The sequence below is a fragment of the Poecilia latipinna genome, unplaced genomic scaffold, assembly GCF_001443285.1.
Source record: "Poecilia latipinna isolate Pla-1442-1.1 unplaced genomic scaffold, P_latipinna-1.0 Scaffold682, whole genome shotgun sequence".
Lineage (NCBI taxonomy): Eukaryota > Metazoa > Chordata > Actinopteri > Cyprinodontiformes > Poeciliidae > Poecilia > Poecilia latipinna.
The window spans coordinates 231678-288562 of record NW_015113298.1 but is presented as its reverse complement, the minus strand read 5'-3'; the positions used below and the strand labels follow the sequence as shown (position 1 = coordinate 288562).

The 56885-nt window shown below is 38.2% G+C and overlaps 3 protein-coding genes across 4 annotated transcripts in view; 2 read left to right on the top strand and 1 right to left on the bottom strand.

The window, feature by feature from the left end:
• Window positions 1-373: 373 nt before the first annotated feature.
• LOC106954809 (synaptojanin-1-like) lies at window positions 374-4315 on the bottom strand. Its single transcript, XM_015044591.1, has 6 exons — window positions 4198-4315; window positions 2089-2250; window positions 1816-1902; window positions 1267-1534; window positions 903-1128; window positions 374-508 (listed from the first exon to the last, which is right to left on the bottom strand). The coding sequence occupies exons 2-6, from the start codon at window positions 2210-2212 to the stop codon at window positions 389-391; spliced, it is 825 nt and encodes a 274-aa protein (XP_014900077.1). The 5' UTR covers window positions 2213-2250; window positions 4198-4315; the 3' UTR covers window positions 374-388.
• A 241-nt stretch (window positions 4316-4556) lies between these two features.
• Window positions 4557-12896, top strand: LOC106954808 (solute carrier family 46 member 3-like). Of its 2 annotated transcripts, XM_015044590.1 has the most exons (7): window positions 4557-4677; window positions 5992-6211; window positions 7789-8671; window positions 9823-9906; window positions 10137-10293; window positions 12474-12655; window positions 12701-12896. In XM_015044590.1, exons 2-6 carry the CDS (start codon window positions 6017-6019, stop codon window positions 12607-12609), a joined length of 1455 nt encoding a protein of 484 aa, XP_014900076.1. In that variant the 5' UTR covers window positions 4557-4677; window positions 5992-6016; the 3' UTR covers window positions 12610-12655; window positions 12701-12896. The 2 variants fall into 2 exon arrangements, with proteins under 2 accessions (XP_014900076.1, XP_014900074.1); XM_015044588.1 differs by having other exon boundaries at window positions 12474-12896.
• A 31066-nt stretch (window positions 12897-43962) lies between these two features.
• dchs1b (dachsous cadherin-related 1b) overlaps window positions 43963-56885 on the top strand; it is a 98486-nt gene continuing 85563 nt past the window's right edge. The window contains exon 1 of the mRNA XM_015044587.1: window positions 43963-44545. The gene's annotated coding sequence lies outside the window, so the exon portion shown is untranslated. The remainder of the gene's footprint in view (window positions 44546-56885) is intronic.

Here is a 56885-nt window from a genome sequence, read left to right as displayed (position 1 = left end):
TGTCAAACATCATAAGAGTGAAGAGGCCCAAACTGGGGTCACAAGAAATTAGATGCAACAGAAAAGCTTTTTTTAAAATAAATGAACAAAATTAAATTACACGTTTTCTCTTCAAAATTCATTAAAAATATTTGACGACAAAGGACAATAAACTTTATGAAATTATTTAAGTTAATGGCTATGAAAAGGTTAAATAACATATGAAGTGGAAGAAGAAAGGCATGAAGTTGCAAAGAGGAGGTACGAAGAGGCCAACTAATCAAAAAACACAGCAAACATACACTGCCACAGTAAACAATCCTGAGTCCTACCTATGACTTAAGCATCCAGAAAATCGAGAAAACTTCAACCATCAAAAATGTTTTATAATTTGAATAAATGCCTTACATTACATTAATACTTCAGCATTTGATACCATCTGTACCTGGATTCCTGGCTGTTCCCAGAAAAGAGGAATGGATCCTCGGATCTGGATGAACGATGAGATTTTATCATCTAGGAAGACAACCTTTGAAGGAAAGAACAAGAGAAATCCTTAGTGTTTTTCTTTATGAATGAATGTAATTACACAACTAAAATCACTTACACAACGATTAAATATACATTTATAAAAATATTCTGAAACTGGAATGAATAGCAACATAACTTGGAAGACAATCGATAAGCTGAGTTATTTATTTATTTGCAAAATAAAATACCTAAATTTAATGTTATCAATAATATTTAATGACTGACTCAGTAAGAGCTGTGGGCAGACTGAATTACTAGGGGTTTCATTCAGACAAAGTAAAACTGCTGACAAAAATAGATTTAAATCATACTGAAATTGTTAAACGTTTTGCCTTCCATCTGTGTGATAACTTAAGAAAAGAAGGAACTTGTCGACTGAAGCCGTGACTAACCTGTTCAGTCTCCACAAAGTTGGCCACCTGTCCGTCATCGTTGGTTCCTCGCACATTAAATCTCGTGCCGGCTCGCTCCGAGCTGAGGCGAGAGAAGATGCAAGCCTTGGCCTGTTTGTGGCCGGCATAGATGGTCCTGATCTCTACGCCGCCACACATCAGCCTCAGCAGCCAGTCATCACAGTTTACTCCATAGTGTTTGAGGTGCAAGTGCAGAGACTGGTTCCTGTTTGGTTGCAAAGAGGGAAAGATGACTAAATAAAAAGTAGCAAAAACAGATCACAATCTTTGAAAAAAAACAAAACAAATGCACGCCTAAAGGCTATTCTGTAAACTTTAAACAGAGAAATGTTGACATCTCTACCAAAAGAAGCGGTTGTCTGTAGTGTCTTCTAGGATCCTGCGATGCGCATTGAGACTTAGATCCATGCTGATTCCAGTAGCAGACCAGGCAAAGTAGAAGTGTCCTGAGTTTAGGACCTTGCGCACCTCGGAAATCCGGTCCTCATCACCTGGATCGTTCTTCAGAGATATAAAGTCTGTCTGCGTGACCCTGAAGACCTCTGAATCCTGCACCTTCCCCACAGAGCTGCATCCTGTCACAACCACGAGACTGTGCAGCATGGAGTCCCCTGCAAAATTGAGGGATCAAAAGTACAAGAAATGGTTAACTGAACTTTGATGCCATTACTGCATAACAGGAATTCAGCAGCCAGCCTAATCTCAGCCATCAAGAAGACTGAGCTTTAATCTTTCACGCTGGTTCCTTGTTGTGATAACAACACCCTTCAAGGTCACATGAAGGACGGAAGAAAGCAGCTTATGACTAAGGAGCAACAGTGCCACAAACCAGAGGAGAAGCATCATGGTTGCCTGGAACCATTTAGGGAACAATCATTTTCTGTTTTCCTACCCAGGTTTAGCCGGAGAACACCAAGGATTCCATACGCATCAAAGATCCTGGTATAAGTACTTTTAATGGCATCCTTTTCCGCCGCCGCTAAAAGAGACAAAACGGGTAAGAAGAAAACATTATTAGAGCCTGTTCAAATATATCATTTGTAAGTAGTTGACAGATGTTCTAGGATGAATCGCTTGTGTCATACTTCCATTGAAATGCCACTGCTTGAAGGTGCAGTCTAAAGATAGTGTCAATCATATCTCAATTAAAAAACAGATGGCTTACACAAAACGGCAACAGCTCCTGATTCAAACATGAGGCATTCTTCCCTCGCCCTCGTTTCCACTATGACACTGTAAGGTGGTGGATCCAGCTTGTGGTAAATACGGTATCCTTTGCTGAAAGCCATAGCTGATCCAAGATGAAAAAAAAATCCTATGTTATTACCTGGAAACAAAGGAAAGAAATAAGAATCAGTGATCACGAGACATAAAAATACATTTATTTTAAGATTTTTGTTGAATAACTTTAACAGTAGGATCTTTATTTAAGGTAAAACAGAAAATACTTATTTTTTTAAATCCTTATTTATACATCTAAGCATATGTACCTAACCTTTCTTAAATTTCTCACTAATTTAGAAAAGGTTAATCGTTAATTAATTTACTTACAAACTGAAGAGGATGGGAAGCACTTACTTTTGATGCATTTAATCAAAAGAAAAAAAAATGTTCTGTCTTTTAGTGGTTGATTTTGATGTCAATTCAGTTGAACGGTGCATCTCTAAACACATAAATATACCCACTGCCATACCTATCTAGTAGCAAGCTGGACACACTTTGAGGTTCAAAACTGCCTTAATTCAGCAAGGTGTCAGAGACAAGTGGAGATTTTGGGTCATTTTGGCATGATAGCACCGCAGAATGCAGCAGATGTTTCAGCTGCACATCTGTGATGCAATTCCTCCATTACAAATGTTTCCTAAAGTTGGTCCACTGGATTGAGATCAAGCATATGTGAAGGATTGTCATGTTCAGAGAACCAGCTGATTTGAGCTATTTGATTGAAGCTGTGTGACAGGGTGTGTTATTCTGCAGGAAGCAGCCATCAGAACGTAGCTAGACTACTGTCATAAAGGAACAGACAAGGTCAGGAACAACACTGAGAAAGTCTGTGTGTATGATCAATTGTTTGATACAGTTTAAGGTTTACATTTAAGAAAATTGGTGGATTTGTTCCAGGTTGTGCCAATCGCTGCTCAGCTGAACCATGGCACTGTGATCCAAGGCTAAAGGACATCAGATAGCCAAACTCATTTGAAACAGATAAGACCATAATGCCGCCTGCACAACATAAAGTCGGAGATTTGAATAATATCTTAGCAAATGGACCTCTGATCTTATCAGTTTTTTTACTCTGATTCTGAATAGGACAATACATCTTTTAAAGATTGAGACAATGAAGGCCACTGCACATGGGTGAGCAGAGCAGCAGTCTTCCATCTCAAGAGTATGGCAAGCCTGAACAGAAGAAAACCAAAGCACAACACGGCATGCTTTGCATAATACCATTATCTTGCTTATCCATTGTACCAAAGACAGCAGAAAGTTTGGGGTAAACCTACATTTTAATACCAACTTCTAGTTGTTTGCAGCTTGCTACAGAAAGGATCGATAAGTCCACTATTTGTGTCTCAAAATCTAAGACGACTGTATAAACAATAAAACAGTGACAGTTTATTGTATTTCGAAACGTTTCCCTTAAACTGCAAATAAGGGAAACTTGCCAAACAATTACAGGAACAAGAAGGAAAGTTAGGCTGCAAAGTCATCCGTATAAGGGGGGATCAGTGAGGACACTGCCCGACAGAGATGACAAACTAATATTTATTTTAACAGACTCGCTGCAGGGTAGCAGTGATAGAGGGAGATGGTGAAAGTTAAAGGCCGGGGAAGTGGCAGATCATCTTCCCTGACTGATAGTCACGACTTCAAAACGCAGCAGCAGCATACGAAGCAACCGCTAACCTACCAGCTAGCACACAATGCTACATTTTTATGCAACGCAAAGCCATCAAACGAAGCAGGTGAATTACTCGTATGTGAAGAAAGTATTTGCTGTCCTTCGCACGCCTAACGCTAGCTGGCAACGTTAGCCAACTTAGCCAGATTAAATCACAGAGACGGCTATGATTCGCTAGGTTTCATTATTTTGATGGTGGCACTACCTGCGCGTCCTGGGATGATTAACTACCAGCTACTATCGCATTTCTTATCTAGTCCCGCTCATGTAAAACACACACGCTTGCATGTATTTCTAAATGTTGGTTTTATGTAGCAACTATCTGGCTTAATTAAAATATACAGAATAAATGTACTATAAACCCCGTCTTACCGTCTCCCCACCGGGTCGCTGTACCGCTGTCACAACAAAATCCTTCCCGGTGTGTTGGCGGAGTGGTACATTCGGACGTAAAGTAAAGCACGCCCTGCCTCACGTTACCGTAATACTTCTAAAACCATATATGACGGAAGTGCCTTAATTGCAACAAAACTTGAAGTACTTGCCTTTAAAAGCTAGTAAACGTTACTGATAACAACTGTACAGGCACACATGTAAACTACAATTAATACGCAGAAAGAAACTAGAAATATGAACTCGTCCGCCTTTAAACATAATAGACAGTTACTCACATCCAATTAGAGAAGGTTTGCAGTTTTTTCTACCAATCAGATTAGACCAGAGGCGGGACAGCCGGCTTTCATAACCCTGCGCGCTGGCATATATAACAAGACCTCCAGCCTATTCGTAAACACAACAGTGTTTGGAAGTGAATATCGAGCAATAACATGACTGAATTGGCTATTTAATAAGGTAGGTATTGATACTGCACTGTCTCTGCAAAATATTATGATTAATATGAATACTATACAATAAGGCTTTGCCATGTCGTCTAAACGTGTGTTATCGAACTAACCCCGTTCACCCCACAGCATCTGCTAATGTTTCCCATTAAATAAACTCTCTTATGGTTATTAAATTATGTGTTATCTTCCTAATTGGCGGACAAGGTTTGATCATAACATTTCTCTTAGCATAACGATAGTAATACGAGCAGACAAATGTAAATATTATGCTATCTTGTTTAAGCTGTGTGAATGTGTTTTGTTGATTTGCAGTTTTAAAGCAACAAATTGCGGTTTTTCTATCACCCAATGCATCAGTGAGAAAATTAGTTTGCTATTTGATGACTAGCTATGGATCAGTTTTATGTTTTAAAGCTATCGCCAGACTTTTATGTAGAATCAATCAAGCTCTCTGCAGTTTTTCACCTACAGAAGATATGAGGGTAATTTTTTAGATGTGTTTTGCATTTTAGTTGTTATGTAATTGAGAGAAAATCTACAAAAACAAGTCTTCCATGTTTTTGGTGAAATCACAAAGGGCATAAAGCATTAGCGTTATTTTGACGTTGTTAAATTTTGTAAATTAATTGTTTTTTTTATCAAATTATGGAACCCATAGAATTTAGGGAAATTTGGAAGCATTCGAAGAAAGTAAAGAAAAAAGACCCACAGTCACAATTTATCCTTTCAAGTTCTAATCAAAACCTGAAAGCAGTAAGAAAAAAAAAAAATCTCCCACCTGTAGCCAGAAAAACAAGAGCTGTTCAAGAATTATACGTTTCCTTTGCTTTGGTTAATGTTTTTTTTTTTTTTTTTTTTTTTTTTCCCCAAAAAAAAACTACATATTTATAGCAAAAGAAAGGAAAAAAAAACATCTATTTTCTTGAAAAGATGTGTTCTTGAACATCTGTTCAAGACAACATAGATTTATGGAAAATTAAGGACATGTGACTTAAGAATTAAAAAAGAATTGAAAAGAAACCCTAAACATATTTGAAAACGCATATAAAATGAAGAAATTCAGATTTTTCTGTTACCTCCCCATATAAAAAGAAATTCAGTTCTAAATCATGTAATTTCAATTTCATATGCCTCTTGTGATGTCCTTGACACAAATACACTTGAAGATTAAATTATGCTGGTTAATTTGCATGCTGTCTTTTTATTGTGAGTGAATATGCTCGTGAAAACAAATGATTAGTACTTTTAAAGACCAGTCTCGGCTCCCGGTTTATGTGTATGCATCTCTAAATATCTCATGTTCTTATCCTGCTTTTTTCAGAAACTTTAATTTATACCTCCTCAACATGAAGCGCCTTTACCTGGTGGAGCCGGTGGTGGCTCTGTATGCTTTTAGCAGTTTTCTCATCTACCCGCTGGTCCAGCAGTATGTGTACAGGAGGCTCTGGCAGCAGCTGACCAACACTCCCTATCCCGTCTCAGACAACACCTCCAGATGTGCTCCAAGTAACAGCAGCAGCAACCAGACTGACTTCCATAAGGTTCGTTCATAATGAAAGGATGCAAGGAAGGAGAGGATATGTTTATTGGTTATCTAATTTAAATTTTGATAATGTTCTGTTGTTTTATGTAAATAAATATCAGTCCCAAATGTGATTCCCTCTAGCTCTCTGTACTGATGTCTTTTAACATTTTCATGAAAAAAAAACTATCCATCATGAAAAATCAATATTATTCTGTAATTCTAGCTGGATGTTATGCTGTTTATTAATCCGTAAAAACTGGTCAACTCCTAATGACCAATGCATATGAGCTTTGCTGAAATATTTTCATCCCTGGAAAATTTTCACATTTCACACAAAGTTTTGGCCAGGTTTTCTTTTTTTGTTCGTTTTTGTTTTTTAAATTTTTCCCACAGATGAAAATCTGATAATGTGGTGAGCATTTGTATACCCCTTTTAATTTCATACCCCGCAATTAATTGGTTTGAGAAGTTGCATAATTTATAATTATGCAGCTTTAATATTTCAAAGTTAAAGGGTATATTGTTGTTGCACCTGAGCAACATTGTTTATTCATTACAATAGCATTTTTGTTGCAAAATACTTTAGAATGCTAATTTGGTGGATACATTTAATTGATATTCAAAGCAGACATGTGACTCAAGCTTAGCCTTCTGAACTTGACTTCAACACCCTGAACTAACAACATAATCTCAAATCATTTCCGATCCAATAGCAGCTTGCAGTGTTCAACGCACCAACATAATTTGATTTTAAGCAGATTAAAAGGAACATGCATTCATGGACTAGTAATGTCATGCCATCAACAAATGTGAAAATAAAAGTAGGAAGTGAAACGCACTCACACAAGAATAATCTGTTTTTATCTGAAGACACAGCTGCCACAATGGCACCTGCGTAGCAGTAGAGCTTTGTTCCTCTTGCTTTTTCTCGAGAAAAACCTCACTTGTTCTCACAATCTCTGCCATCTGAATAACAGGTTTTACAGGTATTAGACAAAGATTTCAGACTCTCTAACATTTTTGTGTTATACTGGTTTAAAACTCAAATTAAAGTGTCAGTCAGCAGAGTTTTTTTTTTTTTTCCAAGATCTTTGGAGCATAGATTAAAGATCATTGATCCACCTGTTTCTGTAAACTGCCAGATATCTGGCTGAAAGAAGACCCTCGTGTACAAGAAAGCCAAATCGATCTGTTTAGAAACATCTCCCTGTCAAAAACATTGACTGTAGTGGTTTAAAACTAAAGGGACCCCTCTCGTTGCTCTTTTTAGGTGTTAAAACTACAGTTTTAAAAAGCAGTATGCAGCATGTCTACTATGAAGGTGACTGTAGACTCTCTACAAGAGCAGATAGACCCACTAATTCTTTGTAAATATTGCTGTAAACCTGTGTCAATCAATCAATCAATTTCTGGAGTACTTTTCAGTTAGGGTAAAGGAAACAAGTTCTTTACTTAAAATAAAACAATAACAAGCAACAGCGAAAGTCTGCTGGGATAATTGGGGTGATGACGCGACACTAGAACATTCAGTGTATGCATCTAAGCAGTAATTGATTTTATTCTAACCTAAATTCCCTGTGTCTGCTTTTCCAGGAGGTGCAGAAGCAGGCGTCTCTTTTCTCCCTTTACTCGGAGCTCCTCTCCACAATCCCATCTTTGATCGTTACTCTTGTGCTGGTGGCCTACAGCGACCGGGGCGGACGCAAGATCACCATCGTTATGCCTCTGATCGGCACGCTGATTTATACCAGCACCTTCCTGACTGTGTCCTTCTTTGAGCTCAACATCTACCTTCTCATCGGCTCTTCCTTCCTTAGCTCTCTGTTTGGGGGTATCAGCACTTTCCTGGGAGGCTGCTTTGCCTACATAGCAGACTTGTGCCAAGATGACCGGCAGAAGACGCTGCGAATGGCTGGAGTGGATATGATGATTGGACTGTTGTCTGGAGTGGCCGCAATATCTACAGGTTACTTCCTGAGAGCTGCAGGCTTTAACTGGCCTTTCTTAACTTCGGCCCTGTGCCAGTGTTTGATCCTAGTCTATGCAGTTTTTATCCTGGAGGAGACGGTAAGAAACACTCCCGCTGATGGCAGTGATATAGACGGGTCTCCCCAGCGCCCTGGGTTGAGACAGTTGATTTTTGGGCTCTGCCAGATCTTTGCAAGAGCAAGCTACAAGTGTAAAATAGTTTTAGCCCTCCTGATAATCATCTTCAGCAGCTTCACCTTCACCTACATTGGAGGCATCTCCTTGGTGACGCTATACGAGCTAAACGAGCCACTGTGCTGGACTGAGATTCTGATTGGCTATGGCTCAGCACTGTCCACCACGGTGTTCCTGACCAGTTTCCTGGGAGTGTCGGCGTTCACATACTGTGGAGTCCCGCAGCTGCTGATCGTTGCGTTGGGGATCCTGTCTGTGCTGTCAGGACTGATCATGGTGGCGTTTGCAAAGACCACAGTTCTGATGTTTTTAGGTGAGTTTAAGCTGCCGAGTCGTAATTAAAGTTATTAAACTTTGCACAGTCGTTACTTGAACTAGACAAAAATGCAACCCCAAGAATTTGAAAAGTAATAAAAAAAAATGTAATTTATTTCAATAAGTGGAACATTTATATTACATAGACTCATTACACACATAATGATATGTTGATGTTGTTTTTCTGATACAAACATTTTACAGTATAGATGACACTATTGTGAAGAAGACGACTGAGTTGACATTTGTCCACCAGAAAGTCAGACACTTAACAGAATCAGACAGTAAACAACAAAAAGATAATTGGTAAAGAAGCTGACAGGTCAGAAGGGTTTATCCAAGCATGTGGAAGTGTGGAAGAAAATGATTCACAAGTAAATGATGATTCACTATATACCCCAGTGACCTTACAAGGATAAATGGGTAAAGATGGATGGATATATTTATTTACGTGGATACAAGTAAATATCCCTTGCCCTATAAATTATTTCCATTATAGATTTGAATTATTATAATCTAATATTCTAAGAAACTGAATTCATTATCTGAAAGCCTTAATTCTTGAAATTGACAGATATAAACACTTGAAATATGAGTCTCTGTCTGAGGAATGTAGATATTAAATGAATTAAACTTTTTTTTTTAATTAAGCTGCATAAATCCAGCAACCATACTTGTCACATTTCAGGCCTTGTAATTTATGTTTTCTGTTTCATTTTATGACCAATTTATCTAAAATAGCTTTTAAATACTGAACAAGATAAAAACAGCACTTAAAAAATAAAAATTCTTACCAAAAACACTACAGACTATTCTCTCTGGTTACAGATTGACAGCTAAGTTTATTGGCCTGTAAGGTGTTCAGAAGCTACTGAGTTTGCAGGGTCTTTTATTAGATGACTGAATTGTAAGCTTTACTATGTTTGTAATCATGACATCTTATCTCTGCTTTGCTTATTTTCTTATCTCTGCTTTGTTTGGTTTAGATATAGTACTGCCAGGGGGGTTATTATGAAAGACATGAACGCTGAAACTCGTTATAGCTCTGAAACATTAATTTCCGTCAGTGATTGTGTGTGTTTGCAGTTGCACAAAAGCTTTCATAAAATTTCTTATTTAATTTTCTTGTTTGTTTTCTTTTTATTGCAGTACGGATCCCCATGCTGCTGTCCATAATGCCTTTCCCTGTTCTCCGCTCGGTAATGTCAAAGATCGTCTCCAAGTCTGAGCAAGGCAAGTGCGCTTTTGGACACACACCATGGATGCATGTCTGTGTTTAAAGAGTCATAGTCCACTGGTGTGTGTCCTGTCCTTAACGTTTCAGCGTACACTTGGAAAACAAAGCACTTAAAGTTTCTGTTCATCCTAGAAGTGAAAGGACTTGAAGGATCATAACATTGACTTTAGTTGTCACTGTTATGCTTAACTGATTTCCTCTTTTTTTTTTTCTTTTTTTTTTCCAGGAGCCCTTTTTGCTTATCTTTCCTTTCTGGAGAGTTTATTTAACAACGTTGGATCTGCGGTCTTCAACAGTATCTATGCTGCCACGGTGGGGTGGTACCCTGGTTTTGCCTTCCTCTTAGCTGCAGGACTCTGTGTCATTCCTTTATCTGCGATTGCGTAAGTTGATTTTCCTAGTGTTCACACCACAAGACTAAACTGTCATATCAGGCTTTCGTTTGACTCTTGCATGTAGCAACTATTTGTTTCCTAAATGAAAAGAAATTCATAAAATAGACACAAATAAAATCAAACTCCCAGTGAAATAAATCTAAAAAGAAGAGCAAAAATTGTTAGTTGACAAGTTTATACAAACACAATCCTATGCAAAATTGTTCCTAACTCTTTGAGGACATGATTTAAAGTATTAAGTTGCTGATGAAAAGGCATCACCACATTATGAAGTCGCCATCCCCTAGTTTCACCACAGGGATGGTATGAGCTTGGTGATGAGGAGTATTAGTTTTTGTTCACAAATACAGATTTTCATGCAGGCCAAAATGTTACTTTTTGTAATGTGTCCCACATATATTTTGTCCCCATCACACAGGGCTCCTTGTGGCTCTTTTCTTGCAATGGCTCACTTCATACCACCTTCCTATACAATGTTTTCATCCTGGTGAAAGAAGTTGTCTCTTCGCTGGCTGATTTGTTCAAACACGGATTGGTATTTGAAAGGAATAAAGCTACACTCAAAGATGCATGATCTCAGCAATGTTGTGTAAGCGTTTTAGCTCCAACTTGTTATTGGCTGCTGGAGTTTGAGGAAGGATTTGGATTACAAAAACACTTTTCTGCTGGGTCATAATTGCCAAATACACGTCATTTCTGTAGAAAACAGAAATGTTCAAAATTAAGAAGTAGGAAGGCACAGTTCCTTATTTAAAGTATAACTTTAACCATTGTCCTAAAAATTATTAACCATATCTGACAACTTGCGTAGCTTTCTAAGATGTGAAATCATACTACTGCTCAGGTGTGAGAAGTATTACTAAGGCATTTAACAAATCTTTCAATTCAAAGTGGGGAAAAAGAAAGTAATTCTTCAAAGAAACCCATAAAATGTTCCTTTTAACCTGTCATTCACAAGTTGTCATTCACAATGACAGGTTAACCGTTAACCTGTCACGAGAGGACCCAAATTTGGGTCCTCTCGTGAATGACAGGTTAAGGTTTACTACAAGTCATGTGGGGAAGCACCAGAAATGTGGAAAAAGGAGGAAATGAGACCAACATTAAGCCTTTATACAGAACTCTATGGTGGAGAATTAACATTGCACATTACCTTGATCCTTCCATCCCATGTGAAAAATGTTGCTGCCAGCATCATGCTGTGGGGATCCTGTTCTTCAGCAGATCCAGGGAAGCTGGTCAGAGTTGATGGGAAGATGGATAGAGATAAATATTGGACAGTCACAGAAAAATCCAGTCACAGATTACATGAGACTGGCTGAAACCTCTCCTTCCAGCACCATGCTTTGATCAAAGCATAGTCATGTGTTAAAATAGCCCAGTTAAAAGTCCAGGCCAAAATCCAATTGAAAATCTTTAGTAATACTTGAAAATATGTTTGCAGGTTCTCTACATCCAGTCAGATAGATCTTCAGGTATTTTTATTTTTTTTTATTGAGGGATAGGTAAAAATGTTTTTTCTCTGGGTGTAAGAAAGGTTGCAGTTTGAATCGCTGTCAATTATTCTTCCGACTCAGGGACCCTGAATGTATACCACAGTGTTCAGATTTTTATTAGTAAAAAGAATTGGGAAAAGCTGTATCATCTTCACAACCACCCACTTTTTTGTGTATGTCTTTCAGACAGAATCAAAGGGGTATAAAATACTTTTCAAAGTGTCGTAGGCTGTGCCATGGACACTGAAGCTCTCTGTCCTGTTGAACTAAAGGATATTTTGCTGACGGTTGTTAAACTGAGAAGACAAAGTGATACTGCTTAGTCAATGTGGGAGCTGTAGCGTGAAACATAACCCCCCTTACTGCCTACATGTCTATCACATGCTGTGCTTCTTTCTTTGCACAGTGATCTGTTTAAAAAAACAAAACAAAGCCCTACCCAGATATTTTGTTGTTGCTCGCTAACTACAAGTGCACACAGGTTGTGAACTCTTTAATGAAATTGAAAATCATTTTAGCTTAAAAATTAACTTATTGACAATGTGTCTGTAAACTCCCAAAACACGATTAATGGAAATCCATGACACAACAGATAAGCTTGTCTCCTGTTTTAGCTGGAATTGGTAATGTCTATTTCCTGTCCACATGTGTTCCTGTTTCTGAACATTTTAGTGCAGTGGCTTTCATCGGAGTGGATGTTTCCACTGAACCCATAAAGTCAGAAGATGGAACCTCTGAGGAGGACGGCCAGCCTGAGAAGGACGACGACACCAGTCCTCTTCTAAGCTCTTCTTCTGTTAACACCTGAGCTGTACATTGTTAACGTATTTATCTTTTAAGTATGTCAGTCACTTCAGTTTTCTGGGTTGATACCACTGGAAAGTTTCATTTTCCAGTGTTTTGAAGCAGTGCTTCTTCTTTTTGCAGCAACTTTGTTACTCAGTATCAGTTTTACTTTTCATGGTAAATCCCATTGAATTAGAAATGTCATTTAATGACAAAAATATGCTTAAGAAGGAGAAAGTGAGCTTTTTCAGGGGAATGTATGTGCACATTTGGGATGTATGAATGATTTTAAAACTTTTGATTAATTCATATACAGTGTAATTAATTGTCTAATAATTCCACCTTTTAACTGTTAACTATTTTTTGGACAATTTTCACCAAAGTTCTAAAGCTGCCTAATTTTCATGCAGTTTGAAGTAACTGATTTGATTACATTCGTTGACTTTTTACAAATACCGTATTTTTCCCACGCTTTGAACCATGCGGCTTATAGCCCGGTGCGGCTTATACAAGTATGTTTCCAGTTTGTTTTTTTGTTTTTTTTTTTTGTTTTTTTTTAAACAAACTTTGTGGGTACGGCTTATAGTGAGGTGCTCTCTACAGTCCGGAAAATACGGTACTCAGGACACAAAAAAACAATCTTGCCAAAAATCTTTCCTGTTAACTAATGTAAAAATGCTTTGCTTCAGAATGTATTCATCTGACAGTCTTGGGTTAAAATTGTGTGACTCATTGTTTTATTTAAACCAGAAAAGGGCCAGACGGTGTAGTTCAACTGATTTTTGCTGTTTTTTTATTTAATATTGTGTAAATGGACTGTACTTGTGTAGCACTTTATGTAGTCCAGTCCAGTGGACTCCAAAGCGCTTTTTTATTACAAGCTACAATCCGACTGATGAATCTGCACCACCATCTCTGACTACCACAAATAGGCAAGGCAGGAGAAGTGTCTTGCCCCAGGACAAAGTGAGTAATAGTGAGGTTCGAATCGATACCCTTGAGCCTCTATCGCCCTTTCTGAAACATGTGGAAGTAGGTTTCTTTTCAAAAGTATTTGCACAATTTGTTACTTTATGTTACTTTATCTTTTTGTTGTTTTGCTATGTGTAAAATTATGAAAAATATAAAAGTAAGTAATATTTAAAAAGTGACGCTAGGGAAGAGGAATGAAAAGGGAAACAAACCCTCAAATTTTAACATGTATTTGTGTTGATAGACTAGTATGTATTGGGAAGTGAAAATTTAATGAGGCTTTTTATATTTTTCTAAAGACAACTTGCTCATTAGCTGAGCATTTTATATCTTAATTAGCAGTGACAAAGAACACCATTAATTAAGATCAACTGATTGACAATGGGAACTAGCAAAATGTGTTTTTTTGTTTTTTTTTCCCCCCCTGGGAGACAGTGACTTGAAATGGAAAACTGTTACTAGGGAGCTAAAATGTAGGTCAGTTCAGGTATGAGAGAGATTAGTATTGTGTGCTTTGTAATCTTTTCAATATGGAATAAAATCTGTAGAAATAAGGTTAAGCTTGCAGAGACAAATCCAGGTTCACGAGAAGAAGAGAATCAATGCCACAGGACTGAACCTTTGATTTTAAATATTACAAAAAGGTAGACATTCTAATGCAGCTTTTTGTGGATCAAAGTTTCATTGATAAAATTGATTTTCTTTTTGTATCAAAATGCACTTTAAATTAGTTAAGGTGTCTTAATAAAATGAGCATACAAAAAAAGTTGTTTGTCTCTTTCAAAATGTCCAGAAGAACCAATCAGAGCTAAACTGTTTTTTTCAATGTTGTGTTTGTCCGTTTTTCTCTTTTTGGTAGGATCTCAGCTGTTGCCAGACACATTTTGAGGTTGAGTCTATTCAACAACAGAGTGCTGTTTAAAAGAGCTTTAAAGAAGGTTTTCTTACAAGCTTTCTTGAACGCTTACAAGATACTGGCAATGGGCAACTTTCTTGAAAGTTTACAAAAAAGTTGCTTGAAGGAAAAACTTATAAAATATGCTATACCCAACACTGTGCACATGAGATTATAAAGCCAGTTAGGCTACTGTTTAGGTCTTGTGCCCTGCTACGCAACTTTGCATTTTAACCCTTTAATTAAACTTTTTTACATAGACCTTTGCTCACCTTGTTTGTTCTTTTCATTCTCAGTTCACGTTTTCTGGGTGAGTTTTTATATGAGCCACTAGGTGTCAGTCTTTGTCCACCCATATAGCAATACTAGCTTGGTTGGTGAAAGTGCTTCTCATTTGAAAAATCTCTTTGTCACATGTTATCATGGCCTTCAACGCTTGTGAGGCTTTTCTTCCATGACACAATGTAAGTATTAAAGTATGTGTGTTGTATGGATGATAAATGAGCAAAAGAAATGTATTCAAGCCATAAGGCTGTATACCTACTTGTTTTCTGCTTGAGTTGGTTATTGTGGAAACCAATGGTGTGTAACCACAAAAGATGAATGATGTGGCCTGAATGCAATACAGCTCCTTCACATTAGTCAGCACTGGAGATGCCACATAAAATCAGGTTTTAGCCACACATGATGCATCACAGGAATAATACTTAGCTTGGCTTTAAACTGGACCTGTTAACAGTTTTTAATACAGTTGTACGTATGAATAGCAAACCACATCTAACTCTACTTATATTTGTTAAAAGGTGGGACAGCCAGATCAGTCTGAAAACATGTGCCACAAAGGGGGGGAAAAAAAATCTGCCAGTCCTGTGAATACTGTAAAAGTGAAACATCCCCCTGAAATTGAATGCAATTTCCTGTTGGATATCTTGGCTCTAGCTCCAGTCATGGAAAGCTTAATGATGTCTGATTGTAATGTGGAGTTATTTGATTTCCATTCTCAGGTTTTGAGATTTGTGTCTAGATTGTGATTAGAAGTTAACACAAAGTTTGAATGAAGTTCACCACTTGAGGTTAACAACGGGACCTACCGAGGCACCGAACATATGGTCTCGACTTGAATCAGAGATAGAGGTGTGGTGAGTGGTGATGATCGTTTTCATGGGTTTTCCCAGGGGCAGGGATCTCTGGCGGAGACAGTCAGGGTGGCTTGTGTCAGTGTGGCGTGCAAAGGGGTCGACGGGGATTAAAGAGAGAGTTGACGGAATATGGTTTTAAGAGGAGGCTGGGGGATTGAGGGTCTTTTTGGTTTCTGGTTTCCAAACACAGCTGAATCAGCACTGCAATCATCTGCACCACACCACATCACATCACCATTGGCCCTTTCTGTGATGTTAATCCAGAGAGTGGCTAACAGACCCCTCTCTTTATCTCGATTCTCTACATGTGAAGATAATTTGTTATTACATTGCACCAAATTTAAGTGGCTGATGTGACTGAAGTGAAGTTTAGAATGGAACAGCTTTTATATCTGGTTTGATGGTCAGTTGAAGAATACAATCTATTGTATAGCAAATTTAAACCAAATAGACCATTGTTGGCTTTAATAAGAACCTATGTTGGTGACGGTACACCAAGTAACCTTTGAGTATTTACTTGGAGCTGTTTGGGAGCAGACAGCTGCAATATCCAAACATTGATTTTGAAAAAGTGGGAAAAAAAAGTAAATCCCTTTTTAAGTGGAGATTTTTTTAAACCTTGTTTTACTATAAATATAAACATTATATTTGACTTTTTGTGCTAGAAACCACAACCTTAAAGAAGTATTTTATATGAGTTATTCCACATCTGTGCTTACTTGGTGTCAAATAAACATTGAATGGAAGTCAAAAACTTAATGACAAGGAAAGGGTAAGCATGAGCTACAATTTTTTTAATGATAATCTTTGACCTGGCACTTCTTTAGTTGTCCTCAAGTTATCCTTTTCTTCACTGTAATCTTGACATGGTTATTGCTGACGTTATCTTCACCTGCTGGCGCAGATTAGGTATTGCTGGATATATGATCAAAACCTCACATGCTTCGTAAATTCAGATTTCTTTTCCCCAAAATTAAGAGCAAACAACTGTTTAGTCACCGTATTACTGTATCATTAGCTTATGTTACCTTGACGTGAATGGAGGTGTCGTTACGCCAGGAAGCTGCTCCTAATTAACGTAATGCCATCATCAAATGGCATTAAGTTAATTTCTCCAGGATTTCTTGGGATTTTCAATCTCTTTCACCTGAGATTTAAAATCCAAAGTCTATTCTTTTAAACAATCTCCCTCCATTAATTTATACTGAGGATCAAATGTGGGACTGGAGAATCTAAAAAGAATGAAAATTAAAACAGGCACATAAACTATGTAGCTAGTGAAAGGCTCAACATGAGGTTTGAATCAGGTGGAAACAATGCCACAAGTGCAGCTTTGTGCCACATAGACAGTCCCAGAATAGAGAGAAGGCCAGGGACAAAAACCAGTAGTTGGAGGGCAGCCATTTTCTCTGTCTCTCCCTCCCTCCTTTTCTTTTTTTTTTAACAGATAATGCTGTTGTATTAGTCTTCTCATGCTAACAGGCCTGGTATAGGCAATAGACATAATAAACTAATTGCCCTGATCAACCTTTGCTCGCTGTGTGTTTCCGTGCCTGTTTGAATGGTTTAGTTTTACAACCGACTCATGTTTTTCTTTAACTGGATCGATGTCAGGTTTTGTGAGCTAAACAGTCCTCACATTTTTTTGCGTTTGGTTTTCATCTTTCCCATAAGCCGCATTGCATGGCTTTTTGTCTTCTCTGATTTATCGATTTATATTATTGAGATAATCCTATTTGCCTACCCCTTTCCTTTCCCATCTGGATCCCATGGCTTCATGCGGTTGCCACTCCTTCTACAGATGTCTTTCCCCTGTCTTTACTGCCAATAATGTCTGTTTCTTTATTCCCCCACCGGTACTTATAGCTATCTACTTCACATGCTCCTCATTTTCTTTTCTCGTCTCCACTGGAGAAGGATTGACTGTCTTCTTCGAACATTTCAAATGTAGATCTTCAACCTCCAATACTGACACACAAACTGCAGATCCTCATTGTCTCTTTTCACTTTTCAATTACTTGTCATCTCACTAAAAATATTTCAAAATCCAAAAGTTTAGCTGCAGGGATGGGCCAGGAGTCCAAGATGGCCACAGACTGAAGCACATGTTTTATTGTCTCAAAATTTCTCATCTCAAAAATATTTTTATCTTCAAGCACTACTTTATGAACCTTTAACTATTGTCGTGTTTCTATAAGGCAGTTATTTACACATAATCCAAGGATTATTTACAGGGGAAACAAAGATTATTGGCAGCAACATTTTCCTTCTCCATCCATTGTTCACATCTCCAGAAAGCATGAAGTGAACGATGGGGTTAAACTTGGACAGACTGCCAATTCACGCAGGACAAACACACTCATTTCATTTATAAGGGTAATTTTCTGAGAGACTAATTATCTTAAATGTTATGTTCTTGGACTGAAAGAAAACTTATGCACACACAGGGTGAAAGGCCCCTAGCTGGTATTTGAGCTTGACTTCTTGCTGTGAGGAAACAGTGCTAACAGTTGTGCTATGGTGCAGCATTGATTGAATTTTTTATTTATTCATACTGAAAGACCTTTTTTGTCCTTTATCGTGCTTTTTTGGAATCTATGTTACTTACTTCTTACTATGATTGTCCCTCTCAAGACTCACATGTTTAGATCCAATACTATACAATATGTGAATCTGCTCTTTTTGGTTAAAGAAGGCAATACGATATTCTTGTATTGCCGATATACGATAAAAATAAGATATGTATTTTTATCAACCATCACAAATGCATTTGTTTTCAAGAGAAGAGTTGGTGCTACCTCAAAGAAAGCAATTTATATTGATTATCATCTTAGCAATGGTCAGAGGAGCGACACTGAAGGGGGTGGCTCACAATGCTGAGACCACTACAGTGTCTGAAAGCTATGAATGTCATTTGTGCACAGCAGCACTCCTGTCTTTAGCAATGTCTCCTGCTGCTGAGCCCAAGCCTTTCAAGACAGGCAACCCCCCACATGTGTGGAACTGTGGCAGATAAAAGGTCACTGTGCCAATCAATACGCAGCCTGGTTCTGCTTCAGCACACTGGTTTAATCAACCTGCTGCTCCTGACAGGGGGAGACATCAGAGCCTGATAATCACAGAAGATTGGAAAGGAGAGGAGTGTGATACATGAGGATTGTTTGTGCAGGATTTCAGCCATGACATTTTCCTGTTATTATCACCATGTATATTTTTGTCTCACCTTTTAGTTTCTAAATTGATTAACCTAATCCATGTCTTTCCTTTTTTTTTTTTTTTTCTTTGTAAAGGTTTTATTGTCTCTTTGGGCATATAAACAGCAATGTGTGTCTTAGGTAAGATCATGCTGATTGCGTTTGGTTGGGGCGTGCCGTTAAAGAAGCACACATGCTGTCCTAAAAGAGGTATATCTGTGGTCAAATCAGAACCTCTCCAGCTTAACTTGACATTAGAGAAACCACAAGGCTAGTAAAAAAAAACTCTTTGTTTAACTGTGCCAGCAGTCATTTAGCCAGCATGCATGTGGAAATCTGTAAGGGAACAGTAACATCTGTATTTATCTGATCTGGTCTAACACAACCATTGCTGTTCTTCTTTGCTATGATCCTGGTTACTGTTGGCCAAGTTGGATGTTTGCAATATTTCCTTCTGCAGTTCATTCATTTAGATATCAGTTCTTTGTTCTGATCCTCAGTTCTGGTCCTGGTATCTCTTACTTTCCACCTTTCCACTGGCAACAGATTCTCCGTATGGTTTAGGTCAGGCTAGGTTAATTTACCAGAAAACCAAGCACATTAGAGGCTGTCAAGTCAAGTTTATTTGTATAGTTTATTAAAACTCACTTGATCAACACCAGCACATGGCATAGCTCCAGAAATAATCTCAGATGGTGGAAATTTCTCTCTGGTCTGCAAGCAGCTTTGATTTTGTCCCTCTCAACATTTCCTTCAGAATCTGACATCTGCAATTCAAGATGAAATGGAAAACTTACGTTTATCATAAACAGGGCTTTGGACCAATAAGCAAAAGTTACATTCTTTTCCCACTTTTGACGTTTCTGTTTTCTGAGTGACTTACCGCAAGAAATGTCTTGGACACGTCTTTGTGTGGTGGCTCTGGAGGCGCAAACTCCAGTGGCTGTCCACAATCCATGAATCACTCCTGAATTTTTTTCTCTCTCTTTTGCTTCATTCGAAAAAATGTTGACGCATGTCCATGCTTCATATCTGTAACTAGAAATGTAAACCTTTGAAAGCTACATTTTGCTGTTGGTCACTCTTTGAAGTCCTCTGTTGATACCTTAATGATATCTGTGGCTTTCCTACAAAGTCCAGACCACAAACCCAATCGGCCCAATCCTATTACATCACACGTGACTGCAGGAGGCTCAATAATTTCCTAATACAGTTAGACATTGTTGATTTTAGCTAGTGTTACTCAGACAACAGTAAAAAGTTAATTTGTTTTATTTGCAACACAAGACACCCCTGCAGCTCAAAGGAAACATGTCAAGAGCATTTCCCTGAGCACTGTATCAACTTTAAAAGCCACAAACCAACAATCCTCAGTTTGAAACCCCACTCCGTCAGTGACCCCTGAAATATCAATGTTTTGTTTTCATCTGTCTGAATTAGCAGAGGCCTTTCTGCCCAACAGAGTCAAGTAATCCATGCGTACCAGGTTTTAATGAAGACAGTTATTTGAGATGTTGTTTTTTTTTGTATTCCTGAAACCAAACATGAGACAATGTCTCAGTAAAGAAAGCCGAGTTTAAAATTTCTAACAGCCAAACAAACACAGGACACATCAAAAACACCAAATACTACAAAAATACTTACACTTTAAACACAACAAACCATCACATAAGAAAAATGTAAAAAATTCTAATCAAAGCAAATGAAAGCTTTAAAAAGTTAATAACAGTCCCATTAAATTTGTTGAAGATGTTGGAGAATATTGCCACATAGTGTTTCCTGATTATCTGTACCTCTAATATTATTTCCCAAAATCTGCTCCACTGTGCACTTCTGTAGTTTCACTTCTCTCTCAACCCTGCTGCTTGTCAATCACTCCCCTATTGTTCACCTGTCATTAGCTCTTTTTGCAAATATTTGGCGTGATGGCTTTATTGTCCTGAGAATTCCCCCGTAATGACTGAATTTGACAGAAAACAGTGGAGGAGGCCAAATTATGGTCTGAAAACCTAGAAAATGTTGAGAAAACCGCTCATAAATTTGGTAGAAATGCAAACCAAAACCTCAGTTTTAAGAGCATGAGGTAAGGCACCTGCACAAATATGATCTTCAGAAAATTATAACAGGAAAGGATTTACCATATTCTCACCTCAAAATTCAGTAGAAGATATTTGCAAATGAACATCTTACCAGGCCTCACACAACTCTGGAGATAATTTCTCTGGACATTTGAAGCAGTAAAAAGAACACTGTATGCTTGTGGCTCATGGTACAGCTTGTGGAAAAGGAAAATATTTTAGTTGTTGATGCTTTTGCCAGGACAACGCTGCTCACAAGTGAAGACAGTAAAAAATAGAGGATTAAAATAGGGTGACAACATTACAGCCTCACACCCTCTGATCACTCCCAAAATCACATCAATTATTGCAGTTACCAATTACATTCAACCAAAAAGGTATAGGAGAACAAAAAAAGCTGTGAATCTGAAATTTATAATTAGTCTGAACTAGATCTCTCAAAAAGAAAATAGCTGAACAATTAGATATTTAGTAAAACTGATCATGGCACCAATCCAAATGTTGGTGTCACTTAATTTTAATTGTGTTGTAAAAACAAATGAAAAAGGGGAAACTCTTAGTAAACATCTTATTCCATTCATCTTTCTACATCATCCGATATTTGTTTTTCTTTTCTATGTGCATGTGACATTTTAGCTTCTGTATACAAAGCTTGAAAACAAATTTATGCGCTAGAGTTGAGATGACAAGGGTAACAAAACATAGTTTCGAATTTACTGTCCTTGCGGTCCAAGGGCATCCTCCCTTTTATTCTCTTCCTCCCCAATAAAAGAGGAAAACTTGCAGCTGAAAAGAATCCTCAGAAATATGCCTGAGCCTGTCATCTGTATGGGACAGAAACCTTGTGGAGTGTGTGAGTCCTTGTAATTCAGGCTTCTACACGGAATGTTTCGGGACACAGAGTCCTGTGGGCCGTTTTAGCCTGATCTCAAGCCAGCTGTTATTCCAGAATTATTTGTGTCTACTGCAACAGCGATAACATCTTTCTCGTGTCTGCTGGTGATTGATGTCAGCTTTGTTGGTGAATCAACATATGCTAAGTAGACATGAACATATGCATTTCAAGCACGACAACGCATCTGACTTGAAATAAAGCATTTGAACATAAGGAGAGATGCATGTCATCTTTTACTTGGCTACAGAATATATATTTAGAAGTACTTAACTAAAGGATATGTATTTGTTTAGATTAAAACTGTTAAAAATATCTTCAAACTATTACTTTTATGTAGACAGTTTATCAGCCCTGCCCAGCTTTAATGTTTCGCTACTTTTTGCCATCTAGATAAATATGTCTTTCATCATCACTCGTCATTCATCTATGTTGTAGGAGCCATAACAGTTTACCATAACGAGTCGCATTTATGTTCCTCTTCAATGCCCACAGAGTCACTCGTTTTGAAACACTTCCAGTTCGATATAAATTTAGTATTCAGTTTGTGTTGATTTTGCCAAACTAAACATGAGGCAGCTGGTATTTAACTGAGAGTAAAACCACTGGTCAAATCTATCAAACCGTGCCAGTCTTGAGTCATGAACACATAAGCAATTAAAGCCTGAAAGCAAATACAGAAGGAGCTGTTGCACAGGAGAAAGCAGGGTAGAGCAGCGTGTACCTATAGAAGAGTGATTGACAGCTCCAAGACGTTCCTCCTGGCGCTGCATGGTTGTTTCTGATTGAGTAGTGTATTTCTATTTATGGCTTTAGGACCAGGAGGAGCTTGAATTTTAAAAAATTTTTCCACAGATTTTCTGCCTCATATACTAATAGGAAATAGTAACAGTTTAAACAAACATGTCAAAATCTTGTTTATATAACTTACCTACTTCAGCTTTAGCTGAGAAATAACTAAAAACTCAACTTTTTTATTCCTTAAACTGGCCAACTTTGCCAACAAGAATAGATTCCAGGCACAGCCAAAAGCAGCAAACCTCAAACCAGATGCATTAAGCAACACATTTTATTGCAACAGCCGATCAAATGGCATGAGATAACTAGATAATCTAAAGAGACACAAGAACTAAACTTATAACTTTTAATAGATACAACAGATCAAACATTTTCAGAATAAACACATTTTCTCAAAAATCTGTTGTTGTTTCCTCCATTTACCTAAACTGCATCAGCTTAATAAGAAGCAGCTTACAAAGCTTGCATTTCAGGATGCAACATATGTTACCGTTTCAGAAACTGAACCTATATGACTCAGAGGATCTGAACTTCATTGTCTTGCTATCAGATTTGATTTTTATGATACATCTTGTAATGAAATAAGAAGAGATGTGGTGGTTAACCCTTTCTTTGACCACGGTGGGAGTCTCTCTGCAGTAAGAACGGCATAAAATTGAAAACCAACAGCAAAACATATTGGATTAAAACCCATATGAAACAGTACATTATTAAATATTCTAATTTCCTTATCATTCTACATCACTACAAGATAAAAAGTTGAAGATTTGGGCATTTTCTTTTCTTTTTTTTGCCTGTCATCTTCACAATGGTTTCAGTTTTCTATAATCAGTGTTCTCAATCTCTAAACAGAAAATCTTCAGCTTTATGTACCTCCTTCTCTCTGAACCAGATCTAGAGGATCTGGTACGCCATTGTTTTGTGTGATTTATGGACAAAATTTCAATAGGGTTGATGAAATATTTCCTTTCAGTTAGAGCGTGAGTGACCACTCCCACTATGGTCAGCAAACTTCTAAATCATTTTGGAATGTGTGTAAAAACAGAGTTAGAGAAATATGCGTCCTAGCTATAACTGGCCACTTAAGCATACTGTAATGATTCCTATTGCTCAGATAGGAGCAGGAAAACATTATTCTTAAGTCGGAAATATGAAATGTTAGCCGAACAAGTCATAAAAAGTAGATTATTTGTATTCAACACATTAAGGACATATTTCCTCTCACTATGTGACTTGGCATTGGTCTAAGCCAAAGGTCTCCAACCCTGGTCCTGCCCTGCAGGTTTTAGATGTGATCCTAGTCCAACACAGCTAAATCAGATGAATGGCTCATCACCAGGCCTTTGCCAAACTTGTTGGCTTGCTGAATAAGTAATTCAATTATTTGATTCAGCTGTTGCAGCTAAAACACGAAAAACAGTAGATCTCACGGAATGCTGATTTATGTAAGCAAATAACCTTTAAAATAATTCAGAGGACATGCTTAGCAGACTGCAACGGTACTAAACAGCAATAAGGTCATTGTGAGGTCTCCTATTCCTGTCTGCTTTTAAGAAGGTTAAAACAAACAAATAAACAAAAAACAAAAAAAGGTGCCAAACGGTCATTCAACGCATACACCAGGTCCAGGGACAAAACTGAAACAGGGATTTTGTAATTTACTCCCTGTGCTTTGAGAATTTTAAAAAGCTAACACTTTCTCACGCATGTCTACTGCAAGGAGTAGCAGGCAAATACAATGGGTATAGAGGTCTGCTTGAGGTCAGTAGTAGAAAGGACATCCTGCTCTCTGGAGCTGTTGCCATATTGATTTCTATCTTGACTTGTATGTTAACACGCAAAAAAGCAAGTCACAATACAAGGGTCAAACTATGATCAAATGAAATACGTGTAGTTTTTTTTCTCACATATTTGTAACGGGACAAATATGTATTGCTTTTAATGCATCCCATTTTACAGTGTGTGGGTGAAAAATGTAGAATTTATAATGTTCTTTTTTTCTTTATTCTTTTCAAGACATAATCTCTGGATATGATTCTGTGCTCCTGCACTCAACTTCTTTGGTCGACCGTGGAGAGTTCTGCTCTGGGAGGAATCACACATAACACCTTGTAGCACCAGGGGAAGGAAAATGGCTAAATGGGCACAACTTGGACATTCTCCCTCTTGGGTGTACTCAGCGGTTTACACATTAATGGCTATGTGGTGATGTATTTTAAGGTGATAGCAAATTTACACTGCTACATAAGTTGTACATTGACAACTTTATATCATATCAAAGTGTAATGTCTTCTTCGTTGTCCCAAGAACAGACATAATCACAAAAATGTGAGGCATGTACTCACTTTTGTGTGATACTGTAAGTACCTTGCTGGACCTACATAGTGTGTTTCTATTTGAAATGACCCAAAAATGCTAAATTGTGAAACAAATGTTTTTATTCTGTCATCATAATGAGGTCAAAAGACTTGAGGTTGAAAGAATGTAGTTCAGAGGGAATAAATAGGGATGCAGGGGTTTCTACCTACAAAAAAAAATAGTTGTATCCAAGTACAGAATCCAGAAAAATTCAGGAGACAAGACTAAAGATGATGCTGTCGTTCAAATGAAAACCACCTGGGAAGTAAAATCACTTTAAAACATCTCTGTTGCCTGGGACTGATCAGGGTTTTTGGCTGGGTTAGATTTGCTCTGCGAAATCAGCTTCAAATTAGACTCTCTCACACAACAGATAGATGTGCAGAAGAAACTGTTCCAGAAAACAACAACAAAATTATCTATATTAGCATTTACACGCAAACAAAAGAATGCACGCTACAAGCATCGACAACACAGGGTACGTTTTGGTTTTGTGTTTTTATATAACACAATGGCGAAACAGTTTTAAAAGAAGTCCACTGAGTCCTGTTTGTAGAGTGAAACCTTAATGTGTTTTGTCGAGAATTTGTGATAGTCAGACACAAGGTAGCACATAATTATGAAGAAACAAAATGAGTATTAAAGAAGATTAATGAGCAAACAACATCATGGAGACCAAGAAACACAAACAGACAGGCCAGAATGTTTAAAGGAGTATTAAGTTATAATGCAACATACGAAACTTTTAACATTTCCGAGAGCCCTGTTTCAATCCAAAATTAAGAAAAAGAAAGCACATGGCACAAGTTCAAATGTTCCAAAAGGCTATGCACATAGACTGATAGTTTAGGCAGAACATTAATAAGAAAAGCAACCAAGAGACTGATTTGTAATTCTGGAAGAATTGCTGTGGTCCACAGCTCAGGTGGAGAAATTTGTTGACGTCTATTAATTTTCCACCTATCTTACATTTGCAAAAGAGCAGCAAAAAAGGAATCCACTGTTGAAGAAACCAAAAAGCCCAGTTTCAATTAATCTCAAGCTGTATAGGTTAGTCATTTAGAGTTTAGTTATTACCTCTGAATGTGTAACGAATATTCTTAGGAATAAAATGCATAATTAGATGTAGGCTACCAAACATGCCTCGGAGAGACACCACATGAAAAGGAAGCCTTTTTTTTTTTGCATTATTCAAAGCAAAACAATGCTGCCATGTTCAGCAATGTGACAGAAGGGCAAACTCAAAAGAAGACTGAGCCAAACCACAAACCATATGAAGGGTCTCATAAAATCCCAGCTCATCACCATCTTTATGAAACTGCAGTCCAAATCCCGATAAATGAAACCTGTGAGTCAGGAAAGTGTTTCATATAGAATTAGAACGGGTGCACGTTGAAAGTTGAGTTGCCATTGCACTGCTTCATAAGTGCGAACAAGAAGTCCTGTGTTTGGTGTCTTTTTATGGTCACTCTGAACACCTGGAACACAGTGTGAGGTGCCTGAACACTCTTCAAAGTACCATGTGCCTTTAGCAGTGGGTTCTAATGGTCTACAAATGAGAAGCCTGCTAGGCTTTCTCTTACACCTTCAACCCCCACATGGCACCCATATTTACTTTGAAACTCACACACACACACACACACACACACTCACAGAACTCTTAGCATTTAGCACAATGAGCTCTTGACTATCAAAGCTGCCTGTTTTCAAACTCTTTTTTCCTGTCTTTGTTGCTAACAGTCTCTGATGTCCAGGAAATTAATCATTTGGAGAACAGGTGAGAGTGTGCTGTTCTGCTTTAGTGCCGAATAAAAAGTCAAAGCAATGGGTGGGAAACCCCAACACTCATCGCTGGCTTACGAGAAGGTTCACAACCAACATGTTATTTTGAATTTTATGACCAGTCTGGGAGAAATATCAGATCTGAAGAAACCATTTGGATGTAGTTTTCAGTGAATGTTAGTTTCAGTGTCAAAACTCTAATCTACTTTCAAAGGATCAATTAAAGAGCTGGAATAAACTTTGAATTTTATTCAATGGAAAAGAAGATGCTTCTTTATGAATCCAGCTATGAGACTTTTTTTCTGGAAGTTTATCAGTAACAAGAATAAACTCCCTGGATGACCTCATGAGAGAAACTTAATGTACTGTCTCTTACTGCTGACCCAGTTGCTGCTGGGATAAATCATTCCACGGTGATGTTATTCCTTCTATAATTTACACCAGTATCAGTGGTGGAGCCAGGGCAGATTATTTCTTTTTGGCATGATTTACATACCATCTGCATACAGGCTTCATATGCTTACAAGATCTGCTTTTTCAAAATGTATGAAAGGATTACTGACATGTTTTCATGCAAAGCTGGGAGCAAAGAAGCACACAGAATGGATTCATCTTATGTCAGTACAAAATGGGAGGAGAAAAAAAATATAGAAATAAATGCAAGTTCTTTTGTGTTATTGTTGAAATACATTTTCTCTGATTTCTAAAGGAGGGTCGAATCGATCGTGGAACCTTGGATTCAGTCCTGGCCATGAAACGGTTGAGCAGATCTTTGCTCTGGTAGAATTGTTGTCTGGTCCGCAAAAGTTTTGTGGATTTGAAGGAGGCTTACGACGAAACCCACATGGTATTTTGTAGGGATTGGTGGGTCCTTGTATATCCAAATATAGAGCTACATATTCTTGTCACTTCCACCATATCCCTCCAGTGGGTTGGAGGGTTTCCACTTGCCAGCCATCTAGTTTATAGTTGTCATGAACTGGATGTTAATGTGTTGTGATGAAAAGGAGGGTGACTAGTTTGCAAAACTCAGGGTTTTTAATCTTTCCTTTTTACACATGATGTGGTTCCGTTGGTATTTTCGAGCTTGCACGGCATGGGCTCACCATAAAGTTTGAGCTGGTGCCTTTTGTTTGTTTGTTTGTTGATATTTTCCAGGGATAAAATGCATCCAAAACGTTCTCGCAGTGCTTCTCTTTTTACTTACATAAATGTAATTCTTGGTTTCCTATTCTGAAAAAATTTGCAAAGCACTCATAAAAAGAAAAACAAATGCATTGTCATAACAAAAGTATATGTATGTAGAATTTTGAGGAAATTTGAAAACAGGTTGTACCATAAAATGTGAACAACATGAAGTGCTGTAAGTACTGGGTGTGCTGTGTCTCAATAGCAACTGAACTCCTGGAAGAGACTCCTGAGGAGGTTGGAGAAAATATCAAACAGAGTCGGGCAAGATGATTCAGGCAGCTGAAATCAGCTTCCTGTGTAGTGATCTGTTGCAGGTTTACGGACAGAGTGATGAGCTCCATCTTCTGGGGGTAAGTTCAGCGTAGAGTTGCTTCTCCTCCACATCAAAAGGAGTTAGCTGAGAGGAAATATGCATTTGAGCCTTCCTCCTCCACACCACCCTGGGAAGGTTTTGTGGGTACATCCCATTGGGATGAGACATCAGCTAAGCATGTCCCTCCTGGTTTGGGACTGACTTGAGAATGCCCAGAACTGGAGACCTGGAGAGTATTGACTTGTTAAAGCCATGGCTTGATAGCGAAAACGTGCAAGAGATAGACATATGATTTGTAGCACATTGTAATGTGATGTGTGGCAGAAAGACTTACTTTTTAAAAGATAAGCAAAACCCAGTAATGGAAGTTTCAACTGGTATTTCAAATCATTAAGGTTTTAGCTGTTTTTTTTTGTTTTGTTTTTCTGTTTGCGTGTGTGTGTGTGTGTGTGTGTGTGGATTGTCCTAGCTTATTTACCTGATGCTCTGAATGATGGCCCATTTGTGGCCCCGTGTCTTTCTCTGCTATTTGTTCACATGTAAGGCTGATTACTCTCAGCACTCTTTAGCTGATGGGAGTCACATGGTTTCAACACATGATTGAGTGTTCAGGACAGAACAGTTTCCATATTTTTATTCATTAAAGGGGATAATTATTGGGTTGACTTGACTTTAGTGACAGTTGCAACCGCAAGCCTCTGTCATTAATTCAGCTCTGGGAAGATTTAAAACAACTTTCTGGGCCCCCAACACACATGTGTGAGCTTGACGGAGTACAAACATTTACGGTGATGTCAGCCTTGTCATTACACCCAACTGATTAATAGCATTTGAGGAAGAAGATTTAAGTTAAACAAGCTCAAGTGGTTGTGATTAAATCTGCATATGAAGAAAAGACACACACAAAAAAAATCACTTTTAATAGATTTGCAACATTATGTTTTATTTAAAATCTCCTTTTTCTACTTTTTAAACTAATTTGTCAGACACAGACAACAAACTCCTCTAGCTGCCACCGTTCCCAGGCGCCCATGTCTGATCTGAATCTGTTTATTATTTCTTACAAGGAACTTCCAACCTCTCCATGGAAACATTTGCTATCCCTGGCAATTTTCTGCCTAATCCATAGTCAGATTGCACTAAAATAGGCCCGTGAGCTGTGATTACAGAGCTCAGAAACCTGTGGTCTCTGTGATGTGGACAGCCGGTGGGTATCCTAAGCAGTGCAGCAGATTTTCTGGTCGCAGCTGCGAGCACACTACCTTGCCTTTTCATCTAGGTCTATCTGTGTGTTCAGAGAATGATGGGAAACACAGTGACCAGTCAGTCCCCAAATAAGCCAGGCACACATCGGGGTGGGAAAGATGGAGAACTTACTCATAGTGAATTTGAGTGCGAGAGTATGAACAGAGCAGTACTTACTTATTAGCCTAATGCATGGAAAATTTGAGAATTAAACAGTGGTTGCCTGGAAGAGTGACAAGTGAGCCCCCTTCACCACAACTTCAGTATTCCCAAATCCCTACATCCAGCCCCTCGACACACTTCACCAAAATGAAAAAGTCTGGCTGAGCACGGGGAAGAGACATTTCAGAGGAAAGTATTAAGCCAGAACTCTATGGAAAATGAAAAAAAGAAAAACAGCAATTAGTTTCAGAAAAAAGGACTAGTAGCAATCAAAAACACAAACAATGAGAGAAAGTTGCCAGATGAAAGCTATGTTGTAAGCATTGCTTATTCCACGGCTATCAGGTTTACAGATCACTTTGAATGACCTGCACATAAGAAAATAAAGCTGTTGTCTAGCAGTCAAAAATGTTGGTTTAAATAATTAATGTAACCATTAATATCTAAAGCTAAACTTCACAGAGTGAGCTAAGAAATGGTTAAGCATTCCCTAAAGCACTCAAAAAGTACATCATGTCTGTTTTCTTATGAAGAATTATCTGAAACAAAAGAAAACATCAGCATAACCACATTGCACCAGTTCTGTTTATCTAAAAGCCTCTTAAAATACAAAGTCCTTTATGTCAGTTGTTTGGATCTTAGATTGTTTTTGAGTTTGATTCTAGTTTCATTATTATTCCCTGTTAGGTTCTTACTTTAATTTGATCGGTCTTGTTTCCGTTTTTCTTTAGTTCAATCCCTTCTTGGTGATTCTAGTTTATTATGTTTATTTCTTGTGTCTTGTTATTCTTAGTAGCTAATAAACTAAACTAATACATTTTAGTTTTGCTTAAGTGTTAGTTTCATTTCCTAGTCCCCTGTGCCTCTCTCTCTCTCTCTCTCTCTCTCTCTCTCTCTCTCTCTCTCTCCTCAGCCTGCCTCTTGCTCTCCTCCCTCACACCTGCAATCAGTTAGCTAATCTGCCCAGGTTGTTCCAGCATTCAGTCTCCCAGTACTTATACACCTTTTCTTCTCTCTCTCCTCACTGGTTCCTCCTGTTAGTTTGGTTAGTTGTCTTTTTCTGTCAGTTCTCTGCTGTACCTTTTTTTTTTTTGGATTTATGATTTTTGTTCTTCTCTGGCACCCTTGGTTCTCCAATTTTTGCAAGTTTTTTTTTTTTTTCCATCATCTTTCTTTCATTAAGTCTTCGACACTACTTGATGTCTCAGCCTGCTGCATTAAGCTCCATCACCAACACACAACATGGCAGCCAATGTGAGCAACGGCATCTTTTACCACTGGACATTAGCAAAGCGATGATGCCACTTGAACTTTTTTTTGTGCACATTTGGAAACAAGTTTGTTTTGTTGCAATTTTGCCAAGTTTACTCTTAATACCCCTAATTACATTCCAGCATGGTCAACTGCCTTTAAAATTGTAAATCAAGCCATCAGTATGTATCCAGCTCTTCTTCAGCCTAACTCAATAGATTAGTGACCAAAAAGCATGACAAAGATCAAGGAATAAAGCTAACAGGTCAGGGTTAATTTGTGGAGTAATTTAAAGCAGGATTTGGTTACTGGACAAAAATTTCAACCTAAATACAAAACAATCATGCAAGAAAAACATGTAAGAGGCAACAAAAGATTAGAGACTGTGACAGATTTAGATCAAAGTGTATGTGTTAGAATGACCCTGCCTAGATTTATATTCAACTGTCACTATTATGGAAAGTTGCTGTTCATAGATGCTCTTTATTGAACCTGACTGAGATTGAGCTATTTTGCAAAAAAATTGGAAATATTCTGTATTTGCAAACCTGAGAGAGATGTATCATAAAGTATTGCAGCTGGAATTGAAGCAAAAGGCATCTCTGCAAAATATTACAGAAATAAACTATATACTTTCATTGCATAAGATTTTGAAAGCAGTGTGCAATTGTTGCAATGTGCAGCATGTAAAAATTTAAGAAAGCTTAAGGTGTGAAAATACCTTTGTAGTCAGACTGCAGCTCCCTCTGAACTTTTGTATTTATTTTTTGTACTCTGGTTTTATTATGTTATTGTAAAAGTCTAAAAACACAGATTTGAAACTAATCTATATAAAAACCAAACAGAAACTGATTTGTTTTTCTGTTTGCGGTTAGAAACTACAATTTTAAACAATTTGAAAATCTAGGCCACACTCTGCTCTTTGGAAAACTTAGCTTCTGTGGTTTAGTCCAGTTGAGGGAATGCACACTGAAACAATTGCAATAACATAGAATTATGGCTGTAAATAAGAAAATACCTCCCTTGTGTAAGCTAATCGCTGGTAGCCCATACAGAGACCTTTGAAAAGTCCAGGGCCTTATTCCAAAAACACCTTTTACTACTGCCAACTCCAAGTTGCGTACCTGAACCAAGAACTGTGCAAATGTAGTATTTATGATTTCCTCACCAGTCAAACTGGTTTACAGTGTGCATTTAACAAATGTCTTACAAGCATCCAAAGTTTCTCTCCGTCTGTTTTGAATCAGAGCTGAAAAGGCTATGCACTTATTGGTGGAAAACGCTCAAGACTTGGCTCGAACCTGAAGTGCTCTTTTTGTCTCTGTGAAATGAGGCATAATTGAAGAAATATGTCATGTAGGACCGGTGTTTTGATGACAGAGAAGGCGTTGCAAATATCCTATTCTCACAGACTGCCAAGCTATGGTTGGAGAGACTTAAAAAAATATCAGGATGAATTTACTGGGCAAAACACTACTCAGGACGGCTTCGCATCTTTGTAAAAATATCAAAATATAATCCTTTATTTGAACATCACTGTCAAAGCTGAATAAGAATTTATGTAGGGCTATAAAGATCAGTGTTGACTCCCTTCAGCCTTTATCTTTTCCTTTTACTTTGAACATTGAATAAAGTTAAAAATAGGAGACAAGACCAATTACCTTCAAATTAAGTTTAGTGAGATACTTTTGAGAAGAAGAGTTGCCGTCAGTGGAAACTCTGACAGACCAACATCATCTCTTCACAGTTTCTTGTTCTTATGAGAGTGGAGCCAAGAGTTAACCTTGTTTATCATTTTTTCCCCTGCACTGCCTAAACATATTAAAAAGTAAGTTCCTCTGAGTGCATGTCATTTACAAACCATTTAATAGGAGATGAAGCAACCCAGATCAGATAGAGTGCACAAAGGGAACATCTCTACATGCTTTAACACAAAACTGATGATTTATGTTTAAATGATGCACATGAGTTGTATCAGATACTTGTTCAGAGCTCCAAAGAAGACCTAAAGACAATTCCTCCTGTACTGTGGTGATGGGCATCAACAACATAAAAATAGATCTTTCTAAAACAATTTCCTCTTGAGAAATAAAAATAAAATCCACTGGTTTTCTGTGTTTTAAACTTGGGGGCGGGGGGGTCGTGTTAAGCAGGGGTGACTCTTTTATGAGTGCTGCCTTGGGCAAGCTCTGCAATTTGTAAATATTATGCCCTGTACATAAAGGCCATAATATCAGTGTCATTAGAGTGTTGGGGGTGCAGGATATTCTCTGAGAGGTGGAAACTCACCTGAAGACAGCAGCTCCAAGGAGCTTTTCTGGAAAAAGGTGGTTCTTTGCATGTGCAAGCGTTTAGGCACCCCCAAATGGCTGCCATGGGAGATTCAAAGATTTTTCAAACGTATAAGAAATTATCAAATCAACACTTGATTTGTCTTACTTGATTCCAGGCAACAAGGGGAGTAAGTCGAGTAGTGGGAGAGGTGGATTATATTCTGAGGTTCCAGTGATTACACGACGATCTCTAAAGAAGCTGAAGCTGAACATAAAAAGGACCAAGAGTGAACTCAGGTGAGAGGGGCATTAACCAAATAAGTATTGTTGACCTAATATGAGAAGGACTTGAGCTAGGACCCAAGTGGGTAGTTCTAAATTATAAGAAGACACAAGCTAAGTATTCAGGAAGCAATGAGAGCATTTCATAAAGACAGAGCTTGATTAACTTAGTCACCGTTGACAATCGGGCATTGAGTGAGAGTTGTGCTGGTCCATTTGGACTTAGATGTAGGTCCTGCCCTTACTGCAAAGAGCAACTTGGAACAGGAGTGGGGAGAGAGAAATGGTAGAAGATGCAGGAAAAGCAAAGAACCACCACAGATTATGACCAGCTGATGTCTGGAGGAGATAAAGATCAGGGGGTGAGATTTATTGAGCTCTACACAGGCACACACCACATCTGAACTGCTCTCTGTGTTTGAGTTGGCAGAGATTTTAGACACCCAAATATGTGGTTTCGGTCCCAATCCAAATAATAAAAACAATTCAACAAAGTTACTAAAGGTGAAGATACTAAAACCAAGATATAACTTTTTATTGTTTAAAACTCCTGTTGTTTTTAAATGTATAAACAGATGTGATTTTTGTCTTAGCTTTCCATCCCCTGCTTACAAATACTCCCCAGTTTAAACATTTCTTCAGCAGTACTATGTACATGAATATGTGTGTGTGTGGCTTTGATGGTGAACTCAGGACCTTATCTTCCTCATAGGAAGATATTTGTTGGAAAAAATCTGAAACGAATGAGGAAAAAAAATGAGTCAGAGACAACGGAACAATTGGAAGGGACAGAATTCCCAATCCAGGATCGACCTCAAAAAGTCTCTGCATTCTGCCATGACTATAAAACAAAATTGACTGCTGAAAGAGTTAGTGTCGATTTTAAAATTTGTCTGGACTATTCTTCAGACACAAAGTGGGTTTGATTTCCTGACCTTCAATAGTTTGAAGACAGCAAGTTCCTGAATATTCCATTGTCCCTAATATAACGTAACACCTAAAATAGCATATTGGAAAAAATGCACTTCCTCAAATTGTAATAATTAGTAGTAGACAGCTGGTTGGAGCTCGTTCCAAAGCCATGCTACACTTTCTAAATCTTATTTGTAAAAGAAAAAAGGCAACAAAACTTTCTTCACCTTCAGAATTATTGTGCTGTCTGGCTGCAGAAAATGCAAATAAATATACATCAGAGCTTGTGATTGAAATTTGACACACAAATTAACTTAGACTTTCTTGCCTTAATAAGACTCACTGGACTATGAACATGGCTGTTTGTGAAATCTATGTGATGCAGATTTGAAATGGTAATTTCTGCTGCACCGTGATCCTGTGTGGCGTGTTGCTTCTTTCAGAGTGGTGCGCAGGTCATAATTACATTTGGATTAGATGCATTGAGTCACTGAACAGGGTTTCATCCATTGCAGGATGTGCTTCTGTTCCGGTGGAGTCAAAGGTGAACGCCTTGTTATCGTCATGGGACAACACTCTCCACACAGAAGTAAACAGGAAGCAGCTGATCCAGAAGGCCAACAAGACTGACAACTTATCTCCTCTACGCACTTGACCTTCTCATCTTCCTCTTCCTGAGATGTCTCTGAGACACACTACACAGGCTCAGCCAAGGTTCGAATGTCCCAAAACGCACGCATCACACACGTACACACATAGGCAAAACTGTAACTGTTGTCCAGTAACGCAGTAAATTTAGTTTTGGGGAGACTTAGAATAATAGATTGAGGAAGGGAGTGTGCTTTGTGTGTGGGAAGGGGCAGACCATTCACAACAGCCAAGTGTGTAACTTTCTCTATATGCAATAAAAGGCCAGCTGAGGTAAAAAAAAAATAAAAAATGTAACAAATTAGTTTTGAGCTCCTCTTTCTAATGATGCTTACTTTCCTCCACTATCTCAGACTTCTTCATCACTGACAATAAATCCAGAACATTAACGGTAATTGTTATTAAAATGTCACTGCAACACATCTGGCATAAAACACCCCTTAAATCTGTCCTCGACGAGTGTGCGCTGAGGTGCAAATCACACTTTCCCACGATGCCGTGCATCCGCAGGCTAAAAAGGCTGAAGGGAAGGAAGCAGAATGGACGAGCATTACACACACTCACACTCACACATCTGCACACACACACACACACACACACACACACACACACACGCATACGCGTATGCACATGCAGGATCCTCCTGTGCTGTGGGCACAGGAGCTGGCTCATACATAGGAAGTTCTCAGCATTAGCTTCTTCCTGTTTGCTGGACTCTTGTAAGAGGAGCACAATGTTGGGCAGAAAAGCTTTTCAGCAGGTATTCATGCTGTGCAATGAACCAGTGAAAGAATCTTAAGGAGAAAGTATTCCAGCAGCTGTAACTGGCTCTCTGACACTTTTAGACTTCAGAAAAAATTTGTAACAGGGACACTGGAGCTTGTTTAGAGTAAAGAATAAAAAAAGAGAACAAAAGCTCTCGGTTTGGACCCCATGCTGATCCAGCTATCACACACATGATAAATTTACAGTGTAACATTAATAAGACACACAGCTGCATTACCATGACACAAAAAAGGCTTGTGTGTGGAAAACATGCATTTAATTTCAATTGTATCAATACATTACGCCCTCTTTTGATCCTTGCCAAGGCTTTATGGCATGTCTGTTAGGCAGCAGCAAAAAGGTTTCCTCTTAGTGTAAACAATTTTAGGTCTCATATTGAGGACATCCTGAGGTAATCTGTCTATCTGCTTTGTGAATTTGCTTTGAAACAATAAAACATTCTGATAGCAGCAGGAAGTGGGAGGAAAGGAGGTGTCATGCAGAGACAGATTAGTGAGCATGGGGGGAAATAAGGGTGCAAACGTGGAAGGCGACATCTGCAAATTTTTGAGTCCAACAAAGACTGGAAGCTAAATAATGATTAGATAGAACAGAATTGGATGTGTAGAAGAAGATATTTACAAAAAAATGCTTAGAGAGTCTTGAAAATATCCATACATCTTTAATCATTTGAAATTGTTGTCACATTACAGTTATAGACCTTAATGTTTTTATTGGGACACAAAGTTGTGCATAACATTGAGGTAAAATTATATTTTTTTTCAGTTTTCAACAAATAAAAAAGAAGAAAAAAATGACAATTATTTGTATTCAGCCTTCTTTATTCTGACACCCGTCAATAAAGTCCAGTGCAACAAATGGCCATCCTCATCATCACGATAAAGCCGTTTTTAGCCAAGTTGCTCCTATTGTGATACAACATCTCTTCTTTCAGGAAGTCTTAGTCAAGATGACAACATAACTCTAATGTAAAACAGAACAAAAAAAGAATAGTTGCAGAAGTTCACACAAAATCTAAAAGACAGATGTTGAATATTTTAAATTGATTCAACTTAAATAAACATATTTGTCACCACTAAAAGCCAAAATAGAACAATTACAGATAGTTCAGGGATATATCTGTGGCGAAGCTCAAAGCTGGGCCAGATTATAAAAAGATATTCACAGGGAATATCATGGAGCACTGTTCAATCCATCATCCAAAATTGGAAAGAGGGTGACACAACTGCAAACCTACCAAGACATGGCCGTCCACCTAAACTGACAGAGTGGACAAAAAGAACATTTATCAGAGAAGCAGCAAAGAGACCAGTCGTAAATCTGGAGGAGTTACGGTGATCCACAGCTCAGGAGGGACAATCTGTTAACACAACAACTATTAGTCATCCACTCCACAAATCTGGCCATTGAGCAAAACTTACTAGAAGAAGGTCGTTGTTGAAAGAAAGCCATAAAATTTCCATTTGCAGTTGAGAAAAAGGTTCTCTGGTCACTACAAAAGCTTAGTCTTCACGCTAAATGTTGTGTACGGGGCAAACAGTGCTTGGAATAACGCATAACTTGGAAGAAATCATCCCACTGAGAAACACAACAGCTTTGGGGACTGCAAATCAACATGAAAGCAGCAACCCCACAATAAATAACGGTGACGGTGGCAACATCATGATGTGGGGATCCTTTTCTGATAAGATTCGATGGATGTAAATCAATATAGAGAATCAACCTGAAGAGAACATGCCAGAGGCTGCAAAACACTTTAGACTAGGTGTGGATCTTTCCAGGATGACAACAATCCCAAACATACTCCCAGAGCTACAAGAGGAGGGTTAGATCCGAACAGTATATGTAAGAATGGGCCATCAGTTGGATTGGAGTTCACACTTAAATCCAACTGAAAATCTGTCAGAACTTGACAACTGCTGGTCATAGATGCTCTATTTTTAATCCAACTGAATTTAAACTACTTTGAAAAAAGGAGGCAAAAGTTTTAGTGCCAACTTGTGCAATGCTGGCAGAAACTCTAGATGTAATTTCAGTAAAATCTAGTTGACTGAAAAGATACATATAAGGACACAGCACACTTTCTTTTATGTCTTTTTTGCTTAAAGCTTGAAAAAACACTCCACTTAAACTCCACTTTGTGTTTGTCTATCATACAAAATCCTATTAAAATACCTTATAGTTCCTATTTGAAGCTTATTTTTTCAAGGCGGTGTATATGAGGTGGAAGGGCAACACTTATCAACAAAGACGAGAAACAGTTAGATGGATTGTGTGGTGTTATCTGTCTTTATTGTACAAAACCTGGAAGCTCGTCAGAGGAACTGCTCCTTTATCAGTCCTGCATGTAAAAGTGCAAGGGGGCAATAACAGCTGCAGCAGAAAATCTAAACTGCTTCTTGCCCCTGTTCACCCCCTTTCTCACAGGATCATGCAGATGATAAAATTCTCAGCAAATGTTGGGCTGACGCGGCGAGGCCTTGTTCAAATGAAGCTTGAAGAAATGGAAACAGGCCATGCACTGACCTGGGTTTTCAAAAAGTTAGTACGGTTGAGTCACAGACAGACAAGTTCTTACATCTTCAAAACTTCCAAGCATATAATAGAGATTGTGTCATTCAAACCAGCACATGAAGCTTCAAATTAGCATAGAATTAGTGAACAGAGGATTTTGTGGGGTGAACAGCTGTCATGACTGGATATGATTTTTCTTGACATAATTCCCTATGCAAAACATTTGCCAAGTACAGTTACAGAACAAAATAAAAATGGGGCTTTAACTACATGTTCTAGTCTGTTTATCCACAGACTGTTTTCCTCAAATGTTGCAAAAGCTGTACAAGTTAATACAGAATATCCATGTAACCAATATGCTATTTAAATTCAGTAAATGAGTTTAAAAAAAAAATCCACAGGAAGCCACACATAACAGGAAATCTGGTGCCAACTCCTAAAAATATAGCTGAGTTTTTGTTGTTAGTATATTTCAGTGTTTCTTAATGTCTGGCTTTTAATCAGCATTTTGAGAAATAAAAGAAATGTAGCACATCTAGCCAAAGGTATTGCATGGCGCCATGCTTTTCTAGACTTACATTTCCTGAACAGTTGACCCTTGCTGGCTATTTTCTAAAGTAGAAACACAAATGTTAATTGTGATTTGTTTACGTATTTATAGAGAGGTCTGGCTATTGGATAAAAAAAAAAGCAATGGAAGGAGTGAAGAAAACTAAGTAAGGATTCAATTTGCTTCATTTTGAAAGTAAAATCTATAGAAGGGTGCTATCCTAAATACTGATATCAATTGTAATCAGCTGTGAGTCATCAGTTTAGCTATAAAAATAGAAGCCTGTTCAAGAAATGGTTTTTAAATGTCACATAATTACAAAGAGGGTTTTACTCCGTTGTAAAAGTCAGGTAGCAGATTTACAGTGTTTGAATGAAATAGACCTCATTCAGGCTTTCCAGTGATATTTTGGTCATGGGAAAGGAAAGCCTAACCAAGCCACCCCCTTTTTCCTCTTTTGACACAGAGTCACAAAGCAAAGCTGTGACCTCATCTCATCCCGCTGCGCAGGAAAAGGTGGATCAGATAGCCGGGGCCGACACCTAAATAGACTCAGGGTTACTTTGGACTATTGGGAGAAACAGCAACAATATTAGAAAGTGATGTAGTCAAACCATTTCAAATCTTTTTTTTTTTGTCATTAGCACATTGGAGGGCTAGACAAGTTCATGGTGAGTACAGACAAAAAAAAAGACACAAACATGCTCTTATTCTCTTCTGTATCTGTTCCAGTGAGATTTTCTATTAGATGTGCCCAATGACCAGACTAACTGCTGGAAGCAATGCAAGATAAAAAACCCGCAAAAAACAATGCATACTTTTTAAACACAATTTATGAGATTGAATAGTTATAAGTGTGCAAAAAAATTGAATGAAGTAAATATCAGTAGGAGTGCACAACAAAAAAGCTATTTTCATCTGCTTCTGTGAGTAGGTTTTTAATCCATTTCAGATTTTTGAGAAATCTCCAACTTTCCCACTCATAACTTCTAGGAGCTTCTCCAGTATTTTTTTTTTCTTTTTCTTTTCAACAACAAACTTGGAAATTTCAATTTCTGAGTAAAAATGGAACACTTAATTAAATTGCATCAATCAGTCTGTCATGGTTTTTGGCAGCTTCCTGACCCACATTTGTGGAAAACTCTCCAGAAGCGGATGGAGTAGATAAAAAAAAAAAAAAGATGTTATAAAAGAACAGGGATTTGTGGTTCTGAGCTTGACTGGTCACTATTTCTTCCAGGAGATGTCAGTGGGAGAGGAGGGGAAGATCTTTGCAGTGGATAGCAAAGATAAATTTAGACAATGTATTGTCAAATATCTTATTGTTAATGAGATTCTTGGTCACAAGGAGGGAGACTACGAGGGCCTTGTGATTGTGACGAGTCCACATGGTGTCAGAAAAAGGTCAGAGGAGGTAAACTATGCATGTCAGGCATGGAGCAGATGTGAGTGTGGAACATAGACTGAAATCCTTGAGCTGACAGGACATTGCCCACTGAGAGGTAACAGGAAGATTTAACTCATAGAAAACCTCACATCCACCAGTTTGGGTTGAGTATCAAAGCTCCTCACGTCCAGGTGTCTTGTTGAAAAAAATAAGTTGAAGCTCAGCCTCCACCCTCCAGAGGTGGACTGGCAACTCAGAGGAGAATTATCACAGATCAGCTTCTCTGTCTCTGCTAAAGAAAAAACAGTTTATGTAGCTGGAATGCCTGAAAAGTTCTGTCCTTTGTTGTTCTTCACCTTTGAGCTTTACTGAGACTATTAAGAATCAGCCAGTGTGCATTGTAAGACAATCAATATGGCTGCATTGTTGTTAAGAAACATTTTGTCAAAAGAAATTTCTCAACTGCATTTTATAATGATGCATTTCAACATTTCCTTCAGTTCACTGAACTGGCAAACATTTATTTTTTTCCCCATTTTACCGCTTTGGTTCATGTCAGAGTCCTCTCAGAGTTGCAGTCAACTGTAGGAGAGTGTTTGCATAGCAAAGAAAGTCAGCCAGCAAGTTCAGCCAGTATAGACAGGACCCTCCATTAGATCCTAACAATCCATTTCCAAAGGTCCTCACAGATTTTAGCCCCACTTCAACCACCATGGCACATTTATTTCTGCTTTGCATAAATACTGATCAAAAGATGAGATATGTCCAACATCGCTAATCTTGGTTCTGGACATCTTTACCTATTCTGGGGGACTGCTTTTTCATTATTTAATTAATATATGACTGCTTCTTTAGTTAGGATTGTAAGAAATGTGTAGACTTGTAATTCATTCCAGTCTTATTTAGAACAAATAATGTAAATCAGAAGTGTTTTTAAATGCACTGCAGTCATGGTCAGACTGTCAATTATTGAGATTAGAGGGAATAACTAATGAACAGACGTTCAACAGGAGCCAGAATAAATCATTGTTTATCATAAATGTCTTTGTGTATGTGTGTGATTATCCTCTGTGTATCTTTATATGACAGAAAGACAGGGAGAGGTTACATATATGGATGTGTGGAGCATTGATATGAATCCTGCACTGATCTCCTTCATCATGGGGGTCCAGCCCAAAAGTTTCACTCCATTGCCATCTGTTCTCAGTTAAAACTGTGTCGCTGTCTCTGTGGCAAATGTTCACACAACAGGCTGACACTGAGCAACTTTATACATGCACACATCCAAAAAGATGCATTTGATTGTTTTTTTTGTTTTTTTTTTTAAGTATGAACAGCCTCCTTATTGTCTCCACATAAGTCCACAACACAACAATGTCAAAAATGTTAAATAAGTGTATTTGCTTTCAGAGCTCTGTATTTAGGTGATCCAGTGGCACGTCTTATCAACCTAGTAAAGATTTTTGAGTCAGATTTAAATTTGCCAGCGATAAACTGCAAAAATTAGTAAAAAAAAGAAAAGACTAAATCTAATTTATTACATAGCTATCAACCCAAAGACTTGAAATAGTCTCCCATCAAAACCAGTACTTACTAACATTTATAACTTCATCCTTTCTTTTATTTATTAAGTTCTAGCACCTGAATCCAAACCACTTAGTTGGCTTAGGTATAAAGACATTGTGTAACTACATAACAGATCCCTTCCAACATCATCAACATATAAATTTCCCTTTTCTCTTTTGCGTATAAATATCCTTCTCAAATGGTAACAACTTATCCCTGTCTGGAAACAAACTAGGCCTCACACATAGTTAACTGGTTAATATATATAGTGTCTTGCTGTCATGTCGTGGCCGGTGTTGTAACACTCAGTGGTTAAAGATTTAAATGCATAATTTCACCACACTGCCTGCAACATATCATCTGATGGAACTTCTCCTAGAAAAAGAAGAAATAAATTGACTGCCGTCCTTATGCCGCACCTCCAACACCCATCTTCAGACCCACGCCCAGTGCTCACATCCTGCCCATGGTGTCACCCTCCTCCTCGTCTTCTCCCTCATTCTGCCTCAGTGAAGAAGTTAGAGGCTGGACCTAAAATCTGGGGTGATGCATTACTCCCATCCTACTGAATCTAGTAGTCTAAATAGTGTGTCTCTGCTCAGAGCTCAGCTTTGGCTGATCTGCTGTTTCTGCTTCCAGGTTCTTAATCTTATAACTATATAAGGTATTATGGTCTCTGTACTGGTATTTGGATTGAGCTGTTCTAGGGGTTTTTAAATATGGTGGCTTGCAGGAGTATTCAGATCACTTGAAAATGTTTACATTGTAGGACAGGTATAAATATAAGCCTCGTGCTTTTCATTGGACCTTTCCAGTCAAGTTGTTTAAATTGTTGCCGATGCTTTAAAGCATGGATAACAAATTATTTGATGACTGAATTTAAAAAAATCAATCAATCAACCAATCAATCGACCAGTCGATCAACTGACCAGTCGACCAACCAACCAGCATTGTAATTACAAACTTCAATGTATTTTTCTGGATTTTTATGCACACCAAGCAACTCATAATTGTGAAGGAAAAGAAAAAAAAAACTATATATAATTCATTTTCAATTTGTTTCTCAAATAAAAATCTGACTAGTGTGCTGTGCCATTGCATCCAGTCATATCTTCTTTGTTACCTCTAAGTGCAATTAAGTGCAACCAATGACTCCAGAAGTGAACTAATTAGAAAACAAAGTCTACATGTGTGTTTTATCTCAATAAATAATAGTAAAAAAAACACTTCAAAGACTGACTAGAAGAAATGAGTGAGAAAACCATCACAAAGATCAATGAAAAAAAAGAGAATAAGTTTAAGGTAGGCTTAAGTTTTAGATTGGCGTTCTCAGTTTTCAATGTTTGGAAAGAGTATGGTAAAACTAGAAACCTATATAAAAAAATGTCTGGTCACCTAAACTGCAAGGGGAGTGTTTATTTGAGAACCAGCTCAGAGGCCAATGGTGACTTGGGAGGAACATCAGAGATCTAAAGCTCAGGTGGAAGAATCTGTCAACTTTAGAGATACACTAAGCAAATCTAACCCTCAAGGGCTGAAGAAGACACTATAAAGATGGATAAAATACAGCTCATTTACAGTGTGCCATAAACAATTTCAGTGTTCCAGGCTAGGAAGAAGGTGCTCTTGGCTGATGAGACAAAAATTGAACTTTCTGACCTTCATACAAAGAAGGTATGGAAAGTGGTGGAAAGCTAACACTGCACATCACATGGAGGGGGCAGCAGCAAGGTGCAGAGGTTGGATGGGAGAGAAGTTCAATGTCTGGGGTACCACAGAATACTTATGCTTGTAGAACGGCCTAATCAAAGTTCAGACCAAAATTGCATGAGTAAACAATCTGTGGCTAGATTTGAACACTGCCATTCACAGATGCTCTTTGTCTAATCTGAGAGAACATAAGAGGTTGTCCTGAACTGCAAAGCTGGTGGATCGATGCCAAAAAGTAGTTAAAGCAACCACCATCCATATGCCTAGTTTATTATTCTGTAACACAAAAAAGGTTGACGACTAATTCCAGTAATGCACAGGGAGCTGCAGCTCTTTTAGAAATGCAGGCACGCTCCTTTGTCTCTACAAAGACTACTTCCACTGAATGGAGCTGGGGGGCACCAAAGTCTGCTCTCTCATCTCTCCACTGTATTCAACAGCCTCCCTCTCCTCTGTTCCCCCCCTTTTGTGTGTGTGGCTACCCGAATAAATTAGCGGTCGGTAAACGAGGGGAGGATGTGGCGGAGGAGGGGACGAAGAGGAGTATAGGGGGCTGGGCCTTGTGGCGGAGGAGTCGGCTTTCAGCTAGAGAGGTGCACAGCTCCATGAAGCGGCTGTGAGGGACTGGATGCTGAGAGAAGGAGAGAAGGGTGAAATAAAAACATTTAAGACAGGCGGTAAGATGCCGGCTTGAGCTGCGCAGGAGGATCTCTGTCTCTCTCCTTTTTTTCTTCGTTTTTTTTTCTTTTGCTGCAGAGCAAGAAGAGGCAGATCAGCTTCCCAACTGATCCAAACGCGCTCACCTGATAGAGAAAGAAGCTTCACCGGTGGAGTAGCCTAACCTGCTGTTCTGTTTGACCGGATTAGACAGTCTGTGGAATTGGCACACTTGCCGTCTTTGTGTGGATGTTATCAAAACAACCCCAAAAAGCTCTCTCCATTCAAGATTTTGTCCGGGCAGATTGGCTCTCGTCTAGGGGGGAGAGATTGGAAACCCGTTTGCATACTAATCAGGTTATAACCACAGCGCACATCCACAGCCGGATTGAGTCCCATGAATGTAAGTGACTCCTGTTTTTTTTTTTTTTCATCTTCACACTGTATTTGCTGTTATCTTTTGTTTCTGTTGGGACCTAGAATTGATATAAACTCTTGATGGGTGGGTGGAGGCGTCAGATATTTCCTTATAGGGGTGCATCCTGCATCTTCACCTTGCATGCAGAGCTGGCAGCTGTTCAGGCTGCTGTGCAAAGCCACAATGTGGTAGACGGGCTATAAAAGCAACTCAAGATCAGTGGATCATAGTGAAACATTTAATATTGACCTCAGGCAGCAAACAAAATGAAGAACATGATTCCTGTTTTATTGAGACCTCGATGGAAAATAAAACAGTCCTACCATGCCAAAGAAGGTTATTGGGGCATATGGAAATATTTGCTACCACTATGTGGATTGCTTTTTCTCCGACATTGGCAGCCTTCAGTGACCACACATTACAAAGTTACTCAAAGTGTGTCAAAACTTGATTGAATACTGGATGCACCGATCATTCAGCCATAAATCAGGATTGACCATTTCTCACTTGAATGTTTCAGATCAGTGAACCACTGGTTCAATAAAGAAAAATCTGCACTCTTTTTTTGTCCCTAAACATTGAATGCATTAAAACTAAGAAATTCCACAGTTTTAAGTCTCAAAACACATATGGTGCACTTTTTGTCACTAATCATATGTTTGTGTTTTTGAAACCGTGTGATCAGCAGGTCAGATTGAAAGGAAAACTGCTAATGTACAAATGTTGGCCACAGAAAAGGCTGATCGGTGCATATCTCCTGGAGATACACAAATCTCCAGGAGATATGAAAGGAAAGAAAAATGGAAAGAACTAAAAATGAAAGACTCACAGATGAGCTACATCTTTATAGACTGTAAAAGTAAGAAGTTGAGAGAGCTTTGACTTTGTTAGGCTTTCTGAAAAACTGATTCGGACTCAACTTAACATTTTTCCTTTGTCATAAAAATGTATTTATAGCAGCCCAGTGATGTCTGTATGCCCAAAACCTAAAAATGGAGAACCCAGGGTTACATTTAAGTGCCTGACCACAATAGTTAGGCATATCTGATGTCAGCTTCACTTAATTCCACAGCTTCTGCTCTTCTGCTGCACTGAAGGATACAGACTTTTTTCGCATTGTTACTCTATACTTTTTCAACAGCTCCTGCACGCTCCAGCTCAGCAGTCCGCTGGCCTCGATGTCAGCCTCTGGTCTGCATAAAAACCACAGAGTTTAGTTCTTTTTTTTTTTTTGTGGAGCGATGGGGTGTGCAAGAAGGACGGTTTCTAACATAAACCATATGGATATCTAGTTGGTACAGCAGTGACTGTATAGGGCCTCTGTACAAACAACTTATGGTTCCTCTTATCAGCAGCTTAGAGGAGCAGACTTTTCTTTGTATGAACACGATTCGAACAGCCAACTATGTTTTCTCAACCATTTCACCGTGGACTCATTTTGGAGTTTAATTATCAGTAATATTTTCAGCCAAGATTGCATTGTGGAGTGATTTTGATGGGTTGGTTTTGAAGTCTGGTAACTCAGCTGTCCGCCTGGGCCCCTTTTTTAAAAGGTGGTTTTACTCATCTACATTAAACATATCTCAGAAGGACTTTGAAAATAAATGTCTTAAATGGTGTCTGTATCAGCTTGTCAAGGCAGAGAGGTCAGTTCCTCCGGTTTTGAGTCAAGTCCGTTTAGAGTTTATCAACAGAATAAACAGTCTGCTGTTTGTCTTGCACTTTCTGTGGTTCTGCATTGTTGAACGAGTGAGTAAAGAGTCAGATGGGGTCACAGGCTTGATTTTCAGCAGGGCCAAGCTGGAAACTCACACACTTCTGTGACAGAAACATCTGCTGAATGACTTAATATTACAGCTCTGAGCTGCATCACATCCATTATAGCTGCAACTTGGCATCAGCCTTGATTTGTTCTTTGCATTGCATTCAATGAACAACATGAATATGATTTTTTTTGTCTGAATCTTGCTGAGGTATACAGGCAAAGTTTGTTTGATGAAGGTGAAAGGGAATCCAGATTGATAACGGAGATTTCTGTAGTTTTCAGTTTTATTGTTTGTGCTTTTTGTCACGTTTGGCTGATGTTTTCCTGCCATTCTCAAGCTGCCTTGGGAGTTTACTTGGAATTAGAATACACATTGCAGATTGCACATTTGCCACCCACTTTGACACTGAAATTCCACTAGTGTTGTATACAGTTTAGGCCACCACATAGCCCACATAAAACGTACAAATATGTATTTGCCTGGAGTGTATTTATCATTCTATATCATGACAAAGACAAAACAACTTATTACAATACACAACTCACAGGAAGTTATGTGTAAAATGAAATGCATACGAAACGGACACGTATTAAAGCTCTTGTGTAAACTTCAGACATGCATCGATTAGAGTTTAGTGACCTTTATTTGTACCCCTGTTTTTGCAAAACTTTGCAGACTTTAGACATTTCTGATTTTAGGAGATGTAATATGACATTGGAACAATAATGAAAATATATTATATTACCTACTTGCTGTGAATGGTCAAACAGACTTGACATCTTAAGCAGTCCTCAACTTTGTCTAACTGTTACAATTTAGTGTTTTATAGATAGATAGAAGTACTTTATTCATCCCAAACGGGAAATTACTGTGCAGTTGCAGCATACACATACACACAGATCAATTACAATATGAAAAATAAAAAAAAAAATAAGATAAATGCATAAAATATAAAATGTAAGATGTAAGATTCTGTACAGTATGAACAGTGAAAATTAATAATCTGTACAGTCTGTACAATAGTGCTTTGTAAACAATCTGTACAATATCGATTAATGAGCAGATATGTACAAAGGTAACTTAACGTTTGTTATATAAGGTGATAGCCTGTGGCAGGAAAGATTTCCTGTATCTGTCCCTGCGACAACGGAGCTGAAGCAGTCTGTGTGAGAAAGTGAGAAATTATCCTAATCTTGAAAGCAATTGGGCTAGATGATAATGGAAAAAACAAAAACAAAAAAAAAAAAACATATTAGCAGGACTACGTTGGTCAACGCACTTAAGAAAAAGTAAACCGCTATGGACTTTTACGTACTGAAAGTCTTGCTCTCTCTCGCTCTGTTACAGCCTGGAGTAACAACAGACATATCTCAATTTGTCATAACAAACTGTTTTCTTTTGTACACCTTTGAGGTTCCTCTGGATATAAATTTAAAGTAGTTACTAATACTGGAATTGGTAACTCTGAGTCTTTTCCTCTGAGTAACAACTTCCGTAGTGAAAAGTGTTATCATTTGTGCTACCTGGAAGCAATTATGTTGCATTCACTGACTGGCAAAAGATCTGACTTTAGAGTTTCTCTCACCAGCTGATTTCTCTGTGCATCTCTGGTAAAATCTGCCGTATCTCTCCATGACATTGTTGCCAACAAGAGTAACAAAGGAAGACAACAGGGAAAACAGAAAGCATTTTCATAACAGAATCCCACAGTTTTGGACCGTTAGTTTAGTTGCACTTCAGAGTAGTTCTTTTGTGGCTTTAGGTTTACTCTTGGGGCATAACCATCTGTATACAAATATCGGAAAGTGACTCAGAGACTTCCCTCCTTCTTTCTCAATCACACATACGCCTGCACAGTAACCACAACCCTAACATTACCTCACCATTATATTCTTAACTGTGAACCCTTCTGAACACATATCATTGAATTCCTTCAAATGCAACTACATCTCAGTTAAAATAAAGCAAAAATAAATATTAGCATCTTATCCAGTAGATTATGCTGTATATTACAAAAGGGTCAGCTCTACACTGGTAAACATCTAGCAGATGGCAGCCAGCAAAAAGCAAACATGAGGATAAACAGCAAAAAAAGAGAGATTGTCTCTCCTCCTCCTTTGCTCCCCAAGTAGCCAATGGAAATATTTATCTTTCATCTTTCACCGACTGGTTGATGCTGAAGCCCGAGGACTGTGTTTTTTTTTTTTTTTTTTTTTTTTTCCTCTCACCCACCACTTTAGACATAACACAAGGCATAAACTCTATATACTGTGGGGGATTTTGATGCCATTCTAATTTATCATGCACAATGTGGACCCTGAACCAGTGCTTAGCGGATTTAGAGCATTGTGTGAGAAGAAACGAGCCCCGAGATGTTTAGTTTTCTGGGAAATCACTTTGTGTTTGAATCATCTGGTCACACTAAAGCCAGACAGTTATTAATAGCTGCACTAGAAGAGTTTTGAAAGGAGATCCCAGCTGATAAGGAATCTTTTTTTTTTTTTTTTTTAGATTTCACTTTATAACTTTTGTCTCTGGGGATTTGTTGTTTTTGTAAAAAAAAATATCAAATGAAAGTAAATAATTGATTTAACACTTGTGATTACGTTTGCAACACCTGAGAGTAATATTTGAGTTACTAAAATGTTCTACGTTGTCTACAGCCTCTTTCATATGGTGTTGAGACTTATTTCTCCATGACTCTGGAGAAGATATTACAGTATGCCTTAGCCAGCCAGGCAAAGGAAATTACTGGACTCTGCTGTTGGATGCAGAGTGAAGCTGGAGCCCTGAGACAGTACAGTCCAATTTCTGTTTGTTCTGAGGCCCATTTCTGGTCTACCTGCTGTTCATTACTCAGCGTCTTTGTCCTGGCTGAAGGGATCCTTTAAGCTGAATGATGTGCTGAGTTGAAATATGGCACACAATGGACCAATCAAAGGCATCTGGTCAGGTGGAATCTGTAGTTTTCATGAGCTGTTCATTCTAAAAAGAAAAATTAAAAAAAAGCAAGATTTTAGCCTATATTAAACTTCACTTTTGTCACAGTTAAGTTTTTGGATGTCAGTTGCATGCTTAGTGTTATTCTGTTAATGCAGAGAAAGAGAGGCTGTTGTGAATTTGTATATTTTTAACAGAAGTGGAAAAAAATATATTTTATATTTTGATAATGTTGTAATAGACAAAATCAAGCTTTGAGGAAAATGTGCTTTGAAGAGGCAGATGACTTATTGGAAATATGAGAAAACCACAGAACAGTTTGTTTTTAGCAAGCTATGCATGACCGTATATAAACATGTGGCCCAGTGGGTTGAGTAGTTGTCTTGGAATCGGAATGTTGTGTTTGATTCCAGCTTCCTCTTGTGACATATCAATGCATCCCTGGTCACTTTACCCTGACTTGCCTACTGATCTGTGTATTGGCATATGTGTGAGTGTTTGTGAGTGCGGCTGGGTAAAAGTGGATGTAGTGGAAAAGTACTTTGAGTGGTCTAGACTAGAAAAACAGGCCAGACGAAAAAACAAATTCGGTCAATTTATCATAAACACTTAACTATTGCAAAATATTGCAAGTGTTTCTAAAAATAGGTTAAAGATGCCCGCTACAAAGCCAAACCATGCAGTTAGAGTTATATCAGGATATTCACTTAAACTATAAACTTTTCCTCTGCTGCCAATCTTTAAAACAAAAAAAAGTTTTTTTTTTGTTTGTTTTTTTTTACATGTACTTGTCTCACCTATTTCTGGGTGCCTCAACATAAGTTTAAAAGTCAAAGTTGTGCCCTTCACATATACCAGGGGCTTGAGAATACTGTATCAGGCTAACAATGCTGAAGATGGCACTTGCTTAATGTCTTCCTATTGGAGCCAAACTGATGGACTAGTTCACTGTCCTCAAAGCATCCCAACTGCACGTGATCATCTCTACTTAAAAATCTAAAATTGTTTAACTGATAAAGCCTGAACTGCATACATTTATGCAAACCCGATGTTTACTAAAATATTATGTCGATGTTCTTTTTGCCATTTGTGTTTCTTTAGATTAAGACAGCATAAAATACTTGGACTGAATTTGTCAAAATTGATTCTTTAAAACACATGAAACCTTTACTCCATTTATATAGAATAATCGTTTAAAAATCGAAAAGGAGTCAACCTTTCTTTTTTAATGTCTTTGGATGTTAATACAACTTCATGAGAGTGGTGTAAGTTAACTTATCTTTCAATAAGGTAAAGGTTCTATGGCTGTGAATTAATCTTCTGTTTATTGATTATCCTATCAGGAATCTCAACTCTGTGTCTGTTCACTTTAGTTACCATAAGAAATTCCTGCTTTGATCTTTTTATTAAATCTTCGTGACTGAGTCCAAGATCAATGCAGTCGTGTGGCCATTTAATTTCAAATTTTTATGAATGAAGCTATATGTTGATATCATGACTCTCATGAAAACATATGAGTGGCTCCGTTTGAACAAAGATGAATGAAACGCAGTTGCTGCTTTCCATCTGGTTGCTTGATAAACTAAAAAAAAGTGACTCAGCTCAGAGGGAAGAGGAGAGAGCTTCCCCGTGAAGCACCTCATGTGTTTTTAATGAAGTTAGTGAGATGATCTGAGCTTCTGATGACTTCAAACACTTGCACAGTGCTGAGAGCTGTGTTGTTCAGGTAAAGCAGATTGGATACTGGTTGTGTGCGGCATGCAAAAAACAAAACAAGGAAAGTTGCAAAAGTTTTCATTTATTGATAATATTTTGCATCAAGCAAAAAATGATTCATTGTTTTAAAGTGTCAACCCCATTTGTGTGTCTTTTCATCATGTTTTTTATTTTGTCATTATTAACTGATGTGTTAAACAAAAGCAGACAGGCTCAAACCCCAGACTTACCACAAGAAGTGAAATAAAGTAATATGATACAAAGGCATTTTCTTGGAGAACAGCTGCCGGCGCGCCACTAACTAAGGAGTTGATGGAGAATTTAATATCTAGTAAGCCAAGTAACTGTCTCAGTTTTTTGACCCAGAGTTAAGTAATTGCAGTTCTTGATAGATTTCCCAGAACTGTCACCCGCGATGCAGAAGAAGAAGCAGAAATTAAGCTTTTAGGATTTTTCTTATGACGATACTCACCTCCTTTCACCTCCAACAATTAGCCAGCTGGCAAACTCCTCAACAAATTATCTTATCTCTTTGATTATTATTTATGCATTTTCAGAAACAATAACATGATCTGATCCGAATATGGCTGGCTCGCTGCTTGCCTGTGTCGCTGATTATTTCATGAGATGGAATGCAGAAGCAGATTAGGAAAGGTTTGTTCTGCCATGTGTGGTGGAGCTACGACATTGGATCCACTGTTTCCCTCTTCCTGATATTGTTGTGGCTATCATCTGTGTGTGTTTTGTCTTTGACCTTTTCCTCTTTTAGCTTGATAATTAATGATTCATATGGTGTACCTACCGTGTTTACGTGTCGTAATTTTCTCATTGTATGTGGAGGAAGAAAGTTTATGGCTACAGCCCATGTGGAAGAATTCATCTCTGACAAAATCCCTGATCTGTGAAGAAAACAGACATTTTAAAGCCAAGAACAATGACTAGGTGAAGGTTTGGGTGATGTATATAAGTATTTGTGGGCTTTAGTGGTACAGACTCTTAAACAAACAGTAATTACAACAAATACCATACTACTAATATAACCATACAGCTTAATTTTCAGTTGAAACAAGTTGACTCATGAGGTAGTTGATTGTACATTTTAATGTCTTCCACATTGCTTAATTGCTTCCAGTCAAGGTTTTTCCTTCCCCCTGATACTGTACAGAGTTGATGCTTGCCTCCATAGGATACAATTCAAAACTATTTGCTTGACACCCTGTAAGGACATATATCTCAGCTTCAACATTGGTTCAGTAATATTTGACATCGACATTGACATGGTTCCACTCAACAGCTTTGCCCTTGTGGGATGTTAAGCGAGCTTGGATGGGGAGGGGTGGCGAGTGATGGTCAAAAGCAGCTGCCGGTTCACCTTGACGGCATCCTTTATTTTCAGCAGGTTACTTTCTGCATTTTCTAAGTTATTGTTGTCGCACACTGGATGGTTTTGTGGATAAAAACGTAATTGCACAAGTATCACATATACTCAAAGCAGCCCTCACTCTGGAGCACTGCAGTACTTTGACTTGGTCTTAAAGGTTAAGAGGAAGGTGAAGAACCCCCAGCTGTGTTTTCACTTTCTCTGCGGCTTCACGGATGGTTCACAAGTGCGTTATTTATGTCGGCGCGCGAGAGGCAGCGTCTGTGTGCCCCCGGGAGGACCAAATTTAACAACTTTTTGAATATGTGGCTGCTACTGTGGAAAAAAAAAGCGAGAGGTTAAAATGAATCCCTGTTTAGAGTCAGATCATCATGTTTGGAATTATAATTCCAAACATGCTTGTTTGGAATTTGTAAAAAGTAATGCTTCAAAGAATACACTTCCTCTGTCATAAACTTTCTCTATAAATGCACTCCAAGGTATGAGTTATATTATAAATCTTTCTTTCATTGTTATTATTACTTTTAATTAACTTAGATCATTTAGTTGTATGGGTATCACAATGCCTCCATCTCACTAGACTAGAAGATGAAACATGGATGGATTACCTGTATACCGATTAAGAAAAAAATACAGCTTACCAACACTTTTCCGTCTTACTGTTCCTGTGGTTTAAAGTGGTTTCAACGAGATGACAGAAAGATGTGGAGTGGTTTTTCCGTGGCGCTCCACGCTTGGCTGTCCTGGTCTTGTTAAGCAGCACTATTGGTCACTCCTACATATTAATGTTTTTTGCGAGAAAGGAAGTGAGGAAGTCGGCCGTTTGGAAAGTCAAAGGAAGGCCACCTGTTGATATTGCATGTTTTTTTAAAGGTGTTGTTTGTGCTAAAAAGGCAAAGATGCATATTTAGTAAGCAGCAAACGATATGTTTGCTACATGATAGTCCAGTCAATTAACTGACAAATAATTGCTTAATAGACTCTCAGTGTTATTCTATTAAGAGCAGAATATAAAAGGGAATCATGCAATTCAACTAAGCACTTTTGCAATTCCTTTTACAGTATTCTAGATTCTCCATTAGTCTTCTACCACTGTGTAAACTGAGAAAAAAGAAGCTAAATATTTTAAACAGACTGGCTGTTTCAGATTATTCAACTTTGAATTTATATAAACACACCTGAAATCAAACAAATGGCTCATCAGCAGGCCTCAGTACACCTTTGCAATATCAATTAGGAGTCATTCAGCCATTTGATTCAGGTATTCTGGTGGAGGGATGCATATAAAAAGAAACTCACCACTGTCCATAAACTGTTTTTGCTTGTCCAACCAGCTGTGTTTTCGCTACCGTACCTTCTGTCTTTTAGCTGTTTTTACCCCTGAGTCTTTATTTGCTCATGCAGTGAAAGAGCATGCAAGCCCATCATCTGGAACAGACATTTTGTATTTTGCAAAGAAAGATTTCCATGTTAAAAATTGAGAACGTATTGTTCTATCCAAATACTTTTATATATTGGACACCTTTTAAAATAAGCAGAAATGCAAGGTTCTGCCTGTGTTTTTCCTGAAGTGTATTGCGGTGTAGCCTTTACATTTGTAGACGGTGCAGCAGTTTTATATTTATCAATTTCTCATGTTTTTACTTTTTTTCCCCTTCTGGCCTGGCTGGCTGGTAAAATCTGGGACATTTTGTCTCATGGGTTTGTGACTGTGTGTTTGGATTCCTCCTTGGAAACCTCTGTGAGAGTCATCATCACAGGTTGTGGTGACATCTTTTTTGCTAAAGAGATTCATACATCACCAGTCACCAAAGTCTTTGAAATGGCAGCTGCCTTTGGTAGACTTCTATTTGTCAGTGATTTTGTTCATTTGTTCTTAAATTTGTTTAGTTGGGGTATAAGTTGTTGCTTCTGGAGGTCTTTTAACCTACCTGATGTTGACAGACAGACTCTATTTTAACAATGTTTTTACTCTGAAGGTCAGGTAGTAATCAGATCTAGCTGTGGCTAATGAAATAAAACCAAAAATGTGGACAATTACACTTATTTATTTACTTTACCTGGGAGGCAATTATATTTTCACATACAGTCAGGTGGCTGTGGATGGCTGTTTCCCCTCATCAAATCTTCATTTAGAAACTGAGATTATCTTAGACTGATAATAAAATGTTATTTTGTTAACTGAAACATTTACATGTGTCAATAAAACTAAAAAAAACAGAACAAATATTTGAGAAATCAAATACTTTGTCACAACATTGTACCATGTACTATTGCAAGTATTTTACAGGATTTACAGGGAATACATTTGCTTTGGACAATCTGTCAACTTTCAAGTCTCCCTCAGAGTAAATGGGTGAATAAATTAATGATCACTCTGAAGTACACGAACCACTCGAGCTACGAGGTGGAACTACCCAGAAAGAAGTAATTAATTTAAACAGACCTTCTTAGACTCCTCCAGCCTCCTTGACCCAGATACTTTGTGTTCCCAGCTGAGGTACTTCCCCTGCCTACAGTATACGAGTTGTATGACATGTCTCTGAACTCACTCCTGCATTAATATTGATTCTGTTTTGTACTCCACATGCATGTATATTTCAGCCAGTGTCTAGTTGCCCAGACGGTGGTGTGCAGCTACAGAAATTAAGGCTGATTCTGTTTTAATTAAGTCAATTGTGCAAACAAATTGAAACTGATACGCAGCTTTAGTATAAAATGCAATTAGAGGAAATGTGTGTGTATATGTGTGTAGAGCGAAATATGCTCACATACACTCACACGCACCCACACATACGCATGTGCAGAGCGACAGCTGAGGTTGGAAATGGGATGTCTATATCCAGATATCCAGGAAAAGGCAACTGAGGAGGTGATGGGGTCACTGTTGTCGACCCCTTAAGTACACACACAACCCAAACCGCATGAAAACTGAGATGCAAAGCACTCCACCATGTTCCCCCCCCCCCCCCTCACAGAATCATTCCTCCATCCATTTTATTGCAAAGCTTTCTTTTAAGCACCCTGCACCAGGTTTCATCACAGCATCACAAATCCTCAGTCATTCATTCACACACTTGTCAAGAAACAAATTTTTGTTACACTTTTAAGTGACACTAAAACCAGAACCTCAGATCTCTTTACATTGTACTTTGGCTGTATTGGAACATTTTTATGTTTTAACATCTACAGCACTTAGGAACATACATACTCATTGGACTTCTTTTACATTTCTCACATTAAAGCCACACACACATCTATGTATTTTATCGGGACAATTGCAAAGCTGAAAGAAAAGTACACTTTTTCAAATTGCTTAACAGTTAAAGTTTTTTTAAAAGCTTTTGTCACCTCTAGTGTGTCACCCATCAACTACAGTCAAATGCAACCTATTGGGTTCAGAGGTGAACTAATTACATGTGGCTTCACATGTCGGCTGTATAAAATGCTTTTATCCTCTGAAGCCCTGTGCATCATGAAGATATTTGTAAGAAGAATTGTCTGGTCAGAAGAGAAAAAAAAATGGATTCTTTAGATTTACATTTAAAACTCTGTGTGAAAAAGAAAAAAAAAACACTGTACTATAACCTGAAGACATTTTGACTATGTGAATGAGGTAAAAATATTACACTAGAAGTTGGCAAAGGTGCTAAGATGTGCAGATATGATGACAATGAGTAGTTATTACTAAAAGTATTGGCCAGGGTGGGCTAAATACAAGTTTGTGTAATATGTATCAGACTTTTATTTGTTTAAAATTCTACTAAACGGTTGTACTATAATTTGTGTTGTGTCAAATAAAACTTTTCTGAAATACAAATGAGTTTGTAGATGCAATTTAGCAAAATCTTAAAACGTTTAATAAGTATGAATGTTTGAAGTTCAGAATCAAATTTCTGCTTTTTAGGCCTTGAGAGCATGCTTTTCCCATCATTTTGTTGTGTTTTTCACTTCACCATCCTTCTGTTTGGTTAGTGCTTGTCGTAGTTATCACAAAAAAAACATCTAAAGAACTGGAATATTTAGAGGGAGAGCCAGACCTCTCAGCAACTGTGGAATTAGCTGAATACAACTACATGCTGTACTATTAAAACCAAAGCAACCGGGCAAAGAAAGATCGGAACTGAAGAGGCCATCTTTGTAACTTTGCGTCCAGTTTAACTTGGCTGCGGGGTAGCTGCGGCGTGCCCAGCAAAATCTGTTAAATCAATTAGAGGGGACTGGCGGAAAAAAAGGAGGTGGAGTGAACATTTCGGGGTAAAAGGGAGATGAAGCTGTTCCTGACTACTGAGATACGACAGGAAAAACGGCAGTGTTTTTAGATGGTCGCGTAGTGAAAACAGTATGGTTTGCTAATATTTAGTAACAGCACTTTAGAGTGGAGGATGTATTTAAGGCTTTGAGGGTTGCACGCGGAGGCGAAGGCAGATTATGGAGGAGCAGTGCCAGATATAATGTGGCTGAGACTGCATGGAGCCCTCAGCGGTTGGCCCTATTGAGGGGGGGGGGGGGGGGGGGGGGG

Excerpts from the sequence above, each read along its gene's own strand:
- LOC106954808 (XM_015044590.1), top strand. The coding sequence starts at position 6,017 with ATGAAGCGCCTTTACCTGGTGGAGCCGGTGGTGGCTCTGTATGCTTTT. Across the intron at positions 8,672-9,822 it reads CACAGTTCTGATGTTTTTAG|TACGGATCCCCATGCTGCTG; the intron begins GTGAGTTTAAGC and ends TTTTTATTGCAG. Across the intron at positions 9,907-10,136 it reads CGTCTCCAAGTCTGAGCAAG|GAGCCCTTTTTGCTTATCTT; the intron begins GCAAGTGCGCTT and ends TTTTTTTTCCAG.
- LOC106954809 (XM_015044591.1), bottom strand. The coding sequence starts at position 2,212 with ATGGCTTTCAGCAAAGGATACCGTATTTACCACAAGCTGGATCCACCA. Across the intron at positions 1,535-1,815 it reads TGTTCTCCGGCTAAACCTGG|GGGACTCCATGCTGCACAGT; the intron begins GTAGGAAAACAG and ends TCAATTTTGCAG. Across the intron at positions 509-902 it reads ACTTTGTGGAGACTGAACAG|GTTGTCTTCCTAGATGATAA; the intron begins GTTAGTCACGGC and ends TTTCCTTCAAAG.